At 38.6% G+C, this 72,089-nt stretch overlaps 1 protein-coding gene across 2 annotated transcripts; it reads right to left on the bottom strand.

Moving 5' to 3' along the window:
• Positions 1 to 27,338: 27,338 nt before the first annotated feature.
• LYPLAL1 (lysophospholipase like 1) lies at positions 27,339 to 57,022 on the bottom strand. 2 transcript variants are annotated; one of them, XR_015797238.1, is made up of 6 exons: positions 56,836 to 57,022; positions 54,113 to 54,212; positions 41,790 to 41,959; positions 33,844 to 33,959; positions 28,105 to 32,650; positions 27,339 to 27,466 (listed from the first exon to the last, which is right to left on the bottom strand). XR_015797238.1 is itself a non-coding variant. In XM_007423960.3 (5 exons), the coding sequence occupies exons 1-5, from the start codon at positions 56,924 to 56,926 to the stop codon at positions 32,426 to 32,428; spliced, it is 702 nt and encodes a 233-aa protein (XP_007424022.1). In that variant the 5' UTR covers positions 56,927 to 57,022; the 3' UTR covers positions 27,339 to 32,425. The 2 variants fall into 2 exon arrangements, 1 of the variants encoding a protein (XP_007424022.1); XM_007423960.3 differs by having other exon boundaries at positions 27,339 to 32,650.
• Positions 57,023 to 72,089: the final 15,067 nt, after the last annotated feature.

Here is a 72,089-nt window from a genome sequence, read left to right on the forward strand (position 1 = left end):
AGGCTTTTCAATCCTCTCCTTTATATTTTAAGATGTCAAAGGAACTGGGGGGAGCTCCAACAAAGTTAAATAATCACTAAATAACAAGGGTTGTGTAGCTATTGGGATCCAGAGTGGAAAGGGTCCTTCAGAGGGAGTATGGGCCTGCTTGCTACACTTGTCAGAACCTCCTTTGAGAAGCTGGGCCTTTTCCTGGATTTGCATGCTACCTCTGTGGCCCCAGGAAAATATATGTCTGATTAAGGAGGTGTTAGAGGCAGTGACAAGGCTCTTGTCAAGTCAAAGGCTCAGTCAAGTCAAAGACAGACTGTGCATTTGAATACAGGAGGTGTGATGACACACCTCCTTTATTCAAAAGCAGTTTCCTGGACCGAGAAGTTGCCTTGCCAGTCCAGGAGGAAGTGAGACTTCTTTAAAGAGGTGCCAACAGAGGCTGTGAGTGCACCTATGCTGTGACCTATGAAGTGCTGCCCATCCTTATAAGTATCTATATAATAAATAAAACTTCTATGATTTGATGGTTTTGAAAGATGGCTGGACTTACAAGTTTAAGCCATCTCTCAAAACTTTTGGACTTTGCTCCCTACCTTTTTTGCACAAGCCCACTTTGCCAGGCAAAACAGAAGCATTGTCAAAATTCACTCTAGGCTTTGCTCTATGCTCTTCCGGTGTAAATCCACTGTAGCTTGTCTAGGCGAAGTGTGAGAGAGTTTTGACAGTGAATTAACTTTGCTGCATACATCTTAGCAGCTTAAAAAAAGGGGGATCATTAAAAAAAAAACTTAGACTCCGCTCCCCCCAGTAAATCATTTGTAACCTCCTGAGAGGTCATAACCAATGGTTTGAGAAACCCTAACCTTAAGTTGAACACTCCTGTCCATGGGTCTAATTCCCTGATTTTCTGGCAAGATTTTAAATAAAAAATTGAGCTGGAAATTGGGCAAAAATTATAAATGAAATGAACTTCCTCCTTCCCTAGCCTTTGTTTTAACCTTACTGAGAATGTAAAATGTAAGTTTACTGAGTGAAGAGATGATGATGGTGATGATGATGATGATGATGATGATGATGATTTCATCCAGTGAATATCACAGTCATTAGACTAGATATTTTCTGATGATTTGGGTTGTAACCAAGAGCTTAGAAATCATCGAGGTATCATCCAGAAGTTCAAAGCAGCATTTGTTTTTTTTTTTGTGAAGGCTATGCTGTCAAGTCAGGTAAATTTAAAACTACAAATATTTAAAACTTTGCTATGACTTCAACAGCTACAATTACTATTAGTATTATAGTTGATTCCTTTGCTTCCAAGTCTTTCAACTTTAGTTTGTAAATCTTGATATGTTGTTACTTTTTCCATTTGCTTTTTGTCAGTGTGACTACTGCTACATGTATGAACCATGTTTTTTTTTTCCTTTTCAATAATAGTAATATCTGATGTGTTTGATTCAGGTGTCCATTGGTCTGTATTTTAAAATCTCACAAGGTCTTGACCTCTGCTTTTTCTAAGACTTTTTAAAGTATGTGGTTCCAGTAGTTTTTATTAACAGTAAAGCCAAATGTTGTACATACAATATACAATTTCTGCAACTCTATCATGGCATTGCTTATACTCAGTTTGGGCAATTTTGCTGTAGTCACTAAATCAGGTGATCTACAATTTCATCTTTAATTTTCCATAGTCAGTATTTGTTATTACTTGAAACATGTTCAGTTTCAGCTTTGTTTGCATAGTCTGTTCTTATGATGCCCTAATCATTCCTTCAGTTTCTTGTTTAGTAATTCCAGTTTTCAACCACTGCTGAGTCAAATTTTGATTTGATTTTCCTTAAATATCATGTATATGTTGCTTATGATTATTATATGTCATGTACAGCAATGATCACCTAATGCATAAGTGACAAATAAACTAACTCTTTTTTTTTCTTTTCTGGATATAGTTACCTAAATGCTATGTCACATTTCTACTCATTCCAAATACTCTCTAAAATCACAGCTGTTAACTTCAGATCCATGGAGGTTTAGGAGCCAAATTTGGCTTTATACTTGATCTGCTTTGGGTTACTTCACACCATTACTCTACAATTTTAATGCTGTGATTCCAATCTTTGAACACTGTGATACATTTGATTTTTTAATGATCACTCCCTTGGAGTGTGAATGTTCTATTGTGAGACAATATAGTGCGTTCCTTGCCAAAGGACATATTTCATCCATGTCCCAGGAAACAGTTCCTGAGCCATTTAATGGTTATTCACATCTGTGAAAGGGAATGAATCCAGGCTAAAGTATACATCTGGGAAGATGTTATTTGTGCACTGCTAAAGGACATGTGTCTTTCAGTGCAGTGAGACTTTGGGTAAAGAAAAGGCCATTGGAGTGACATCATTTGAAGAGTCAGAACAGTATAAACTAAGAGGATGTAATGAGTAATTTGGATTGTATTAGCCACACCTTCTTTGTTTAGAAAATAAAATAAGCTGTGCAAATACTCTGCTAATCACCAATCTACTGACAGAATTATGATGTCCTTATTTTCAAACAAAAATAGGCAAGAATTGTAGTTGTGGATTGTTTATGTCAAGCCCAATATAATGAACATATACCAAGGCCTAGACTATACAAGTTACTTTTGGTTGAAGTTTGAAAAAAATATGTACAATTTATGAATTCTGAATTTCAGGCAGTATAAATTAGGATTATTTAAAAGAAGACATCAGTTTCAAGAAGGGAAGTGATCCCAGATGAGCTGCGTAGAACACTGATGGTAGAAAATGAAAAGTGAATGTGACCAAACATGAGAATGACCCAAGTTGAGTCTATCCTATGTTGGTAGGGGGAGTTAGGTAACATAACTTTTCTACTCTGGTAATGTTTCTACAGTGTCTTTTGGGGAATAATGGATGAGAAGTTCTGCCTTGAGGCTATTTCAACTTATTTGCAATATATTTTGGTAAAAAAAAATCATATGCACACAGAATTGGACATATTAGTGACACAGTCCATTGAGATGAATGGGACAACAGCTTGCAATGTGATCTGGGATTCTTTTGAACTTGTAGTTTATGGAAATGGACAGGACCCTCTATAGTATTTGCTCAGCCACCTGCAGGTTGAATCCCTGCCCCATCCTAGCTAGTTTGAGCTGCCAAAGAGGGAGCAGGTACCTGGACTCACGAGGTGTTGGAAATGCTTTTTTAAAGGAAGGAGATAGTGCCAACTCTCTTGAAAGAAGCAATGGTGTGCCCTCTTCTGAAGATGTCCTCCATCCAAAAATTTGGGGCAATCTCCACCCTTCCTTTGGGGGGGATGTTTGTTTAGAATGTGGTGGTGGGGTCATCTACAGAGGATCCTGGAAGAAACAGATTATATTTATTCTTGGTAGCTGGTTATGGAATAGAAATGGCATTGGTTGCTCTTATGGATGACCTGTGGCAGGATTGATTAGACCTTTCAGTGGTGTCCAGTACCATCATCATGGTATCCTTCCAGGTTGCCTGTAAGGATTAGGAATAGAAGGCACTGTATTCCAGTAGTTCCACTCCTTCCTGAGTGGGCAGACTCCATTGGTAGTGAGAGATCATGTTCTTAATCATTCCTGTGTGTAGTGTGTAGGCTTAGGTTTCACCTTTATTTTATTCAACATCTACTTGCAACCACTGGCAAAGTTCATTTGTTGGGTTGGATTGATGTAGAATGGTGTTTGGAGTGTGAGAGAGGCCACATACATATTCCACACTTGTCAGGCAAATTTTTAGCATCCTTGCCTGTTCACAGAGAGTCTGTTAGTTAAAACAAAACTGAAAAGGTCTGTGCCTTAACAAACTGAAATATAAATTGGGTTATAGAGTTAAAGCAATATGTATGCTGAAATTTCAGTAACCTTATTCCATTCCTTTTCAATAAATCTTCTTAAAGGGAATTCTGGGAAAATCTTGTTTTGATTCTAATCAGCTGCTGAGAGCTTGACAACATGCAGATGATATCCAGCTGTTCATCTCCACCCCAGATCAAGCAGGAGATGCTATGGATGTCTTAATCAAGTGTCTGGAGGCTGTAAGAAGCTGGGTGGGACAAATTTCAGCAAGATGGAGTGGTTATTTGTCAGAAATTATCTGGATCTAGTGTTGTTTCATCTTTAGGTCTTGATCTCTTGGACTTGTGACTCTTGCTAGAGCAGGAGGAGGAGGCTTTGGCCAAGAAAGACTTCACCCATCTTTGGGAACATTGGCCAAACATCCAATGGCTGTTCCTTTGCATTGGAACAGAACACTCTAGTGACAGTTATTCATGCCCCCATCACTCTGTAGATGGATTATTATAATGCGCTCCATTTGGGGCTGCCTTTGAAAGCATCTGGAAATTACAATTGGTGTAAAGCACAGCAGTCCACCTGCTAATGGGTTGGACCTGGTTCAGCAGAATCACATTTGTTCTGTGGGAGCTGCACTGGCTACTAAGAGTTTCAATTCAAAGTGTTAACCATCATCTGAAAAGCCCTTAGTGGCTCAAGTCCTCATTCTCTGAAGACTATCCTCTCTGTATTGAGTCTTCCCATCCAGTGTGCTCTACCTGGAAGGATATGTTTCTGATTTCGTCTCCCTGGGTGGTTCTAGAGTTGGTTAGTGGCCACCATGGCCCTATGGAATGCTTTTTCTAAGGTTAGGGTGGCCCCCTCTTTCTCTCCTGTCAGCAACAACTTAAGACCACACTCCCATGGAGGATAAGGTGGTATTGATCATGGTTATATACTGCCTCTGGTGCTTATGATAATTAGGTTATATGTGATTTATTAAGAATATTTTATTATTTTGTAGCTTATGATATTATGTTTTATACCTTCTTTTTGGAGGGAGGGAGCTACCCAGAATCTTTTGACTTGGATGACATACAGATATTGTAAATTAAGACATCACAAATCTCACCCAATGATTAGCATTTATTATCTAGATTTTCAGAGTTTTTACTTTCTAGAACTTACTAGTTCCTAATGCTTAAATAGAAATCCAAGCAATAATATTATAAAAGTACATTCATTTGATTATATTCTGCAGAGAGCAAGGGGTTATAAAGCCATCCAAGAAAATAAAACAACACAAAACAAAAACCCATCGCATTGCCATTTGTGGTTAATTAATTTTTAATAAAATGGTAGGCACTTATTATTTGGACATATTTCTTGGTTTGGGCTTAAGGGATGATTACTCTTACTGCATCATCTCCAGTTATTAGTGTCTTGTTTTGTTGGATCTATCCCTTTAGGGAGTGAGAGACAGAATAAGTGAGGGGGAAATGACCATAAATAAGCAAATTCATTTTTGTATAATCCACAGTGCATGGCACACTGAATAAACCATGTCTCTATTTCTCATCTTGCTATGTTAACAGTCAGGGATATGTAAAAATTTCATGTTCTGTGTCCCATGAAACTTTCTGCTTTTTCCCCAGAATGTCCCAATCTAGCCCTTTATCATTTCTGGAAGTTAATCCTTCAGAACAGGAAGTGGTTCACCATGTTCTGGACCTTGCCTAATAACTACCTCCTCTGTATGTGCGTGTATGCACAGTCCTCTTGTTCCTCTTACCCTTTCAGTATCTAATAAGTGATTAATGACATAAAATATTTTTATTAATGCAACCATTTCTTTATCACTCTCCTTCCCAATGATGTATTTCACAGTAATAAAAATGCAATGATACAATATAAAATTGCAAACAATAAAACCATTACAAAAATCTTGCAAAATAAAATAAAATAAAATAATTATGACAAACATGTTGTAAATGAATACACAGTAAAAAACATCCCACATACAAACACAGTAGAATAGCAGTATTTATATATAGCTATTTGTCTATTTTGATGTACCTTCAAAATATGTACCTTCAGATTTTTTTTTTCTAAGTTAAATCAAGACCTAGATTTTACTAAATTGTTCCATAATGATTTGGAGCAAGATTTTGTTTCATCTGTCCAATAACCAATATATACACTGGTTATGTTCTCCGGGAATAATGACAGTGGCCCTACACATCTGGAGGGCACCAGATTGAAGGATGATGATATACTGCATAGTTTTGGTTTGTGTATATGTCTTTCTGTGTGAACATAATCACAGAAGAATTTTTCACTGGTGATATAACTTGTAACAATGAATTGGCATGGAATAAGGCAACTTGTTTAGGGAAAAGCTTGTCCCAAATTTTCTTATTCAATATTTTTTGAGTTCATATGATGTTACTGTTTATTTTCTTGAGTTTATGTTATACTTAGCAGATTCCTGAAGAGGCCACAGTGTAAGAAATAGTTCCCTGTTTCTTTGCTGGAGGCCCACTTTAAAACAAGATATTGTTCTAAGTTTCTGCACTTTCTGACAAATTATTGCTATGCATGTTTACTCAGCAGTAATCCTCACAGTGTTCCTTGATGTTTGTCCCCAGAAAAGGAACTATGTTAAACCCATTTTCTGAAGCTCTAAAGGCAAGTCTGAATCAGATCATATCATCAGCATAACGCTTAGCAATAATGATATTCAATATGCATTGATGATTCCTTGGGAAAATCCCAAAGTAGCGTCACGCTCAGTGTGATAAAGGAATCCATAAACTGAACTGTAAAGATCAGATGTGGAAGTGGCAGAATGGAATTTGAATCATCTTGCTTATTGTTTTATACAAGGTTTTAGAATTTCATCATAGTTGCTGTTTCTCATGACAGCATTAGGGCTTGTTTATTCCATAGTGGCTGTTCTAAAAGCTTATGCATGTTTGTAGTTCTCAAGGTGGGATTTGTCATTTTTAGTTCAGATTAGCAAATTTCATGTTAAGCTGAAAAAACAAGCAAACAGAAGTTCTATTAACAGTGTTCTATAAGCCATCAAAGCTGGTTTTAAGAATGGAACCAATCCATTGCAGAATTGCTAGGTATCCTTCCTTCCTTCCTTCCTTCCTACATTCCTTTGCCTGCTCCCTCCAATCAAGACGCAAGGTGGCTTGCAACAAGATAAAACAATAAAACAAAACTCAAACATCTTAAAATCTCAGTAATGATATCTCAGCCATTGACAACAGTAAAACCAACACTAAAAGCAGAGAGCCCATGGACAACTGTCCCCAATTACATGGCATGTTATGCCCTGAAACCTATACAAAAAGGGACTGTCTTAATGGTGTTTCTGAATGCCAATAGGGAGGGATCCACTCTAACTTGGGGGTGGCAAACTGTTTCAGAATGAGGCTACAACTGAGAAGATCTGCCTCTGAGCCCCCACCCTCTAATATCTCAGGGGAGGTATTCACAATATGTCCTCTCAGCCAGGGCAAATTCTTCTTGGAGCAGATGTCAAATGTAACCAGGACCTTAGTGAGCAAGGTAATTACCAGCACCTTGAACGGAACCCAGAAGCACACTGGCAACCAATGCAGCTCACACGATATAGGTATCTTACAGTAACAACTTGTACCACCAGCAGGCAGAGAGCAGCATTTTGAACCAGCAGTAGTTTTTGGATTGTTTTCAAGGACAGCTCCATGTCAAATCATTAATAGTAGTCTCACTGTGACATGATAAGAACATAAGTCTATAAGGTTTTCCAGGAGGAGTTGTGAGTCTAGGAGCATCCCCATATTGGCCACCTATGTACTTCAGGGTGGTATAATCCTATGTACAGCTTCTGACAGAAATCATGTAGAAGACTTCCAGACAAAAAGCAACTCTATCTTTCTGGAATTCAGTTGGATCCAAGAAGCGATAGTAACAAAGAGAAGAAACAATATTTTGAAACCCTCCAACATTTAAAACTAGAAAAATAAGTTGTAGAACCTATCTTCTCATCAAGGAAAATGAGGAGTCCCCATTCCATGCAATCCACTCCCTAAGCTCATGGCCTCCTCATAGAAGGAAAATATGGCTGTTTTTGTCTTGTCCTGTACACTTTTCCTTTTCCTTTTTAACATCCAGACCAGGCCAGCCCCCAAACTGTACTTTAGTAAATGTATCCTTCATTATCCCAGTGACCATCCTGCTTCTGATCTGAACCTAATTCTAAATCTCCTTAACTACAATTCCCATCCCTCCAAAAATGGCATAAGAATTTTTTTTAAAACCCTAGTCGTCCCAGAAGACTATTCCCAAATGGTCTGCATCATCAATGTTGACTGCATTCCTACTCATATTGCAAGATATTGCCTATTTTTATTTTATTTGTTTGTTTCAGAGGGAACATTGATGTATCCTGGGATATAAGTTTGTGAATCATTGTCTCTGTTAGGTATCAAGTCATTATTTCCCTGAGTCAAGAGAAAACACATTCTTTCTTCTAGAATGGCCCCACTTTCCCTTCACCATCCTTAATACTGATATGACTGCAAATGCATTTCTAGGGAGCAAGGATTTTCTTTTACAGGAGCCAAGTCTTAACAGTGCTGTAGGGGGAATGAAGGAATCTATATGACAAATCTTGTACTACAAGTTTTTGTGGTTAACCAGGAAACGTGCTATGAGTCAATCCTTTGGAAAGAGTTTAGTAATTAAAGACAAATGCTATGACATAATCATTTACACACAGCAGAAAGATTTTTAGATTAAATCTGCCCTGACCCCATTGCTCAGCAAGTGTTATCTGGTTTTCTGGAGAGTCACCCACTTATTTACGTTCTAATTTGGCCCACATGTTTTATTATAAACAAGAGCTTGCCTTTGCTCAACGGACCCTGCTCCAGAGTGCAGACCAATTCTTGTTAATGACCAATTCTTGTTACATCAGCTGACCTACATCTGGTCCAGTGGAGAAATCTATAAAATAACAGTTCCAGCATTAGGCTTTTTCCAACAACTAACACTTGTATTCTTGTGTTGAAGGTGAGATTAGTCAGCATGCATTATTCCAGATAAACAAAGATGAAATTAAGCTCTTGTGTTTAATAAGACCAACTGCTTCATCACCTGCCTCTATTTTCTCTGGCCTTTGAATATGAGTCTTATGCTTTTAATGCCTGAGAATGTGCTCTTGGAATATCCCCCTAGCTCCCTACATCACAGGCCTAGAAGAAAATAAAGTTGTCTCATTTCAGAATAACCCAGCCATGCACTTGCATGCCAGTCCCAAGCCTGGATAAATGGGGAGGGTTGAGGTAAGACCTGGTGATCTACCTTGTAAAAACCTCACAAAGAAAATGTTATGAAAAGGCTCTCAAATGAATCAGATATGGTGCCCAATGGTAGGAACCCCAGGTAAGAAGGTACCAAACAAGCTACTGGGGAAGAGCAAGGACTTGCAGTGTGTAGTCAAGGCATTATTGACGTGACTGGGGCAAATCCAGCAGGAATCCCAGCTGCTGATGGAGCCATTGGTGAAAGCAAGGGTCTGCGCTGCATGAAGACACATCAGATAGCAACGTGGAATGTCTGAGGAATGAGCCAGGATAAATTGGATATCACCAAATGTGAGATGACCAGATTGAAAATTGACCTCTTTGGCATCAGTGAGCTACACTGGATAGACAACAACTATTTCCAGTCTGAGGAATTTACTATCTATTACTCTGGACAGGAAAATGGAGTGGCATTTATCACAAGCGAGAAACTCACCCAAGCAGTGGAAAGCTTCTTGACAGTTAATGATCACTTTATGACTATCTGAATCTGTTCCAAGCCCCTCAAAATCACAGTTGTCCAAGTCTGCGCTCCAATGACTGATGCAACAGAGCTTGAAATAGATGGTTTCTATGCCACCATCTGAAGCAAGTGCCCAAAAAAGACATTGTTTACATACTGGGTGATTTTAATGCAAAAATTGGCAGTGATCAGTCATGTGATCAAACTCACTGGAAAAGGCAAGTATGCTTGGAATGGTTGGTGGTAAAAGGAAACGAGTTCGCCAAAAAACATGGTGGCTAGACATGATCAAAGCCGACACTAGCCAGAGCATAAAACAACTAAAAGAAGCTATACAAGATCAGAAAATGTGGAGATGGCTAATCCATAGAATCACCGAGATTGGACACAATTGAATGGATAGCATCAAAGCATCATCAATCTCAGAATAGTCAAAGTGCTAAACATGACTTGGACATTCATGGGTTGTATTGACATACCTGGCACAGACCAAAGGGAATCATTCCCAACAATCAAATGTGTTAATATAAATTGTAGGGGGTTTCCCTGAGATGATTACAAGAGCAGAATGTTGGGATTTTCAATGGGTTCAATTCAGAAACCTTGAAATTAGAAGGGATTTTTAAAATTCATTACTGTAACTTTTGAACTCAGTGCAGAATAACCATTATATTCATGGCCGGCCTTTGACAAATAGGGCTCTTTTGTTATTAAAATGACATGATTGTTTAACCTCCCACTTGTCATGCAAGATTCTGGGAAGCATTGTTTCTCCAGTTTTCAGCAGAAAATGAACTTTTCAAGGAGATTCTATGTTGGCCTGGAATAGGAAAACATTCAGTATTCCTGTTGTCTATACTTGTTGGATCTCAAGGAGTCCTGTACCTTTACAGGGAAATCTATAGCTTCTCCATTACTTATCTCATTCTAAATATGGAATGAGGTAGTATTGAAAGAAGAAAATGGGACTCCTTTAATGCTTTGTATTTTCTTCCACCAACCTGGCTGCCATATCATCCTGTCTGTTCTGCAAGGTAAATTTTGAATATGAATAATAGAGAGGAACAACAAATATGCACTATGTATGTTGACAGCAGGGACCATGCTACTGAAAAATGTGATATTGTAGACTGAGCCTGTCTCAACCAGGCTCAGTTTATCACTCACACACACACACACACACACACACACACACACTGTGTGTGTGTGTGTTTTCTGCTATATGTATCCCTCCTGGTCAGAAACTGAATCTGAGATTTTCTGTGTGAAAAAAGCAAGACCTCTAACAATGAGTTATGTTCCTCCTCACAGCTGAGTACGTGATTTCCTTTGCACAGGATAATCCATCAGCCATGCCAATATATTCTCCTCTTTCTTGCCCCAAGCAGTACGCACACAGTAGACCAAGGATGATTAGTCAAAGTGTGGAATGATGCTTACTTTTTTTCTTTTTCTGGTTCCCTCAAGTCAGTCTTAATTCCTGGCCTGGTTCATGAAGTTTTCTTGGCAACATTTTTCAGAAGTGTTTGCCATTGCCTTCTTCTTGGGGCTGAGAGCAATTGGCCCAAAGTCCCCCAGCTGGCTTCATGCTTAAGGCAGGACTAGAACTCTTCTAGTTTCTAGCCTGGTGCCTTTAACTATTGTACCAAACACAGTCTCTACTTAACTGTACAAATGTGAATATAGGTCCTGAAGGAGCTAGACATTACAAGTATTGCCTTTCATGTTCAAAAATAGGTTCAGCCATAGTATAACATTTTTCATTCCATCCAACAGTCAAGCAATAAAAGAATTTTGTCATAGATCTTACTAGAAGTGCATTTGATTCCTGCTCTTCCCACCTCCCCCAAGGATCTGTGGTGGAATGAACAGTAGCAGTCATCCTTCTTCCCTTCCCCAAATAATCTGACTCATTTAAAACAAAAACGAAGCAGCTAGAGCTCTTGCTATTCTTGTTTCACAGCAAAAGCATATTTTCTGTTCAGTTTAGTGTGAGATTTTCCACAAAGCTCATTTCTTCTTTGTAGCATCTCCTACAATGTCCATCATCCACACAGACATGCTGAAATTATCATCCCCTGAAATGCTACAAAAGAGAAGCTGCGCTTGAGGAAAATCTTGTGCTGTTTTAAGTATGCAGTGCAATTTTGCAGCCAAATGAGAAAACTTGGAACCCCTGTCCTCCTCCAGTGTTTCCAAAGAGTAGGTAAATCATATCCCCTCTGCTCCCCAATGGAGCAAGAAATTTGAGTCTGAAAGTCTGATTAACAATCAAGACATCAATCTGCCACAGCAGAAATCTAGCTTGCAAAACGAGAGGTAAAATGGATCCAATTTACAGTGACCCAAATCATTCCAACCTGACTTGCAGTTGTTTCAAAGTTCCCAATGCTTAGCCTTTCCAATATTCTTAACTACTTTAAGGAGTTTCTTTGAACTCACATATCATTAAGTAGCACTACTGCTCACCCAGACTTGATCACAGCTACTGTACATGGAAGCGGCAGAGATGCAACAGGTAGGGTCTCATCCTTGATAAAGCTTTTTGCGCTGCTCCCCAATATTAAGGCTGCACATATACATGTCCCCCGAGTACTTCCAGCTGCACAAGGGTGACTTTTCAAAGACTTTGGTTGGCTCCAGTGGAGAACTGTTCTGTTATCTTCTCCTCTGTTTGTAAGTCAGAACAGCTAGGATTTGTGGGGCAGGGATCAGATGGAGGAGACCAGCTTTATGGGTGCAAACTTTGGTTACTTCATGCTTAGATGACTGCAGTAGGGCTTATCTGTACTGCCAGGATGCCCTATCACCAGTATTGTCTTTGGATGGCAGGAACAGATGATGTTGACCTCTATTCACCCCTCCAGGCAAATTTCCTGCTCCTGCTCCACTTTCCTTCTTTGGAAAGGAAGTACTAATTTCCTCTTTGTGTCTCTTCAGGCACTGCTGTGTTTGGCTTGCAAAATATTATTTTCTTCTAGGTCAGTTCCTGCACACTGATTAGCCACTTCCCAAAGGAATAATGCTCCTCCACTGAGTCAATACTTATCATAGTCTCTAATGTCTTTTAGAGCCACATTTATTACCAGTCCTGCAGTAATGTACTGGTTGTAACCCTGGCTTAGCAAATCAAATATTGCTGCTTTGAAACCTGGTAGAAATGGCCTTATTTGGTTTTTAGATTATTTTTTTTCTTTCCCTGACTACTTTTCCACTGTTGGGTGCTTTTTTAAAATGAGTCCAGCAGTGCACCATCGGATTACTTCTCCAGTCACATGAGCAAAACGTGTATGTGTGTATCTGTATATATACACACAAAGACATACATGCATATGTTTAGTAAAACCTGTCCACAGAAAGGAAAGTAATTGGCCATTGCTTTCCTGGAAAAGAAAGGTTAGTGCTGTTCTGGACTTTCTCTGTTATTCCCAGGTTTCATTATATTACAGCAGTATTTTTCAACCTTGGCAATTTTAAGATGTGTGGACTTCCCAGGATTCCCCCAGTGGGTTCCAATTGCGGTAGTAAAACAAGAACTACCTGTAATAATAATGCAGAATATCACTTGTTCTCTACAATGCTTCCAAAAGAATGATAAATGAATAAGGATTATAGGTACCTGAAACAGCCAGGATGTGTCTAATTGGCCAAATTCTCACTCTTGACATGGCCAGGATCTAAATGGCCAAAGGACGCAGCCAGAATTCCCTTCTGACTCAGAGGAACACATTTTGTGTTTATTGCTGAAGATGATGGAAATGTGCCTGCCAGGGGCAACCTCCTTTAGTCTCTACAGAAAAGATGAATGTGAGCCAAAATAGCTGAAATGAAGGCAGCACCAACTAAATTCTCAGTTGTCCTGTTTAAAAGCATATCTGCTTGGGCCTGAATCAGAGATACATTCACCATTAGTTGTTTGGGCACTTATACACAGTGCAATACAGCCCTCTCCTATCTCTGGCCATATTCACCTTTTCCGTAAACCTGTCAAGGCCCAAGATTTACAAGGTAATCAGCTTCAAACAATCTGTAGAGGATACCCATTGCCCCACGTGTTGCCTCTTTGGTGTATGGAATTACTCAACTCTTGTAGAGATTACACTCGCAAGCTGTCTGAAGGCAGGTTATCTGTTGAAGTACTTATTCTTCTTTATGAGGGTGAATCCGGAGTGCATTATGTAATGTATAATAAAATTAGGGGGTGGGGATGGGGGAAGAGGAAGGGAGCTGAACGACAGGAAAAGATAACGCAGTAAAATAAGCTCCAAATGACTTCACTATTCAGTAATGGTTCCTACCAAATAACAGCCCCGAAATTTTATCTTTCAAAACCAAGATTGTGTTAATGCTCTAAAATTAAATCTCTTGTGAAGTTATCTGGAATTTCTCAACAAGTTTAAAAGGGGGATTATTTTTTCATCCGAGGTCATGCCTCAAGAATTTGTAGGAATTCCGCCTGGAAAGTAATAATCAGTGGAAACTGGCAGTCAAAGCTAATTTATATTACTCTTCCAGATAAAAATTCCTTCCATCTTAGACCTGCATTTCAGAAGAAAAAGGGAAAGAAAGAAAAAGATTATTATCATTCAGGAGAGAATACATCCATGAAAAAATAGAAGAGAATGATTTAAGATAAGGCTCTGCTGCATTTGTAGCATTTAAAATAAAATAATAACATAAATACAGTCCTTCTGAAATGTTTGAGTAATGAATAGATTGGTATGGGAAAGGGAACAATAAGAAGTGGGAGGAGAGAATGAGTCCTACATCAACCACAAGGCTACTTACACTGTACAGTATAAGGCTTACAGACTAACTCTGGGCCTGAAGTAATGAAATTATTTGAGTGTGTTGTGATGGCAAAAAAGAAAAGAAAAAAAAAGTCTGTTTTGCTAACTAAAAGTTGATCTTCTTTTTTGCATAGGTACCTGTTCACATAGGTACATTATGATGTTAAATTTATTACTTACCACTAAATATGTAATGAAATTTGCATCCTCATTATTAGTCTAAGAGCAAAGTTTAAAAAATCAGATATAAATTAATGAGTAAAAATGGAGGGATTTATCCATTCAGCCATTCAGTGAGTTTTCTCGTGTGTTTCTTCTATCATGGAACACCAAGTAGACACCCCAAAATTCCAAAAGGTTTCCAGGCATCCACCAAATATGGACAACAGCTTTCTTCACATGTTACTTTTGGGAAGGTCAGTGTTCTTGCCCTACCTGTTATAATTCACAGTTCCCTACATCCCATCCAAGCCAACATGAGGATCCCAGAGATAGGAAAGGCCTTTAGACAAAGATCTTCATGCAGGTAGCTTCCATAGATTCTGAAAACCTGCATTATTTTTGTTAGCATCACTCTTTCCAATTCAGAATTAAGGTGATGAAGCCCACCATAGTGTCAGTCAATTAAGGAGAATAGATGGATAAATTCCTGAAGAGAATTCTTTTTGGCACAGATGATACATTGCAACATTCAGTAACATATTCCAATGATATTTTATAGCATCTAAACCTACTACATAGCTGACTTTAGACAGTCCTGGTGGAAGCCACATCTAATTTCCTAAGCTGTTGGAGTCATGAGTTGCCACCTGTATACTTGCAGCTGAAACTGATTTTAAATAATAACATTGATGAAGTTGCAATCACTGTGGACTCCAACAGAGTATTGATCTAAAACTTTGTTACTTGTTATCCCTAAATTGTTCAACCTGGAACTTGTGATCAAAATGAGACTTGTACTAAAAGCAGTACTGTTATGGGTATTTTTTTCCTAGAAGCTAAAATGGCATAATTATAGTTATATTCTGCTGCAGCCAGATTAAGTAAATAAAAAGATAGGTAAATCACTCATCAAATATTAGTGAATCACACCTGCTACAAAGCTTCTACAGAATTATTTTGCATTTGTATATCTCAATTGATTCTACATATGCACAAACACTTCTGTGCATTTGTATGTACAGATATGTATACATAATAAATATGCAATTACACAGAAAACACACACACACAGTTATAATGTATCATTTACTGCTAAAAGATTAACTATATATATATGTGTGTGTAGAACACATATGTTCTATACACACACACACACACACACAGTTATACATACAGGGAGGGAGGGAGGGAGAGAGAGAGAGAGAGAGACGCAGATTTGCTAAACATGTAAAAGTTAGCCAGATTGAAAGATATAGCCTGAAGTGTATGAAATTCTCTTCCCAGAAATGTTGCTAGTCTTGATATCAAAACGCCTCTGTAGGACTACGTTAATTAACACTACATTTTTCTTTTAGCAGCTATATTTTAAATTCTTTTTTTTCTCAATTACTCCAGAGTTACAAATATACACGTATGTTCTATTTTTAATCACTTAGTGATATAAAATACCCTAGCATATATATCCTTCCTTCTATCTCATCCAAGAGAGAACGGCTTTTTTAAGATTATGTCTGTTATGACAAATGAACTTTATCCCATCTAAAGTGAATCCAGATCTTCCAAACTGGGAGCCTGAACTCAATATTGCCTTTTCTTTTTCTTAGTTCTTGTAAATAAAGACCATAAAAATTGAGAGGTGGTTAAAGCATGCTAAGAGAATATACTGTATATCAGAGCAAGCATCAACAAATACAGCAGGAAACCAGTCATGAATACAGGATCTTAAGCAACAAACTCCAGGTTCAGAATCTGAATAATTCCTATGCATCCCTGTATGGATAGCCAGCAAGTTTATGATACTCCAAGACTGGGAAGAGCTGTAACTCAGACAGAAGAGCTTTTGCAAAATCCTTGACCTGTACAATAGACCTAAAAACTAAGGTGCCTTGCTAATCAGAGTCATGTTTAGTGGGATTCACACTATTTGGTATGCCAAAAACTAAACAAATCATGTTACTAGCATGCTGTATGACCCAATTAGTATAAACCAGTGTCTCTCAACCAGTGTGCTGGCAGGGGAATTCTGGGAGTTGAAGTCCAGACGTCTTAAATTTGCCAAGGGTGAGAAACACTGGTATAAACTATATTTTATTTATATTTATTTATTTATATTTCAGATTTAGACACCACCCATCTCATGAGGAGATGGAGTATATTAGTGGAGTATTGGTCTGTTTCAAGATAAGATAGCTTCCTTGTTCCTAGAAAACATGAAATCACTGGTTGTGTTACTCAACAACTGAGGTCATACCTCATTAAGATTATAAATGTACTGATCGCTGGATATTTACTTAACACTAAAAATAAGTTTAAAAAAACCAAGTTCATGCAACTAAGCAATAATAGGGTTTACTTAGTTTTGGCTTAGTATGTTGTGTGAATCCACTCATTGTGGTTTGTAAACCATTGTTTAAGATTTAGTACAATGTATAGATTGGCAAATTATGGTTTAGTTAACCACTGTTAAGCAAAACATGGTTTAGTAGTAATTTATTAGTTTGGTTGTTATGCCACCCAATTCCTGAAGGCTCTGTGTGGTTTACATCAACCAACAACATAGATTTAAAAATCAACAAAACCACAAACAGTAATCATTGCAATGTAACATCAACCACATGTGCTATCAATTTGGGGTTGACAAATCATCATTTTCCCCCAGACAGTTTCCCAGGACTCTGGGATTGAAAGTCAGCTGTGTTTGGAGGACCACAACCCCAAGCAGAGCTAAAGCTGGACTATCTCCAGATTCCATAGCTTTTGAATCCCTAGCCACCACAACTTCTTAGGATTCAGCCAAAGTCTAATACCCTAATTCTCCACCCGTACCCTTACAGCCTCCACAAACTAGTTCAGGACCTGCATCTACCATCAGCCAGGGATGGAGATAAGTATAACAGGTATCATCTGGATGTATGAATCCATCTACTTTCACATGGAACCCTTACTGCATCTGCAATTATTTGGGATTATAATATTTAAACAACTGATTTTAGATTTCAATTAAAATGTATACATATTTGCTTAATTTGAATCATTAATATAAGAGATTTTGTGTTTTTGAAATGGTGTTTTGTAACTAGAGGCCTGCAGGCTATCTGGTCACTCTTAAGTGGCTTGCTGCCTAGCTGACAATTCAATAGTCATTATCCTCTTTCAGTGAGAGACTGGGGGTAGAATTTACAGGGGGCTAGACATTCCTTTGTCTCCAGGTAGTCTGGAAAAAAACATCAAAAGCCTAGAGAGGGACATTTTCTTAACTGGGCCTGGAATGCAAATCCAGTACCCCAAAGTCCCAAGAGAACCGGTAAGGTAAAATTGTCAGGGAAATCAGGGGCAGAAATACAATGGATCTTTTCTTTCTTTTCAGAACTGCTTTACACATATTCTAAGCCCTACTTGAGGGACTGCCTGTCTAACCCTAGTATTTCCCTGACCACATTGATAAGGCATGCTCCAGGTTCTTTCGATTAAACAATGACACCTATTGAGACCGCAGAAGTGTGCCTTCTCTGTAGCAGGGCCTGCCCTCTGGAATGAGGTTTCACCCTGAGATCCAAATGGCCCCCACTCTGTTGTACTTCAGAAGAGTGATGAAGACCTGGCTCTTCACCTAGGCCTTTGGTGAGGGAGAATGAGACCCCTCGCTTCATTCCATCTGGTCTGTCGCACTTGCCACCTTTGATCTTTGATTGATTTTATTGTAATTTCGTTGATTGTTGTGAGCCATCCAAAGTCATTGGGAGTGGGGCAACATACAAGTTCAATTAATTAATTAATTAATTAATTAATTAATAATAATACAAAAAGTCTGGATAGTGGACATTGCAATACCTGGAGACAGCAGAATAGAAAAGAAAGAACTGGAGAAAATCACAAAATATAAAGACTTCCAAATAGAAGTAGAATGACTATGGCAAAAGAAAGTAAAGATAGTACAATAAAGATTTGTTGCTCTATTAAAATAAAAACATTTTACACTTTATTACTCTAATACTGGGTCTGTACTAACACTATGCATCAACTGTATTTGGTCCTGGTAAAAAAAGGAAAATTGGAGCCATGTATTAAGATTAATCCAGATTTCAAGTCGGGGACATCTGCCTATTTAAGAAAAGTTGGTGGCAGCATAACTGCCTGTCTGGGCAGAATTCTTTCACCTGGGGGAAAAGCTACACCCAGACATCTGGAACTCAGGTAGAGGGGTTGGAGCTTTCAGGACAGGATCTGGCAGACTCATAAAGATGTTGGTGACAGATACTCTGCTTCCTTCCTGTTCTAGGATGCTCTTGAAGAGACAGGGCTATTTACTTGGCATAAGGACACGGTGGCGCAGGGCTTAATGACGCTGGAGTTTGCTGGTCAGAAATGATCGGCACTCCAGCGGTTCAGGCCCAGCCCCGCGTGACAGGGTGAGTTCCCATTGTTCGTCCCCAGCTTCTGCCAACCTAGCAGTTCGAAAGTGTTCCATCTGCGAGTAGATAAATAGGCACTCCCATTTTAGTGAGAGGAGCCGGTGGCGCTGCGTGGGGAACAGAAACCGGTGCTGGACCCGACGCTGGACGTGACCAACTCGATCAGCGGGAAAAAAGCCAATGGAAGAGGAAAAAACCTAGATGTGCTGTGACTCCCTAGTGACTGCTGCTGGCTATATAGTATAGCGGTTAATGTTAGATGTTAGATAGGGATAATATTAATTGTATATGTATGCTGTTATAAGTTGTACTTTGTGAGCCACCCAGAGTTCCCTGTTGAGGGGAGATGGGCAGAGAATAAATTCAATGTATAATAATAATAATAATAATAATAATAATAATAATAATAATAATAATATAATAAGATCCAAACTACAGGGGAAAAAAGTGCATTTCCCCCTTGATGTAAAAGAAAAAGAAACACTTCTGAGGCTGGAAATATGATGGAGAGTGGAATTATCTAGGTTAAAATCCTCCCAGTTGCTTCTTGCTGCAAATCCTTCCCTACACAGATGAGTAAATGCAGCTTGGAGGATATCGTATGGATGAAGTTCTTTAAACAAACCCTTTCTTGCTCTTATCTCCTGGATAACTGCTTTTTTTAAAGATCAGAATACTATTGTCAGAGAAGCTTGAGAAGGCCACCTTAGATGAGGAAATAGAAAGGTTGCTCACAAAATTTGTGGATGACACAAAGCTTGGGGGTGGGGGAGAGGTATTGCTAATACCTCAGAAGACAGGATTAAAGTTCAAAAGGATCTTGATAGACTTGAACATTGGGCCCTATCCAACAAAATATTGTTCAGTGATGAGAAATGTAAGGTTCTATACTTAGGCAGGAAAAACCAGATGAGGTACAAGATAGACAGAACCTGGCTCTGTAATAGTACGTGTGAAGAAGATCTGGGTATCCTGGCAGACCACAGATTAAGGACAAGCCAGCAATGTGCTATAGCTGTCCAAAAGGCCAATGCGGTTTTGGGCTGCATTAATAGAGGTAGAGTGTCAAGATCATGAGAACTGATAGTACCGCTCTGTGTTGTACTAGTTAGACCACACCTGGAATATTGTGTCCAGTTCTGGTCACCACAATACAAAAAGGTTACTGAGGAAGCAGGCAATGGCAAACCACTTCTGAAATCTTTTCAAGAAAACTGCAGGGGCTACTCCAGGCAGTTGCCAGGAGTAAAAAACTGACTCAAAGACCCCCCACCCAAACTGTATGAAGTATAAATGATATTATTTTACGGAGGTAGTTACAAATCAATTCATTGGCTTTATGCCCTACCATACATCTTCCCAAATGAGGAGAATAAAATGCAGAACGATTAATTAACATACAATTTAAAATATGAAGTAGTGCAATAATTGCAAACATAAATGAGTTGTATAATAGCCATTAAATTAAACCAATTTAGTGTCTAAATTAAACAAAATTTGGAGCCCCAAAGGCTTTTACCACCATAAAAGGGCTCAAAAGTACATTTGTATATATATGCTTGATGGGTTTTTCATGGGAGATCTACTCAAATTTGAATAAATGATAGAGGAATTTTTTACATCCTCTCCTTCTTTAGGAGAAAAGGTTATTTCCATAGGCCCATGAAGTACGGCAGATTAATAAAAGAGGACTATATGCACATACACACACATGTGCATACAAGCTAATAACATACTAAGCATGATCTTTGCAAAAAAAAAATATTGTGTGGGTGCATGAACATTTGCAAGGATGGACAATGGTAATAAAAGGTGCCATTTTAAAATGTTAGTTAATTCAGCCTGTTCTTATTGCATCCTCTGGCAAATGGGAACATTTTACAAGCTCAAAAACAAAAATTAAGGCATAGTTTTTTTTTTTTTACGAACCAGACAGACAGTTGGGAAATTATTAAACGTTATTCATATCTTAACAAAAACTGGCAACACAGAAGGAGAGAGACCTCTATTGGCAAACTTAGAGATCAGAATCATGCAGGCAATGATTTTCCTTGTGACTCTATGGAAACAAAAGACAGATTTTGAAGGAGGATAGAAAGAGTATTGATACTTTTTAACTTCAGTATTGAAGAAGATTCTAGAGAATATAATGAATAGCCAAATGGATCATGGAACAAATTAATCCAAAGTTTTCACTTGAGACACAAGTGGTGTGATAATGAGACATTATCATATATTGGACACGTTATGGGAAGACTTAGAGAAAACAATACTTCTATCTATCTATCCTATCTATCTATCCTATCTATCTATCCTATCTATCTATCTATCTATCTATCTATCTATCTATCTATCTATCTATCTATCTATCTATCTATCTATCTATCTATCTATCATATTTATATAGCTGCCCATCTCATATACAAGTGACTCCGGGAAGGGTAGAAGGAAAGAAGATGATCAGCAAGAAGGATTAATTACAGTGGCAATGGACACACAGTTCAAAGACCTGAAGGGAAAGGTTGGAGATGGATCATTCTGGGGAAGGTGTACCTAATGTAGTCTCTATGAGTCAACATGACTTGATAGCAACCAATCAATTGACCTCTTTTCAATTCTCCCTCTACCGTGGTCACTCATTGACTGATTTATTTAAAACATTTATATATCCGCACATCTTAAAATAAACTCTGGGTTGCTTACATCCAATAAAACAGTATAAAACAATATAAAACAATATAAAATCAACAGCAATAGAACTAAAAAGAGAAAAACTTGGTGCCACAGCCGCCCTTGTCTAATGCAGTCACATTTTCATCCCACCCTGAGCTCACCCTATCCTAATGCCTGGGGGAAGAGCCAGGTTTTAAGCGCTCCTGGGAAGGATAGGAGGGTAGAGGCTTGTCAGATATCAAGGGGGAGGGTGTGCCATAGGGCAGGGGCTACAATGGAAAAGGCATGCTTCCGAGGACCCACAAGATGTCAATGTTTAAGGGAAGGGACGTGGATTGTACCCATCCTATCTGCCCTGATGGGATGGACAGATGTCCTCAGGGACATCTGCAGATAACTTGATCCCATGCCATGTAAGGCTTTAAAGGTAATAACCAGCATCTTGAAATCCACCTGGAACAAAACTGTGAGTGGACGTGGGGGAGGTATGGCAAACTGAAGATGGCTCTGCGAAAGCAGAGCTGATGACTGCGGCAAAGATCAAGAAACTAGTGAGTAGACCAGTCCCTTGGAATCTCTCTGGGTAAGGAGAGGACGGGAGATCACCCATGTGCTCCAAACAGCTGCTCCTCACAAAGAGACCATAGGACAGTGGCTTTTTGTGGGTTTGAGCGCCGGGAGACAATGGGATTAGCCATCTTGCTTGCAACTGCGGCAGAGACTTTTAAAGGACACTAAGTACGCAAACCTCACTTTCTAATCACTTTTGGAAAGTGCTCATTAACTACTTCTAAGCTATTAGAGACCTTCAGAACGAAAGTTTGAAAACACCAGGTGAATCTGCCTTCAATCCTGAACAAAAAAATTTTAATCATAAAAATTTAAAGAATCTGAAATAAATAGCAAAAAGCTAAATAACATTTTGATTTTAGAAAGTTATAAACGGACTAAGGGTCCAGATAAAATTTGAATATTGAAACTTTTACAATAAGATTTTGGAATTAATTATAAAGAACAGCTTCTCATGGGAAATAGATTCTGTTTTGGTTTTTACAAGACATAATAGAAATAAGCAATTTCATGTTTTCAAAAACTGGTCACTAGAGGGGACTAAAGTTTTCAGGTAGAGGAAAGATTTACAAAACTGTAAAACATTGCAAAATATTGTAACAATAAAAATACTGAAGGAGATTTTTGAAGAATGAAATGAGAAAATAGTAGCCCCAATATCAACCATGTTAGTAATGATGTCTGCTTCTATGGATAGACTATGTCCAAAAGATGTTATTGAAGAAAGAAGACATGTAGAACAAATTTTTTCTGACAAGATAGAAATGGTACTGAAAGTAGATTTACAACTGACAGGCCAAGAGAATGACTTAAAATGACAAGAGACTGGCTGAAGTTTTAAAATTTAAAAGGGAAATACAAATGACAAACCGAGAGAGTGTCCTGGATAATTTTTTTCCTATTGGATTTACGAAAGAGGCTTGTTAAAGTCTTGAAGAACTCTGTGCAATGGGACAAAGAAGAAATGAAGAGAAATTAAATCCTACAGAATATTTGAATGAACTAAAGATTAAAATGGGTAGAAGTAAAAGGAAGGAATATAAAGTTGGTTTATTTGATCAAGGTTAAAACAAGTTACTTCTGCTAACCCTTTATGGACTTTCTGCTGACACCAGGACTGAAAAGATATTTTATGAATTTGTTTATAGATAAGAGATGGGCTATGGGATAAGGAGATAAATGTTTGTAACCTTAGAGGGGTGAAGAGTCACTAAATTTGTTTATACTTGTGAAGGTTGGAAGTCACTTCTTTGTATATTTTTTCTCATTCTTTATTATATTCTTTTCACTTTTTTCTTGCACTTTTTACTCCTTTCTATTCTCTTTTCTTTAAGTTTAGTTTGCATTAGATTTTACTATTATAATCAACATTCTTAATAAAAATTATATTAAAAAAAAACAACCTGGGAGCCAGTGCAGCTCACACCACAGGGATGTAATATGGGCAAACCTAGGGATGCTCAACATTGTGTGGGCCACTGCATTCTGGACCAGTTGTAACTTCTGGGTGGTCTTCATGGGAAGCCCCATGTAGAGCATGTTGCAGTAATCCAAACGAGAAGCGACCAAGACGTCTTCGAAATTCTTCCCATTCCACTCACCAGCTGTTATTATTCATTCATGGCCACCCAACTCTAGTTGTCCATACTACTCAGAGTGTGCAAGCAGTAAGATGTCCACGTATTTAAGATATGATGTTTTATAAATACTGGTTTCTTGCAGGGTCTTTCTTAAGAATACAATGGACAAGATGAATGGCTTGCCTTGGTCTTATCATTCTTTCAGGAAATGTATTTTCTGCAAAAGGACAGATGCCAATGCAAATCCTGGGGGAATTTTCTATAAAATGAGAAATAGAGCAATTTTTTCCCCATCATTTTCAAGCCTTTTTGTCTGTGCATTTCACAGAACTTGGATGCTTTACAATATGAAGCATTAATGTTTTTGTTTTTTGTTTTATTGCATTATTTAAGTATGGTCCATTAACAGGAGACATTTAGATTTAGGTTTCTGTCAAAACTATCATGGCTGCCTCGCCAACTTATCACAACTGCTATGGCACATGTCTACAAAAACAGGCTTCTTGCAGGAGAGCAAAACCAGATTTGAGCATAAGAGTGTGCTCTTAGAGAATCAGACAGGGTGCCAAAGCTCCTGATTTTTGGCTCTGAAGAAGATGACTGTCTGTTTTTCCAAGAGCCATGTAATGTTGCTGATGGAAGGCAGGTTTACCTGGTGACTAAGCACAAGCATGGAGAAATGTAGCAAATTTTTTGTAGAGGAGATAGCCTTGACAAAGGAATGCAAGAGTTGTTAGGAGAATTGGTAAGAGAAAATAAACAGCTCAATCCTGGGAAAGGAGGAGATGTGAGAAAGAGACTCAAAATAACCTTGCCTTGATTCTGTTTGGTATAAGAGGGAGCAGAGGGAAACTGACATACATTCAAGGGTCTGTTATTAGAATTTACAACAATAAAGCAGAATTCCTGTAATCTTTGTAATGTCTGTTTTCTGACCTGGCCTACCACAAAGGACTGATGTCTTTAATTTCATGCACATTTCCTTGGCAGGCACAGTGAAATAAAATAGTACTACGCAAGACCATGGTATATGTCCTCAAGGCTACTTTCTGAATAATTTGATCAATGTTGTAACAAGAGAATCATATATTCTCTAGGCCAGAGCCAGTCAGTATTTTGGTAGAACATGGATCTGAACCTGCTGAAGTTTCAGGTATTTTTCAGGAGACAATGCAAGTTCATTACATAAGAGATATTGTTAAATTACAGATCACTGTGGTCAGCTTTGACATGTCTAAGGACAGCATAGTTGGTGTTGGGCACATTATCCTTATCCATCAAATTGTTTCCTTCGTGGTATAGAGATAGATTTTCCTACTTTCCATATCTATTCTGCTGCCATTATCTACATAAAAGAATTAAAGCTTGTATAACCAAAGACCATTCCTTTGGGACTATCCATGCTAATTACCCATAGTATTGTTTCTAGTGGTTCTGGAAAGTTCTGTGTCCTTTTGATATAGACATATATGGATAATATAAATGCTTGCCTGTTGTTCATGTCTTTCTCTCTCCCCCTGCTTTTGTGCCCTTTTGTCTGATGTTGGCTGATGTTTAATAAATAAACAACAAACTACATTTTTGCTAGCTGAATTGAGTATCATGTGTGCTTCTGATTTGCATATAGGGACTGACTGGAAGTGTGCTGGGTGCAAACTAAACTGGAAATTACACAGAGTAGTTTTCCAAGAGTTAGCACAGAAGTCTTAGCATTGTAAAAGTATTTGTGGCTGGTGCTGAAACCAGGACATTTTGCATTAGTTATGTCTGGGAGCATATTTCACTGACTTCCCAAGCATACAGATAAATTGAAAATTTTGACAATATATTCAGCATTAGAAAAGGTGTGTGTGTGTGTGTGTAGATGGTGAAGTTTGCAGTTGAGGAGAGCTGGAAGAAAACACACTTTACACACTGTTTTTCCACTGTAATCTCAACAGCATTTCTTCATATGGTTCTGGACATATTTTGGCATGTTGTGGTACTACAGTACCTGGAGAAAGAAGTGGTATCTCCAGATCAGAGTTGCCATTTGACAAGTGTGGCCCCCTATCTCTGAATAGCCTCATTTCCTTATCCCTCATGTTGTTCCCTTTCATTTCGCCTACAGTGCTGTCCTATTACCACTTACTCACTTGAGGATCAGATGAAAAATTGTTACAGAAATGATAGTTGAGTGGTATGGACGTGGGCAGATACTGACTCCTGACAATGGCCCTAGGAAGAAGACTCTCCTCACTTGTGCTTCACACCATATTTTGCCATTCTTGGGTGATCGCTTATGTTCCCTTGTTAAATATGTCCATCTATTGGGCTGTCACACTGAAACTTGCAATTTCAATTTGCCTATAATAATACTATCCCAATAACAATTTCCTAATTTCCTGGAATTTCTCTTCCCATGTGAACGAGTTTCACATCTATTATTGTATTCTCAGGATGCTCAAGACAGGGGTCCCCAAACTCTTCAGCTCATAAACCCCTTCATGAAGTTTCAGATTGTTCATTGACCCCCACACATTTATTATATGAAAATAATTTAATAATGCTACTATCAATATAATATATAAATATAATAAATACATAATATATAAAATAATAACTAATGCTACTATTAATAACAACAACATCGACCCCTTGGATAGTAGTCAATATTGATCACTTTGGGTAACCCTGCTCTAGAAGGTCTTTTGCTGAAATTTGCATTTTTAATGGAAAGGGGCAGAGTGCTGTTGGTGATTCTTCTAACTCTGAAATCTCCTTACTTGCCCACCCTATGGGAGATGCTCCTCATTATTATTATCTCTCAACTTTAATTGAATGGTGAAGTGTCAGCTTGACTAAAATTACTGGATAAAGAACAATACCAGGAAAGAAAGGACATTACACATATTCCTTGACCATTTTGTAGGAGTCCTGGATCCCTCAGGAGTATTTAATGAAAAATTTCTTCTCCTTTGTAATTTTCTTTTCCACAATATCAAGTAAATAGTTCTACAGCAACTAAGAAAAATGGGCAAATCCAACCTTTTTCAAAAGAATTCATGAGGCCATACTTTCAGTGAGCAATCTAAGGGGTGCCCTACTGCATTTTTTACCATTGAGAAGAACACACTCATAAATCAAACAGACATTTCCATACTGTATACTTCAATTTGCTAGAATGGAGAAAAAAATTATATCAGAATGAGGTTTCGGAACATGAATTACATTGAAACAGATCCATGTGAAACCATTTAAGCTGATGGTGGTTCCACATGACATCACTGCAGAGATACATGACAGATTTTTTTGTGGCTACAACCACTATTTACTTTCACTTGTGAGAGGTATCAGAGAAGTTATGCATCTTGCCTCTTGGATATTAAATAATGTTTACTTTTTTCCAGGCAATTAGATCATGACTTTGTGTGTCAGAAAAATGACTTCATATAGGAGGTTAACATGCATTAAGTTGATTGACATGTTGGTATAAAAACACTAATTCAACATGAAATGGAATAGAAAGAGAGGAGCTTTCAGGAACGATACAAAATATTGTTAATAAAAAGCATTTATTCTATTTGTTTTTATAAGGAACACGAGAACAGCCTTTTACTGTCTAACACCACTGTCCATCAAGCCAACTTCCAAGATTTCAAATGGGGCCAGGAGGCAGCCTACCTGAAAAAGCCAAAGACTGAAGTAAGTTGCACCATTTTCAACATCTCTTACTCCCAAGTAAACACTTTCAAGTTACCTGAAGTATGTTTTGGTCAACTGAGCAGGGTAAGGCTTTTGTAGCACACCCAATGTTATATTCAATTAGCTACAACCCAGGAATCTGTTTTATTTACATAGGTATCCCAAAGCATTCCAGTGCCACAGTGACATGATGGTTATAACCATTTACCAAGTGGTAATTTACCTCATATTACCAGCTCACAGAAACTGATAATGTGGAGAAAAATGAAGGGTGCAAAACAATAAATGGGCTGAGGGTATTGCCAGAAAGGCCTACTGAACAATAAAAACTCTTTTCATTCACACAATTTTATGGGTGTCCCAACATTGTCATCTTTCATTTGTAACCCTCAGATTTAATGTATATATAAATTGAAAACAAAAAACAAAGAGAAAAAAACAATAACAAAATTATGAAGAAAAAAACTAAACAAAAACCCAAAACAAAAAGGAAACAAAACCATACAAGGCATATATTTATATTCCCCTTAATTGCTAACACTAAGAGCTGTCTATTGGAAAGCACAGAGGTGACCATCACATATAGTTTGGTCTGTGTGGTTCAGTAACATGCTTACCAGGTGATGATTGCCATGGTGGTTATCTGAATTTGCCCAAAGCTTCAAGTGCATCAGCTAATTGAATCAAATTGTCACCTACACAGGAAAAATACTTCAGTGGTGTCCTTGAAGAAACACCAAATCCAGCAGCTCCAACAGAGTCTGCAAGGAAAATATTACAACTTATCTTTATTGTAGGTTCATAACTGAAAAAAGCCTTAAAATCTCGTAACATAAAGCAGCACCATTCAGAATTTGCCATTATGAACCACAACTTCCAGGAGCTTTTCATTTTTCTGTAAAAGTAGTTTTCAGATAAAACTTGTATTTGTTCTTTCCCATTTTTTTCATTTTTCATTGGTGAGAACATTTGAATTAAGTGTAATAGAAGATAAACTAAGTTAGTATCTGGTGCCTACTTCTTTACTCTGTGTGGTCTGAGCAATGTTCTACTCAGAATTTGTGTTTGAAAGTGAACATTTTTTTCCACTATATTAGTGAATTTCCAGAATGCTTACCTAAAAGAAAATAAATCAGATCCTGGAAACGAGACATACAAGGAAAGCGGAATGGAGAAAAAAAGCTCAGTGTTGGTCATCAGCCAGGCTGGAATACTTAATCCCCTAAAATACCTCATCAGCAATCTTCCTGGAAGGATAAAAAATCCAGATTTTGTAGCTTAACAATTATCCCACTGAAGACACATTATGACTATCCATCCATGGAACCAAAAGCTAATGCTACTTGGGCCTAGTTTCCAGATAACACACTGGTGGGGAAGGGCTCCAAAGTATAAGATGAAACAGCCTCCTCCAAGCAACTTAGTACATGCTGTTATATATGCTTTCTCACTTGTTAACAAACTTGATAGACCTCTCCTTAGGCAGAACATAAATATGGTAAATACATACACATATGGTTATCCACACCATTTCTATCATGATTGCCACAAAAAGTGAAATAGCTTAGAATGAAAAGCAGTGGTATCCAAGGATAACATGCTGTTTGATTCTCAATCTACCTACACATATTGTTTTTGACCCCCCTGTCCAACATGCTAACCAAGTGGCTTTTGGTTTGCCTTAAATATCTCAAATATCCAAGGGAGAGGTCTATGCTTTCAAAACCTCTCTTTACTAAACACCCATTGTTGGAAAGACAGCAAGATCAAACAAGTCTTTCCCAAACTAGATGTCCTCCAGCTGAGTCATCATGATGGATGAAGTTGAATGGCAATTTTTTTCACTTGGTCCATTAAAAAAAAAGGCAATGGAGTGATAACATAATACCAGTTTTATAAGATTCTATTCCTACTGGAAGGAAGTACAATAGAAACTGAAGAATTCATCAACTAAGATGAAGATAGTCACAAGGCACATAATATAGATTCGTGAACCAAATATTCTGTAGGCAGATGCAAAATGGGAAAAAAGCATTGAGAACATACAAGGTTGCAAAACCTTAAAAGAAATGTGAAAGCTTCTAAGATCATCTTGATTCTCAAAACAGATATGTAGCCAGAAAGCAACATTACACCTGAAGGAAGTGGCTCAAAATGGAATATTTAGTTTTTGGATCTGCAGAATTTTCTATCCTCCTGTGTGTCAAGTCTCTGTATCCAATAGCCTCTTATAACATATTGGCTGTGAGTCTTACTGCTTCATTATTTGAACAACCAACCTGAAAATCAACCAATTTCTAACCCAAAAAGGAAGGAAGGAACCATTTACATATTTACCTACATGATCCTAACAAATTCAGCTCTGCAGTCCTGACAGCAGGATCACAAATTCTTCTCTACCACATGAAGAATATTAGAGGTGTCAGCAGTCTGGCATTAATCAAATGCACTTTCAGAACATTTGTTTTTGTAGGGAGGAGAAGTTTGCCATTTAAAGACCACCACTGCCAGCCCTATAAGCAGCTTACATATTTTGCTTACAGAAGCATCATCTTTTTTTTTTTTTAAATGACCTGAGAAGGAGCCAAAGATGATTTCATGATACATTTACAAAAGGTTTGCCTATTTTCTTTCTTTTTAATGTCAGCATGAATGTGTTTCAACCTTTAGAATCATTCCAATATCATTGTATCATCAGTGCTGAACTAACTCCTGAAAGTAAGTCACACTAAAGTCAGTCACACTAAATTATATAATGCACATTTCTGACAGAAATCTACACATGGCAGTGATTAAGTTTCCCATCTCATCATCATGCTTTGAAATATTTTCAATAAATCCAACAATTAGAGGATTCCAAGCCACATATGACTAAGTTGTAGGTACAACTGACTCCCTGCAATAAAATGTTGTAGCCTGAGTGTCCCCACCAGCTAGCCATGCCATCTTTCTAGGTTTTTAATTCTGTTCTATTTCCCTTCCTCCACCCCCAAGCATCCAAATGAGCTTGTTTAACCTCAGTGAGCTATTTCCTTTTTTAAAGAGATTTTTTGTAGTTCTGAGAACCATGGTATTTCTGAAACCCATTGATACCACCCTCTTGTTCATGGATACAGCTATCCTGGTTAAAGAAGGACTGATATCTGAAAAATGTATTTACTGTTAATGCACAAGGATGGGCAGCCCTGGCTCAACTTACAGAATCCTCCAGCTGTACTTTCACCTATATTCATTCCCTGTCACCTGCCAATTGTATATGACCTCTCTGTTCATCAAATCATACATTTGCCCCTATCCATTTCCTCTGGCAATGCTTTTCCTCACTAATTGGCAGATGCAATGCCTGTCCCTTCAATGCCTTCTAGTGGTCAGTCCTGTTCTGATAGCCTTACTGCTTCTACCACAAACAAGAGTCAGTGACAGTACAATGGTTAAGTTATTGGACAAGGACTGGGGAAGCTCACCAGAGTGACTTTGGGCTAGTTACTCTCTTTCACTCCAACCTCCCTCACATATATGATTTTCAGGTGTGGAGGGGAACCTTTACCCCAGGAAAGTTAAAGCCTAATTTGCCTGATGAATTAAGTATTTTGCCAATGTCAAGTGACAGCTTCAGAAGGTACCATGAAATGGGTCTGAAGCCCAAGCATTTGTTTCATTCAGAACCGCCACATGGTTTTCCCATCTTTAAAGTGAGATTAGACAAATGTACAGAAGGTAAGGCTACTGGCTTATAGTCATGATAGCTATATTACCTGAACCCTCAGAGCTAGTCTCTCTCTTAATACCAGGGGCTGGGAAACCATACAGCTTTGCTGTTCTGCTTTTGAATTTCTCCCTGACCCTATGAGAACAGAATACTAGACCAGATGACTCTTTGGCTTGGCGCTTCTCATATTTTTAGGAACCTTCCCCTCCTGCTCGTCCAATGGGCTTTCAAATTAAGTGTGCTAAAAATCAGAACAGTTTCTCTCTCACACACAATTTAAAGTCATCCCAATATGTAGAGTGAACAGAGGTGCGTAAAACATTTCAGATTCAAAATGTTTTTAGCTTGGAACATTTTCAGCATGGAGACACTAGGGATGGAACAACCTGTTTCCAACTCGAAACATTTCAAATTCAAAATGCTTTGTGCCCCACTAAAATTAGCCACTGAGTTTGAATTTCTGAAAAAGCAGCTCTCCCCCCATATAACTCCATTTCAAAATGACCTTGCAACATTGCAGCGTGAAAGAAAAAAAGAATGCTATACAAAAACATTCCATGTGGACTTGACTCTAGCTTTAACTATTCCAAGATCAGACTGCCTTTAACTCTGCCTTTTATTTTTTTGCTTCTCGGTTTTTAAGCATTCTTGTTGGTATTGTGATAGTTTTAAGACATACCACCCTCCCCATCACCACAGACGCCTTTTGTAAACTGGGCTCATCCAGGAGGAAGAATGGTACAGAAACAAAAAATGCTGGAATCTCAAGTATGCATACTAAAGAGTACTGTACATTGCAAAGACACTCATGCCTGAATAAACATAACTAATAAAAAACTACTGATGACGAGTGATTTTTGATGAATTGTCCCAAGTACATCACAATGATACATGGACCTGCTGGGAAATATTTAACTTGCTGACATTTAACATGCAATGTAGACACAAAATCAATCTCATTGAAATAAAATAATAAGTTCATCTCAAGTGACTGAAATGTATAGGCATGTCCTGGCACATACAACTTTCTCAACATGAGGAGGACTATCTGATATCACTTGAGATATAGAAATAAATAAAGAGATGAAATACACTGTATAAAATTATCAATACCGTATTTTATATATTTTGGAGAAAACATTGTATTCCCAAACATTTCCCTTTCCATATAGTACTAAGCAAAAATACTATTTTGCTACATTATGGCATTTTCCATTATTGTTCTTTGATCAAGGCTCTTCAGGCAATTTTTTCAAAATCCAAGATTGCAGTTTTTCTAGCTCACTTTTGCTCAGTTCGTGATAAAGGTTTGGCAGACTTAGAAATGTACTTGTTACTCCAAGAGCTTTTAACATCTTGTTGGTTTCTTCTCCCCAAGAATGCAGAACCAGTTCATCAGCAGTTCCATGACACTGAAACAACTCTGGGAGTTCTCTTCCGTTCTTCTCTAGTGCCTAGTGGCAGAAGAGACATCCGCTACGTTAACAATCTTAAATCAAGTACATTGTTAACAAAAAGAAAATGTCCAGACTGATGTCTGAATTCATTATCTTCCCCATTTAGAAAGGAGACAGTTGGGCAATGAGACAGTATACTAAGTTTCATGCAATGAAAATTGTATGAACAGAAATGTGCTACCTGGCCCTGCCACTTCCATCCCTAATATTTTCCACGTGGGACAAAGGTCTGCATTGGAGGGCCTCCTATATATATACAAGTTCTCTATGCAATGTTCACCTTGCATGATCAAAGTTCTGAATCAGGCAAGGACTCTACAAAATTGCAGCAGGCTTCTTACAACAAACCTGTTTTCCAACACACAGGGACAAGGGGACAGGACAAGTATGTGACAGAGAGATACACCCAGCTAGCAAGTCTCTATTCTCTCATGCATTGTATGAAGCTATGCGTGTTTGAGTCAGTAGTGCTAATGAGTTTTCAAAGAACTAGGCAAAGTAATTTACTAGGCTCTGTTCCTTGAGAAGCCTCAAATGGAAATGTCCAGAAATAAAGACAAGGCTTCAACTGCATGCACTTTGCCTCTGAGCTTATCTTCTCACCAAATCTCTGCTGAAGAAAAACATACTGTGGAAAAAGCTAGAATATGTAACTTCATTAATGGAAAGAACCCTTCTGGCACAGGATTATGACCATCATTTAATTGTGGCTGATTTAATACTATGAAAGCCTCTGTTCCTATTTTTAATCTATTTGGTCAAGGATTATGGGACAGAGAAGGAAGCAAAGAAGTCATGTAACCAAGGCAGACTTTTACAAGCTTATAAGATTCTAATTTTTTTTTTCTTTAAGTCATTTGGATTCCACAGAAAAATATAGCACTGGACAATCCATATTTGGACAATCCATAAGGTTCACAGAATGAAAAGTGTGGTGGGCTTCTTGTGCTAAGTTCAGGTCTTACAGATAAATCTCCATATATTCCCCCAATTGTTTATTTGATTAGTATCATGCCATTCTGATAAAAGAAGACATCCAACGAACAAAAACAAATCACAGTAGATGAAATGAACATAGTTACTTCATAATGAATTTTACAGTCTGTTGATTTGCCAGTTCTGGGAATAATTTTATGAACACAAGTTACAGGTACAGAACTAGGGATTTTTTTAAGTTAATGAGCATCTACCTGGTAAACAGCTGAATTCTTATTGAGGAAACTTGAAAGAGCAAATACTCCGGCCACCTCTTGGTGGTATCTATAAGCCAAATGCAATGCCATGCTTCCACCCATTGAGAAACCACCTGTGGATATATTTTAAAGAGAAGCAAAAGGGATTAAATTCAAATATTTAGAACATTTCAGAACTGGTTTTTTTTTTGTTTCCAAACAAATGTATTGCATATATTGTATATTTTTAACCAAGAAGTTTTTTTTCCTCCCTTAAAATAATTACTAGTGATAAAGAGAATCTTAGATTCTCTAACCATGAGGTCACAGAAAAATAAGCAATGGTTAGGAGATGCAAATAATGCAAGTGAATGGCTGAAAAGCAAATAGGAGGCAATCGAAGCTGCTGCTGCTTGCATCGAGGGAAATGAGGTCCTACCCTCTTCTTGTTGCCATCCCCGTCTGCAACAAGAGCCTCCTCTATTCATGGAGGATCTTAACATTAAGGGGAGTCAGGAAAGTAAGAATCTTCCATTGATATAGTCCATGGATAAAGGGATTTCTCCACTGTAGACATTTATCTTCTAACAGGTTAATAATTCACACATACCCATGGATACATAAAAATTTATTTTTCAAAATAGCACATTGAAAAAAAGGGGAGTCAGTTTGAATTTTAAGATACTTGTTAGTTTTTGGTAAGAATACACTTCTATCTGGTTCTTAGATTTCTTTTTTCCCTTCTGTTCCCTTGATGCCATTTCTGCTGTGACTCCTTTTATGATTTATGGAGTTCTAACTCTGCAATCCTACATAGGTTCTTTACCCAGAAGATGATCTACTGAGGAATTTTTTGTGTATACAAAATTAAATATATTTTTGAAGTTTTTGAGAAGGAGGTAAGAGGGCACATTGAAAAGTCTTTGCTTACTTGTAAATGATTTAATCCACTCCTCCCTTCCTCTCCCTCTCCTCTCTTAGCATATGCTACTTCTTAGTTGGCAAAACAACCTGCATAAATTCACTAGCAGTGCCTGGGAAGACAGTCACCTTCTGTGGGGTGAACATATGGAGCTTTCATGTGGCTCCTGAATTCAGGGGAAAACATTCAGCTTTGGAGAGGAAAACTATGAATCATAATTCTACGGTTTCTAATGAACATCCTGAAGACCTGAGAAACAATGGGAAGCACTAGCCCTGCATATTCTTTTCTTAATTGTAATACAGAAAACACATTGCAGTTGAGGGAAATTTTAGCGAACTTTCAATATCTAAAATGAAATCTAAAAATAAAATGAATGTTACAATAGTAAAGCTGGGTGAAGCATTTTACCAGAGTAACAAAATACACAACAGGCAAGAGTTTGACCAATGACATCACTGTAAGAGCACATCAACTGAGAAATTCAATGTTTCTACGTCTCTTCTGGATTCTAGTGATAACCAAGGGCAAGAACATGAAATGAGAAATCTTAAATTCACCTGCACAGTTAGGCTTCTAAAATCCTACTGAAATTATCCAGGAATTAAGAACTGTAAATGTCTGTACAAATGCAGTGTGTATATGAGTTTGATACAACGACAAAAAGGAAAAACAAAATATTGAAATGCAACTAAAACAAAACAATATATAAAACATGTAACACAAACTAACAAAAAAGACTAAATCTAACAGTACAAATATTTATATTATATTATATAAAAAATAGTGGAACTCAGTTTTAAAACGGAGAACACATGATGATCATTTGGCAACAGTCCAAGCACTATAGATCAAAAATTCATAAATACACAAATCCCAAATTTCTAGAATATAATTAACAACACACTGACATATTTAAATCTTAGTCCCCTTCTAAGAAGTTAATTCACCATAGTAAGAATATTTAACCAATAGGAAGCTACCAAGAGGCATGACCAAAACATATGTACTAACATACCTCCAAATTTATTGTATTTCCATTATAAGGTTGCTGACCCACCTGTTGTAATATCTGTTGAGAAGTCCAATGGATCCTGAAAGAATTCTTTTCATGAATTAACTTTGCTTTAAGATAATAAGAAATGTATCTCACATTTCTTAAGACCTGAGATAACTGATTTTATGGTATAGTAAACTCCAAATCTCTATTCCAAATTTCTTGCATCCTTGCCATATTTACTTTAGTATCTTTTAAAAGTATGGATAAAACTGAATTGTTGATTTAGCTTTTATAAAACTAATATATTCAAAACTACATGGTTTTCTAAGACAGCTAGTGTAGCTGGTCCAAACAAAGAGGACCATAAATGCTTTAATTGAATGTATCGCCATTCACGTGTTTTTGCCAATTTTATTCATATTGTAACCTTTTAAAGGTTTTTAAAATCTCATTAATAGTAAGCTGATTAAGGATAACTATTCCATTTTCAGTCCGTACATTAAAAAATGTTTAAGGATTATTCCAAATCTTTCAGTTTCTCATAAGAGTGTGGATCAAATGTTAGTTTCTTACTCAGTATTGTCCAAATGTGTCTGTCTGCAAAGTCGGCATGGTCATGTGATGTCGCACTTTATAACCACGTTGCTTAATGACAGAGTTGCTGGTCCCAATTACCATCGTTAAGTGAGGACTATCTGTACTGAATCCATGAGTGCCTGTGCCAATTGACATAACTGAAGCAATACCAACTGGGAAATAATTTGCACATGTGCCAAGGATTCCACTAATGACTTTGGGTGGGACTAGAACCTATCACAAAACACATGAATTGGAAGGAATCTACAGACTATCTAGTTCCTAGTGCAGGAATCCATTAAATCATCTTTGACAGGTGAAGCTTCTGGGTGAGGAATGGCAAGCTAAGACGTCTCTGAAGGAGTAGAGCCAACAACCACAGCTAAGACCAAAAGACCAGCAAGAAGACCGGTCCCACAGAACCTCTCCAGATAAAGAGAGGATGCAGGATTGCCTGCTTATGCTCCGGGCAGCTGCTCCTCATGAGGAGACTGCAGGACAGCAGTTTCCTGTGGGTCTGAGCACTGGGAGATGAAGGGAACCATCATGCTCTCAACTGTGGCAAAGCCTTTTAAAGGACACTGAGCTAGCTCACTCTCTTTCTAATCACTTTCTGAAATTACCCATTCAACAACTTTAAGGACATTAGAGATCTTCAATATGACAAGTTTGAAAAGCCACCTGGTGAGTTTACCTTCGTTCTTGAATGAAAGAAAAATTAACTATAAGCTTAAGAACTTTAAAAACATTAGAAATAAATGGCAAAAGCTTAATAAGAATCAGATTTAAGAAAGTTATAAATGAATTAAGGAACCAAATTTGGAATAATGGAATATTAGGACTTTTGCTACAAGATTTTGGAAATAATTATATAAATGAACAGTACATTTGTGGGAACCAACTTGTTTAGTTTATCTTAAGTCAAAACAACAACTTGAGACTTTATGATTTTAGAAACTGAACTAGAAGGGACTAAGAATTCCAGGCAGAAAGGGAAAAAAAGTGAGTCTGTTTTTTGTCTTCGGTCAGCATTGGAACTTGCAAAATGACAGAGAATGCTCTGATATTTAAAATACTTCAGAGACTTTTGAAGAATGGGGTCAAAAAATAGTAGCTTCAATCTCAGCAATGATGCATGCTTCTATGAATAGATTATGCCCTCAAGATATTAAAGAAAAAATTACTGATGCAAAAGAGAACATTTTGGAAGAGTTAAAAAAAGATGAAATAAATTTTGCCTGATGAAGAAATATCAGAACTTGGAGAAGTACTGGAAAATAAAAAAAATACAGACTATAAGACAGAGAAAACAACTGAGGTGGAAGTACAAATGACAAGCCAAGAAATTGACCTGGATAAGGACTTTTTACTGCAACAAAGTCAGAATCTTGAAGTAACCTTCAAGATGGAAAAAAGAAAAATGGAAGGAAGATCAAATCTTACGACAGCATCTGAATGAACTACAGATTAAGATTGTTAAAAGCTAAAGGAAGGAGCAAAAAGTTGATTTGTTTGATCAAGGTTAAAATAGGACATGTTTGTATAAATCTGGAATCCCTTTATGGATTTTTGCTGACACTAGGACTGAAATGTTAATAATTTATGGATTTGCATATGGATAAGGGATGGGCTATGGGAAGAAGAGATACTTGCATGAAATGTTACAGGGGTGATGAACTATTAAGTTTGTTTATACTTATTGTGATGAAGATTGGAAACTTTATTCTTTATATTTTTTTTCTTTTCTCTTTTTTCTGTATACCCTTTATTCTTTTTTTCCTTTACTTTCCCTTCTTTTTGAGTTTAGTTTGTATTTTCTTTTACTGTTATTAAAACTTTCAATAAAAATTATTAAACCCCTCCCCCCATCACTGACAGGTGATCATCCTATCCCAGCTCCTATTTGAAAATCATCAATGGGGGGAATCCATCATTATTCCAGGCAAACTATTTTGTAGCTTAACAGATCTTACTATGAGGAAATTCCTCCTAAAATTGAATCTGAATTGTCTATTTATTTATTTAAATTTACATGGCTGCCCAAAATACCATAAACAACATAAAATAAATACATAATTGGCAGCTGAGATAAAACCAACAAACATCAAATCAGCATCAACATAACCATTTCATGGGATCTGCCATACATTCCAACTCCCATGCTTGGCGACACAGCCACATCTTCAAGACCTTATGAAAGGCCAACAGGCTTCACTCAGTGGCTTCATGTAGATGTTAAACATGTGTGGAGAGAATACAGAGCAAAGCAGGGGCCGTGGGCTAGACTTCTCCACACCATCAACGCTGAATGGAACCAGTCCCTAAGGAAGGGAACCAGCACAATACAGTACTGTCTGTTCCCAACCCCTGAAGCTAGTCCAGAAGCATACCATGATCAATGGTATCAAGGCCCACTGAGAGGTCAAAGACAGCAAGGATGGACACATCACCCCCATCCTGCTCCTGCCAGAGATCATCTACAAGCGTGATCAATGCTGTCTCTGTCCCATGCCCAGGCCTGAATCCCAACTGAAAGGTGTCCAGATAATCCAATTCCTCCAGCATTCCCTGGAGCTGCCATTGGGCACACTGAAACAATTTGATAATTTCAACTGGAATGTGTCCTGCTGATTTTGGGGTATTTGATAGTCAAGGCAAATGGTTGCATTTCACAGCAATCTTCTCCCTTCCTGTTTGAGGTTGATTTTTAATGTTGCGTGTATTAAGTCAATGATCACTGCCAATATTAAACAGTTGAGAATTCAGCAGTCCATAAAAGTGAATCAATACTGGACAGAATGTAATGTATTTTACTGGTATTGTCATTTGGACATTTCCAAATCCATTTTTGGGCAGTACTTTTCTTGAAATATAAATTTATGATGAAAAGATATTCTCTTTCTGTGAAATCAATTAGTCTTGATCCACGTTTGTCTCTGTTGCCAAATCCAAAATTTCCGATGATTGTGTCATATAGTTGCTTTTTTCTTATCCTTGCATTCATATCACCCATATTAATTCTGAAGTGGTAACTCTTCTGGCTCAACTGATACATAATCAGTTCATAGAGTTCTCTGACTTCTTTGTCACTGTGACTGCTTGTTAGTGCACATACCTCTATCAATTGAAGGGTATAATGCTGAGACAGTTTAAGACTGAAGTAGGCAACCTGGTCTGAGAGGCTGTTCTGAGTGATGTTTGATATATGCAGATGAATACTAATGTTGTTAATTGGTTGCCTTATTTTACAGGCGCCTAATTTAATTAACTATTAATTCAGTTAATATAAACTTACTTTTTGTCCTGATCCCTTTGCAAGGTATATATATACATATATACAGTATATGTAAGGGTGCAGCAAAGGCCAATATAGATAAGTTGGGTGAGGAAGCTTCTAGATCGGTTTCAACTAGAATTGGTATCTCTAGGTTGAGAAGGAGGCAAAGCCAGGCATTGCATGGGATCTGTGTGTGTGTGTGTGTGTATGTATGTATGCATGCATGTACATGTGTGTGTGTATATATCCATCCATGCCCCCAACTGCCCTCATTCTTCCTTTGAAGTGGGGTCAGCTTAGATTCAGAGTCATATTTTGTGTGCCTATAGTAATGTCACTGAATTAGTTACTAAAATAAAACTAGAAGCACAATCAGAATGGTATATACAGTCCACATTCCGTTAAGATCTCAGAGAAGAAAGATATAGGTGTTACTAGATATCCCTTCCTGCTGAGCGCCAGGACCTGGACAGCTGTTAAAGCTACTGCAATGAATATAGTAATCTAAAATGCAAAGGTCTGTGAATTCAATTCCCATTAAATGGTTTGAACCCCATACAGGCAGCCCTCGCTTAAAATCCACTTGTTCAGCGACTGTTCGAAGTTACGACAGTGCTGAATGAGGTGGACTTATGATGGGTCCTCATAGTTGCAGCTGTTGCAGCATCTCTGTGGTCACATGATTGTAATTTGGGTGCTTGGCAACTGGCTCGCAATTACGACATTGTAGTATCCGCTTTGCTTTGACAAACAAAATCAATGGGGAAGCTGGCAGGAAGTTGCAAATGGCAATCATGTGGTCACAAGATGCTGTGACTGTGCGGGATTCACCTAACAATGGCAATTGGGACTGCTGGAACTGCCGTTGTAAGTTGGTGCGGTGACAAGATGTCGTGCCTTATGATGCAGTCGCTTAGCAATGTAGTTCCTGGTTCCAATTACTGTTGGTAGATGAGGACTACCTGTAATATCTGGTTACCTGTATCTAAAGAGTCCCAAAAAGGGTGAAACTTTTTATGTGGTGCCTCCTGGTGACCAATGTAATTGAAATAAAGCTAAAGAACTATGCAGATTGGTTTTTCAAAAGTACTAATTCATTTACTATTTAGAAAAGCAACTGAGGTGCAATAAACTCACCTGTCATTGAAAGAACTCCAAAGAAACTGGAAATTAGCAGATGTGAAAATCAGGTGCTTTTTTTTTGTTTCCAATTTCACCAGTGGTGCATATGTTTTCCTTGCACCCAGTTTAAATTTTGGAAAAAGTAAAGCAGTCTTATCAATGCAACCTTTAAACAGGCATAAAAATAACTGAAAAGCTAAACAAGAACATTTTCCTAAACAACACTGTCAAAAGTATGGAAGAAGACAGTTTTGCTACCTTTCTGAAGCCCAGCAACAATTAACAATAGAACCTCTCCAGCACATTGCCTAGGACAGACCAAAATGTAGCTGCTCCTTTCCAAGAACCATCTGTCTTAGTTACTATTCCACCTGGCTAATGATTAAGCAGGAATTTTCTAACTCAGTATCCTCCGATTGTGTCGGACTGCAGGATACATCATCCATAGCATGATGTGCTATCTAGTAATGTTGAGATTTGTAATCTAACAAGTCTGGAGAACACCAGAGTTGGAAAAGTAGCATTAATAGGACTAAGAAAATCTGCATGTTTTGGCTCTCTCCCTTCCATTTTTCATCTTGTATCATGTCTACTAGACTATAAGCCTTCAGGCAGATAAGATGCTGTTTTCTTAAGGGCTCAGAAAACACTTAAGGTATCTTAATAAATCAGCTGCATTCTTAGGCAATCTCTATTTCCAATGGAGCTTTGTGCAGTGTAACATAGTTTCCAAAAGAACAACAACAACTTCCTGGAATATATTGTCCTAATCATTACTGTGTTAGTGCAACTGGCTTCTATGCCATTGTTTCTCTCCAAATTAAGTCAATAATATTTCCTCTGCAATAGAAATCCAAGGCCACCAACCCTAGTTAGAATCAAGATTGTTTCTAATAATAATGATTGAGGTTAATACCTAAAACCCATTAGTGAAAATTCTAGCTAAAGGCTTACAAGCTCTTTGGTTGTTGAAATTTTCATAGCCATTCACCACATGTTTAGGCTTGCCTTGGCTTGCAGGATGAGTTCTCTTACAAATGTTATGCATTTCTCCTTATAAATCTTACCCAAGAGTATCCTGTTTTTCCTGATGCCATTTTTAACTTCATCATCAATCAAACCTTTAAGTGCTTGACACATCACATCAATGGTTTCAGTATGTTCTGGGCAATCGTTAGAGATCTTGTATCTGTCAAACCATACAGTGGACAAAGACCCCCTCATTGGTGTATATGGTCTGGAAGAAAGATGGATGAGAAATGCATGAGGACAAAATCTTCATACAAAAGCTTTTGTGTTCTACGATCATTCCATTTGTACCAGGGTAACTGTGGTGTGTAAAACTGCCATTCAACCATGGAGGTAAGACAAAACTACATGAAACAGCAGATATTTGTTTAAACAAGGCCTGACCCTTTTTTAAAAAGAGTATATTTGTCTATAGAACATTAAGAGCAAACAGGCTATTCATATGCAGAGACCTAATCTTTCTTATGTTTGCCATTTACCCTCCTAAACTTGGTTGTGTTGTTCAGTCGTTAAGTCGTGTCTGACTCTTCGTGACCCCATAAACCATATCGCGGCAGGCCTTCCTGTCCTGTTATGTGTATCTTAGCCTTAATTGTTCTCTTAGCACAATTAGATACACAATTGTGTGTTTCTTAGCCTTAATTGTTCTCTTAACACAGCCCACATGCATGATTTAAAAATACAGAATAGAAAAGGCTATATTTAGAACAACTACTCAGACCTTAGGTAAAGCAACAGACCTTTAACTTTAAACTTGGAGAGTAGCTCCCCCAACACTCAATCAGCCTTGCATTACTATTTATATCATACGGCTAACAGCAACTTATCCTACAAGGTTCCGAGAGAAAACAAATATATAAAGCTAATGTGGGAAGACTGCAGCTGCTGTTGAACTACAGATGTTGTTGAGATACAACTCCCAGTGCTCCTCATTACTAGCCATAACTGGGGCAACTGAGAGTTCAGCAAAAAATCTGACAAGGCATAGGCTTCTGATACTTACTATAAAGCATATTGTTTTAAAGTAGTAATTACAGAAATCCATAATTAAAGAAACAACCCCATTCATAATTATAGAAACACTTTATTACAGAATAGGGCTGTCATATTAATTCTCTTAAATTATTGAGGTTCTTCAGTTATCAATGTAACAGTTTCAACATCATCAACCAACATTAAATGTATTAATAGACATTTCCTAAGCCTTAAAAACGACAACCCTGTACCCAGAGATTCATCATACAGCTTATACCTATTCTAGACTATATCCATTAATAGAGTACAACCCCATCATTTTGAGCAAAACAATGTTTTTATGGAATGCAGATTTTTAAAAATAAAAGGCTGTTTAGGAAGAGGGTACTAATCCCTTAAAAAAATCTGTCAGAAAGAAGAATGTGTAGTTTAGTAGGAAAATAAACATATGTCAGATAAGGGATGATACATTCTGAATCTGAAGAATAATGTTAATGGGGAATAAGAGGGTCTGAGCAATGCAAAATACACTTTTTAAAAAAAAAAGTTAAGAGTTTTTCTTGTAAAACTACTAGCAGTAAATCTAGGTAGACACATCTATAGGAATGATGCCATTCCTTCTACATTAGAGCGAGAAGCTTGGTTTTCTTTTCCTGATACTCAGTTTGGTGTAGATCAGTCCACTGGTACTAGCTCCTGATGGCTCTCCCAGTTCACTGGCAACAGAAGCATTCAGGGTCAGATGCCAAGTGCCATTCTGAAGAATAGCTGTATATTTGCATGTTTTAAAAAATCATTTTCTGTCAGCTCAGATTCTTTGCTGTAATAAATGCTGCCCAGCTGAAGTTTCTTTTAATTCCATGAACATAATCCAACAAAGCTAAGCAAAGTTTTAAGTGTCCTCAGTTTCAACATGGGAGATTTAACCACTTGGCTAGCTCTTATCCTTTTAGATTCTACCCACTGAAGATGGATGTATATGCTTAATTATTTTCCTGAATCTGAGCCTCTGGCTGTGCAATAACATTTCTCAGGCACTATATTCAATGCTGTAAGACAGCCTTCCTCCTCAAACCTCAAAATGTACTCAAATTTCTAAAGAAAGAAAATCTTTGCCTAATCCAAAAATGATTTTAACACTTGTTCATAATCCATAAATTCATAATTGTGAGCATAACTACATCTCCATAACTACAGCAAAGAGTCTGGATATAGCTAGACAAGAGGAATAAAGAATGAAGGAAAACGTAAACAGAACCCATGCCTGCAGTTTTGAAAGTATGGGGAATAAGACAGAAGACAGAGCCATTGATTAAAACCTTTAAAATGAAGCAGGCATTAAAAGAGACTGCACTGGGGAGTATTTTAATGAAGTTATTTCACTTGTGTGCAAAACATAAATGGCTCAGTGAAGAAGCTCAAGACCAGGTTGCCCAACTGAAGAACCATTATGAGAACAGCTCCTACTTTTCAGACACTGGAGGCAGAAGGTTTGAATAAGCCCAACCTTCAGATAAGGAAATCTTTTTATAGCATCATACTCTTTTATTCTTAAGGACTATTTGCTTTGGACAAACCTTATGGATCAGCTTTTGAAGTTATTACCAGCATTCTTGTAGTTGAACAAAAATACAACTGTTATCACATTATGGTAGTTTAATGGGAAACAGATATTCCTTTTACTGTTCCACTTTTATCAGTCCGTGCGTTCAGTAATGCTAAACAAGCATTATACTATCACCACTGACTTTTTTTTTTTTTTGGATGCATCATTTCTCAAAATGAGATTCTGATGCTGTTTACCTGCACCTCCTTCAACATCAGTGTTATTAATGTAATGGTATTCAGAAGTATCTGATAAAAAGGTTTTAGCTATCTAATGTCTAGATAGTATATACCTAGTATATCGTTTGATTGATTCCCCTACCCAGCCCCCCTCCTCAAAAAAAGAAAAACACCACAGAGACACAAGCATAACCAGGTCAGAAGCAAGCAATGAAAAATTGTTTGGTTTGTTCATACAACTCTGCATGTGACTAAAAACACTCTCTTTGTTGCCATGATGCAGTAAGTTCAACCAGGCAACAGTTGATCAAGCAGAACAGATACTGCAGATAAATTGTTGGATAAAATGTGTAATAAAAGAAATTAAGTAAGCTATAATCTTCTAGAGGAGAAAACTGTTACCCTGAAACTTGATGTACAATGATTCTGTCATATGTGTTTGTGGAAAAATAAAAAACAGAGAATCTTCCTTACTAAAGGAACAATTGCTACATCAAGAACTACACAGAGTGCTAAATCTTAATAAATAGCCACAGTAAAGCTGTAACAAGCTGCCAAAATAATTTCAAATTCTTAGAACATGACTTTTCACTGATAATCCTCCTTTCACATTAACCATTTTGCAGAAACCGCTCTGAAGAAAGCATGGGGAATCAAATTAACTCTCCCACATGATATTTATACATATACAAAATGGCTGCTGCTTTGATTACACTATCATGGCTACTATTTTGCCTGCCTTGACTCCCCCTCCCCCCGGTCACTGCTGTGTAGAAATTTAGAAGGAACTGAATATAATTATGAAAGTTTTTTCTGCAGAATTAGCTGAAACTGTTTTTCATTTTAAGAAACTGTAGAAATGTTACTTCAAAATGCTTCTTTTATGTTCAACCTATTTTTACTGCTTGTTGAAGAAAGCTAGCTGGAGCAAACAAGATGGTTAGTACAATTAAAAGGTGGTGAAGGATGCATCAATGCCAAAAATACTGTCCAAACATCCACCACAGTTAATTGAACTGGAGCTCATTCAGTGCCTAATAATTTCACCAACATACAGGTACGTGTTTGGTATTAAGATCAACATTCTGGTTTTTTGATTAAAATTATTCTGAAAAATGTTTAAATAATTACTTTGCATGGTTATGTACAGTACCTTACAAAAATGAAATCTATACTGAAGAACTGAGTCCTGAAGAATGTATGTTCAAGTTATGTTATACTGTATAGCAAGAATGCATTTTTCTTGGAAATGATGAGTTTAGAAATTTTTTGACTAGTGAATAAATTATGATTTAAATAATTATGCTGGGTCTTCTTGATGAATGATTCAAATCACTATTTAAATTGTTTACTTGTTGAATAATAATTATTTTTTCTTTATTGTTGGTGATTTTTATGTATGTTTGGCAATGGATTAATAAAAACTATTTAATTTTTTAAAAAATGATTTATTTAAATTAATTCCACCTTCATCCTTGTATCAGCTCCCTACTGTGCAGAGGGTAAAAGACTTACAAGTGTTAGATGTCTCTAAATCAGAGCTTCACAAGCTGAGCCCCTAGAGATCCATGCAAACTTTAAATGCAGACTCTACAGACTTCCAAAAGTTAGCTCATTTCTAAAAGTGTTCTTATACTCCTTTCATAAAAAAGCCCAAAGCAGTTTACAATGTTATTATTCCAGGGAAAAAAACCCCCACATAGTACAAAGCGAGATTAAACTGGAGAATGGTATAAATAAGATGAAAAAAGAATACAGGAAGATCTCCAAGTCAAGCTTGGCACATGATCATATCCAGGTTATTTTCTTCACAATAATATGGAAGTGATTACTATTGCCGTCTTACAGGTTGTTCTTTATTTCCCAGGCTAAGTCTCCAACTCTGGAATATCCAGTAATTTCCCATTCATATACTAACCGGGTCTGACCCTATTTAACTTTTTCCGTAAGAATCAAAGTAATTTAAGTGAGAAAAAACAATCACTACAATAGAACCATTAGGAAATTTTGTGGCTGGAGAAACCCAACATAAAATGGGGAAATTATAGCTCCTTCAGCTCCAGTAACTACAGGGAACATTAGAAAGCAGATACCTAGCAAGCTATAATTCTAAAAAAGAAGATCTGGAATATAATACTAATATTTTATTTTATTTTATTCTATCAATCAATCAATCAAATTTGTCACTGCCCATCTCATTAAAAAACAACTCTGGGTGGTTTACAGAGAAGTTAAAATCAATTAAAAATACAATGTAAAATGGTCCTGAATAAATAGTAAATATAGTCCAAGAATAGATGTTTATTGGCAAGTAGCTTGGGGAGCGTCATCAGGGCGCCAGTCACCTCCAGAATTGGGTAAGATTCTGCCTGCCCCATGCAAGCTGGCAAAGCCAGGTCTTTAGTCCTTTCCGGAAAGCTGGGAGGGCAGGGGCCCACCGTGCCTCTGAGGGGAGAATATTCCAAAGGGCAGGGGCAACAGCAGAGAAGGCTCTCCTCCTGGGCCCCGCCAGCCGACATTCTCTCGCTGATGGGGTCCGTAACATGCCCTCTCTGCCTGACCAGGTGGGATGGGTTGATGTGATGGGGTGAGATGGTCCCTCAGGTAACCTGGACCCATGCCATGTAGGGCTTTAAAGGTAATAACCAACACCTCAAATTGGACCCAGAAGCAAACTGGAACCCAATGCAGCTCCCGCAGTAAAGGTGTTATATGTGCCATTCTTGCACAGATGCATTTTGAACCAGCTGTAGCTTGTGGATACTCTTCAAGGGTAGCTCCATATAGAGCACACTGCATAGTCTAACCGAGACACGACCAGGGCATGAGTGACTGACTGGAGAGCCTCCTGATCCAGGAAAGGACATAACTGGTGCACCACACGAAGTTGGGCAAAGGCCCTCCTGGCCATGACTGCCACCTGCTCCTCGAGCAGGAATCGTGAGTCCAGGAGGACCCCAATTATGCACTGGATCTGTCGGGGGCAGTGCAACCCCATCCAAAACCAAAGATGGTAAATCCTCGGATACAAGGGGCCTCCAATCCATAGCCACTCTGTCTTATCAGGGTTCAGCTGAAGTCTGTGGCACCCCATCCAGACCCCCACAGCCTCCAGGCACTGCGAAAGGGTGGTCACGGCATCACTCACCTCACCCGGGATGGAGATGTACAACTGGGTATCATCTGCATATTGATGATACTTCATCCCATGGAGGTGGATGATCTCACCCACTGGTTTCATGTAGACGTTAAAAAGGAGTGGAGAGAGTACTGAACCCTGCGGCACCCCAACTATAACTTTATTTAGAATGGAAAAATGAATTCTGTACAAACACGGCATCATTTAGGGACTACTTCAATTTGAGTATCTAATGAAGTTCTAGCTTTTGATTGAATTTTCATTAGATTGCTTTGTACGTGTAATTAAAAATACTGTGTGTTTAGAACATCAGAAAAATGTGACCATAGTTAAAGTTGATGAAAAAGGGTAGGAATCCTCCAGAGGTATTTGTGAGAGTTATCCACAGTAAGTCTCCCAATACAATTCTATTGATTCATCTCCATTGCTATCAACAGGGTTTCTGTGGGTCGAGTATCTGCCAATCTACTTAAAATAGTGCCAAACTGACTGATGATTCTGTACCACAGCCAAAGGGGAGAGAACTGCTACAAGGAACTCAGGAAAAAAAAAGTCTGCATTGAAAGCTTACAAAACAAAAAGTCTGCCCTAGTCTAGAAAGCCATTTTCCAGGGCTCCATAAATATTTTCTTAAATGGAAAGAGATCAACATTCTTCACAAAACATACAATAAAAACTGTGTAAGTTATCTGCCGGCAATTGAAAAGAGTGCATGTAGAGTCCATGTATTGCTAAGTTCAGTATGGATTTACAATGGGAAGGATTGTGAAAAGGAAATGCTGCATAACACAAAGATTCCTTGACCTAGATTTAGTGAAGCATAACAAGGTACAGTATAGTTATTTCAAAAAGTTGGGACAACATAATTTTAACTTGAACACGTTGGCTGCTACAATGCCAATTTAAACTATCACTTTCTATTTAAGAGAAATGTAAGAAATATTCTCTCCTGATTTAGGCATTCAACAGAAAACAAATGTTTAAGTTGCTCCATTAGCAGCTGTAACAGTATTTAAAGTTGCAGCCATGCCTGCTCAAAAGGGATGAAAAGCATTTTGCAAGACGTGGCAGCAGATGCTATTTTTAAAACTCCAACCAAGGTTGCAACACATTTAATCACAATAATCAAGGACTGAGGGAATTAAAATATGAAATTATATATCATAAGGGAAAGCTGAATCAGTTTTTTCTGCATTGTAAATAATTAAATGACCTATGCAAATAGAAAGCAGGTTTTCTACCCAATCCTTAACCAATAGATTACCTAATCTTTGCAAGATTATTATTTGGCCACAGATATAAATCTTCTAGAAATTGGCCCTTGGAAAATACATCCCTTAAACTTATATTTTGCATTCACCAATGAGCACAAAGGAAGGGGCTAACATACTGTTCTTTTTCATGAAATGAATCAGTTGCTTCACTTGGTCACTCGCTAATGCACAAAACACTGTAACTTCGACAGACTGGAGAACAGTGGAGGGAAATGAAAGATAAACCTTACCCTCAAATCCTCCCTCCCTCCCAGTGCTTTAATAGGCATGACCACTGGCAGTCTGATTGTAACAGGAACTCTAACTGAGAACAGAACTGTCAATTACTAAAACGAATAACCCCTCTGTTCTCCACCATGAGATTTTACATACAAGATTCAAGGATTTTTTTCCCTATTTTTTTTAGCACAGTTGTCCGATGCTATTCACTGCAGCATGCAGGCGCTCATGAGAAACTTCACTGCACTCCTATTATAATAACTGAAAGCTGACTTCTAGCCTAATCAGTACTACTTAATCTGACTGGCAGAGGCTCTCTATGGTTTTAAATGGAAGAAAACAGCAGCACAATCCATTTTGAACTGGAGACTAAACCTGACACTTTTTCATATAAAACATGCGCTCCAAGTGAGCTATGGCTTATTGTTCCATATACTGTTCCCCTTGTTCAAAGACCATATACTATTGGTACAGGAAACACTGTTACAGAGGACTAAAGTTATTAAGCAGCCAAGCTCTGAACCCAAAGTTATTAGAATGAAATCCTCCATTATCTCTCCGCATATGGCTATAGTAAAGGCGGCTATGGAGATCTTTGAAGGGGTGTTTACTTCAACAAAGATTTTGAGTGAGACACTGTTTTGAGGTGCCTCTATGAATTCCTGCAGTGTCCCACTTCTAGCTGGTACAGCAGCCACGGGCTTTGCTTGTCACCCTCATCTCAGTATCTTATTGAGATTGATCAACCATGATCTATACAGGCCTAACAGGAAACCTTCATAGTTCAGTAAATGAAAAGAGGTGGCAAACATCACAGTTAAATGAGACCCTTGAGATCACACTGGCCACTTTTCAGTAGTTATGATATCAAGAAACATTTTCTTCTGGAAATAAGATTTATTTTTAAATTCAGAAAGGCAGAAAAAACCCTATCTGTTCCCTTGATCAGCTCCCAAGCCATTGCTGCCACTGCAGCACCATTAATGCCAGTGTGGCATAATCCAGGTTTGATGGGCTGATTTTGGTATACCCTGGCTCCCTTACCTTGGATTATGTCTTTATCCATACAGGAACAGCAAGCAGGCAAAATACGTTGCAAGTAGGCTCACCAATCAAAGGAAACAGAAAGCAGCCATTTTTGGAAATCAGAGATGGATATTAACTTATAGTTTTGAGAAAAAGCATCCCTTATCTCAGTGTTTTTCAAACCTGCCAACTTTAAGATGTGTGGACTTCAACTCCCAGAATTCCCCAGGCAGCAGGATTGAAGAAGGATTCACAACAAATGTTCTTCTAATCAAAGCTGAGCTTTTCAGCCAGATCCACCAGGCTGGCCAAGCACTGCTGCTGAAAGCACACTAGGTTTTTAAATACACGGCCCTTAGTAAAACCCTAAGACCACTTCTAAGAGACCCAGTCAGCTTCCTATTACAAAAAGCCAAAAATATTTGCTCTCACAAATGATGTTACAGTTGGCATGCTAAGTGTTGATTTGATGGTATAAGGCAAATTTTAGAATGAGATGGTTTACCCTCTTGGCATCAGGGAGACTGAATCAAACTAACTTTAGTAATTCCAATTAATTGTTCAGTAGATCAAGTCTGAAGCTTCTGAGGGCAAACAAAGGCAGCATTGACTATGATGGAAGCACCACTTCTGTTCATACTGTCCTTCCTCTGATTAGAACTGCCATTCCCAAGATCCTTTCTAAAGCCTTTGAATGGAGAATATTTAATAGAAGGGAAAGAACGTAAGGGCCTTTGGCAGCTCTCCTCCAATAACTAGAATGTAAGAACAGCAAATCCACTGCAGATAAACCCAGGAAATACCAAGAGTTGTGCTCTTCCTCCAGTGCCTTTGAATGCTTCTTTAAGAAATAACATTTGTTGTTTTCTTGGTAGGAATAGAGTAAAGCCTCTCAAGCTTTTCATTCCTATGCAGGGACACCAGTAAAGTATGACTGCATGGCATTGCTTCACTTCACAGAGCTGTCTGGACTCCAACTGCTAGAGCCAACTGGGATTGTGCCAAAGGAAAGCATGGTGCCCCACCATGATGCTGCCAATTGACACGTTGAGGTGGACTGCTTAGCTTTGATGGGAATGCCTTCTTTGCACATGTACATAGAATACTATCAAACTCCAATGAAACAGCTGTCCTGTCTGGCAAGTCTCTAGTGACCACCTAGACACTTCACGTTGTAAAGTTGTGCCAAAGAACACTGACAAAATCTGTTCTCTGTTTACAAAACACTTGCAATCATACTTGCTCATCTGCTGTTACAATTTGTTATTGAATTATACCCAAGAAGGTGACAGCATAGCAATATTCTGTGATTTACTGCTCAGTTGCCAATGTCATGTGCAAAGCACATCTTTTAATTTGCACACATCATACAAAAGAAGGTTTGAGAAGAATAGCCTGCAAAATCTATTGCAGTTTCAAATCAAATTACACAAACACTTTGCTGCAAAAATCAAGAAACAAATGCAGAAGAGTTAACCTGGCAGCTGAAGATTAATTTGATAGTGCCATCAAATCAGCATCAACTCTTAGCAATCAGACAGATAAGATTTTCTCCAGGACATACTGTCCCCAATCTAGTTCTTCGGGTCTCCTAATGGCGCACCCACTGCCACTGTAATTGAGCCCATCTATCTTGCTGCTTCTCATCATCTTCTTCTTCTCCTCTTTTTTCCCACCTTTCCCAGGATTATAGCCTTGTCTAGAGAATTAGTCTTTGCATAATGTGCATGAAGTATGATAATCTGAGCCTGGTCAGTGGTGCCTTGAGCAAGACTCTGGGTTCATTCATTTGATTATTCATTTGTTTGTTTTCTTGGTTATCCACAGTATTCTCAGGAGTCTTCTCTAACACCAAAGTGCAAATGTGTCAATGCTCTTTCTATCCTGGTTCTCCAAAATCCAACTTTTGCTCCCGTGCAGTGTCACAGGGAAAACAATTGCCTGCACAATTCTGATCTCTGTAGGTACAGATACATCACACATCTCAATATATTTTCCAAGACCTTCACTATTACTCTACCACATGCTAGACTGCAGTATATTTCTTGACTGGTTGTTCCTTTACTGTTTACTTGGTTGATCCTAAAAGGCAGAAATTTTCTACCACTTCAGTATCTTCATTGTCAATTCTAAGGCTGGTTGCCGTACCTGCTGTCATTACTTTGGTCTTCTTTATATATAATCTTAGCCCCATTTTTTCACTGTTCTTGACTTTTATTACTAGAGCTTACAGATCATTTGCATTTCCAGCTATCAAAGTTTCATCATCATAGCACAGGTTATTGATATTTCTTCCTCCAATTTTAAAACCATGTTCATTTTCTTCCAATGTAGCTTCCCATAATGTATGTTCCACATGTAGGTTGAATAAATAAGGGGACAGTATCTAGCCTTAGGAAGCCTTTGCCTTCCTGGAGCCATTCTGTTTTGCCATGTTCCGTTTGAACTGTGGCTTCCTAATCTGTGTATAGGTTTCACATAAGGACAATATGTTCTGGAATTCCAATTTTTCTAAATACATTCCACAGAGTGACATGACTGTCAGAATTGAAGGCCTATCTATAATTAATGAACCACATACAGGCTTGTTTTTCATATTCTTTGGCTTTCTCAATTATTCAGCATGAATCAGTAATAATGTCTCTTGTTCCCTGGCATCTTTTAAAGCTGTCTGAACATCTGGCATCTCCCTTTCCATATAGGGCTGTAATCTGTGCTGGATGATCTGGAGCATTATTTTGCTAGCGTGTGAAATTAAAGATACTGTATAATTCGGACACTCTGTAAAATCTCCTTTTCTTTAGTACTGGTAGTAGACTGACCACTTTCAATATGTTGGCCACTGTGCTGTTCTCCAGATTTGATGGCATAGACTGGTTAGAACTGATTCTTCTTCTGTTGCTTGCCATATTTCTGTAGATTCCTGTAGCCTTCCAACTTGGCACGGGTGTGGCACTGTTTTCTGCAACAGAAAGCCTTTGGATACATATGATGGCTTCCTCATGAACTGGAACTCTATTTGCTGCTTCTCAAATAGAATCTAGAATTATACAGTTGGAAGGGCTCTCAAAAGTCATTTAATCCAACCTTGTGATCAATGCAAGATCCACTAAAGCATTTCTGAAATGCTGAATTCTACATTGTCTGAACAGGACCTATGTTAACCAGAGATATGAAAGAACTTCATGTACCTGCATGAAACTATGTTCCTCTTAACTTTGCAAAAATACCCTAGAAACTAGGGTTAACTATACCAACTTGGGAAATTCTTGGAAAATAAGGGTTTTATAACAAGCTGGGACAACAATCCTTATTTAAAGCATGGTTTCATAGTCTGGCATTTTTGAGTTTCCAGGATCAGATACAACTACAAGCTGTAATTTCTTGGCTTACTTTGCCACTCAGCTGAGAGGACAAGAAAAGTATCTGTGTTTAGCTGCATGAAGGTAGTTCATCCCTAAGGGGAAGAAAATGATGGCACTTTGCAAGTTTAGAAAAGGGAATTATGATTGCAGGATAGGAAAACATTAAGAATCAAAAAGGAGTGAAAAAAAGAGTAGGCTGACAATCCTACTTAAGAAAATGAATAAGCCATCTGTATAATCTGCCACACAACTTAAAAGTGGCTGTGACCATTGGTAAGTAACTAAGGAAAAACAGTTCTCTGAATTCAGCTTAGAACATCTCTGACTTGGATCTTCATCAGATATGCACCCAGTTCAACTGTCTTGAATTGGGTTCTGCTGAAACTGTATCCCTATTGGATGTGTTCTTGTCTCTACAGGTACCTTTACCTACTAAGGAAAGGAAGAACAAGTCAAAGGGATACTGATTTCCGAAACACATATGGAACTTCAAATACTTATAAAAATTAGCTACTGTCATTTCAATATTTTTAAATTTGGAAAACTGGAGACAAGAAAGAACATGTATAACATAGTACCTGGCAGGAGCTGTTGGATAAATGACTTTTATATGTCGGAAAGACAAATCTTGCTTCAAAACTTGCTTGATCCAGTCTCTTACACCTTGACCAGTATCACCTGAATAATACAGAAAGATAGCAACTGAATTAGACATCTATACAATGCACAACATGAGCTGTCTTATGAACCTCAGCATTCATCTTGTCCACACAACTCTCTCTTCCCGAACTTCACTTTAGAAAAGGTTTGCTGTTTGCTTATAGAAACTGAGCCTAATGTGCAACTGGTTTTCAAAAGTCAACAATAAATACACCCACCTCTGCTAAGAAAGCCAGTCTGACCCCTTCATCAGACTAACTTCCAGAAAACTCAACTAGAGCATTCAACACTTACAGCCCCCAGAGTTCAGTAGGATTTACTTCAGGCAAGGGAAGATAGGATTTCAACCAAAGATTCACCACTGTAAATAAGGCCACAAAAACTAGTTAATAGCCTTAATTAATTTTCCTAACTCCTTTGGATCTGAATAGAGAACACCACCTCTTGTGCTACTACCTGCTGGGTTTTGATGCTAGGCATCGAGGAATGGCAGCCACACTGAATAGATGCCTTTTTTTTTTTTTTTTTTACTGTCTGATACACATAAAGAAGAGGCAAGGCTTCAATTGTACAGTCACAGCTGCCATCTTGAAATTTATTTATCAAATCTGTCACTGCCCATCTCGTTAAAAAACAACTCTGGGTGGTTTACAGAAAATATAAATATTAATTAAAAATACAATAAAAGTCATTCTAAATAATTTTTTTATAATTTATCTCCCCTGCAGATGCCCCTGCCCTACTCAGTGCAAGAATCCAAATTATAGAGTCCCTGTCAGCTCTCTTGCCTCTGCTTGAATGCATCCAATGAAGGAGAATACACTACCTCCCTGATAGCTGGTTGGTTCCCCAACCAAGCTGCTCTTACTGTTTGGAATGTCTCCCTTAATGTTTAACTGGAATTTGCTTACCTGCAACTTAAGACCATAATTCCATGATTTGCACTCTGGAGTGACAGACAACTGATCTTGGCATTCTACTATGTGAGAGATTTTTGAAGACTGCTTTTAGTATATTTCAATTCCCAGTTATCTTTTCTTAAGACTAAACATATCAAGCTCTGGAGTCCTTGGAGTTCTCTGAGCTTGGTTGGTTTCTTGCAAACGTTTTGTTACCCGGCTAGGTAACATCTTCAGTGCTAGAATGGAATGGGGTTTGCTCTCTGTAGCACTGAAGATGTTACCTACCCGGGTAACAAAACATTTGCAAGAAAACAACCAAGCTCAGAGAACTCCAAGGACTCCACAGTACAACCCTGAGTTACACATATTCTCTTCTATTGATATCAAGTTCTCTCAGTCTCTCCTCATAGGAATTGGATTTCTAGTCCCATGGTCATCTTTATTGCTCTTTTCTGACACCATTCCAGTTTCTCTGAACCTTTCTTAATGTGTGATACATAGAACTAGACCAGTTAGGGTTTAATGAATATATGATGAACTACAACTTCTCATAATTTGGACCTTCTGCTTTGGTTGACACAGTTCTAAAACAGTGAAGCCTTAAAACTGTGCCTAATTTAAAAATTATGCCAGTCTACAAACTGTTGACCTCAACTATGATAGGTCTGGCTGTTAAAGGAAAAAGAAACTATTGATACTGCTTTTTACTGTAAAAGGGAAAACCTGGATGAATATTCCAATACTTGAGTAGCAAACACAAACCTTAAACAGTTCTCCAAATCGTTAGGAATGAAAGGAGGAACAATTCCATATTGTTATCAGTGAAGACTTGATCACTTCCCAATAGGGGCTTATAGCATATGCCAATCAGGGAGCTTTCTTCAACATAGCAGAGTGTCAGCTGTGGGGAATGTCAACTGCCAAGAGTCTCCTTGATTGTGATGAGCATAATTTAAATCAATCAATTTTTCCAAGCAACAAGCATTGCTATTTGTACAGCTTAACACTAGTGCTACTTATTTTCAGCTACTCTGCTATGTGGAGAAATGTTTAATGTGAATTAAGGTTGTTTACCCTGGGGCTACCACTATTTGCAAGATTGTAACAATTTGTAAAAGGAAAGCCACAAATATGGGAGCATCTGTACAGCTGCCTATGCAAATAGGAGGCTCATATGACTTTTGTTGTTGCATACGTTAATCAATATGATGCAGAAGCACATTGGAAAAACAAAAGGTGCGCATCTGTGTGAACAGGACCAGACACAAAAACACTATTTGGAAATCACAAAACCCCTGCAGCATGTTGTACATGTCTGAACCGGGCTTCCACTGCCCTAGGTGTAAGGGAAAGGCAATAACCTGATATTAGATTTGCACTGGATTTAACAATGAGCAACTGCAGTTGCATTCATTTACAACTATGCCACACAGAACAACTAATGCACAAGGAGTTAGAAGGCAGTTTTTTAAGAAAGGAAGAAAAACAGGACAGCCTCTTCTTTCCCGGGTACCTCTCTGGGCGGGTTCACACATCTTGCTCAGCCACGGGTTTACTGAACAAACCACGAGGGCTGGCTTCATTCCACAGGCAGTAAGCCCAAACGACCCGAACCACGTCAGGGGCTTAGCGCGTGAGTAACCTCTTTCGGCGGAGAGGCCGAAAGGCCCCACAAGCTAACCCAGAGATGCACGCGGCTACCGCCCCCAGCAGACCATCTCGGGATCGGGAGCCTCCACCTGAGCCATGGAGGAAGATCACAGAAGCCGTGTGCCTCCCCGCGGCGCTCACCGCTACCGCGCTCTTCTGCCCCACCGCCTGAGCAGCCATATCTGCAGCTTCCTCCGGCCGCAGGGGGAAAGGAGGGCCGCCATGGACAGCGCAGCCGCGTTTGGGAGGCGCGCAGAGCTGCTCGCCGCAAAGCGGATGGCGACTCCGCCTCCCACGGGTTCCGCGCGGCTGGCTCGGGAGGGCGGAGCGGAGAGGCGCCGGCGCCTGTTGGTCGTCGGGATGGGAGGAGGCCGGAGATGGTGCCGTAGTGCTCCGGGAAGGGTTGGGTTAAGCCAGTTTTAACCCTCTGGAACAGGTGGCTGTAAGCGCGCTAAATTATGTGAGTTTGCATCTTTCAAGGAAATGCCAAGAGAAAAGAGCGTTAAGAAAATGTACCCCCCAATGCTGTATTTTGGAGAGAATGGCATAGCACTCTTGCTTGCTTCGGTGTCTTTCTACCTGTGCTTTTCCGCACTCAGATTTTCCAAGAACCCACCGTCTGATAACCGACGGTGTTCTAAACGTGCATGATCCCTAATCCACAATAAAGGTCGCGTTACTTTGAGAGAGTCAGTTCTGTTACATTTACTGGGATCCAGTTCTGGGTGGGTAGAATCGTGCAATGATCGACCCTTGCAAGGGCTGGAAAAAAGAAAAAACGGGAAGATAGGAATTGGTAACAGAAAGGACCGTTAAATTATAACTGTTTTAGGATAATATTAATAGGATTTGAGTTTATACAGAATTGCCATTCCATAGAAATAGGAATTTGTTAATCAGTTAAAGCTGGGGATGCCCCCTCATCTCAAAGTGTGTCCATTTCTTCCTTTTGTGCCCAGAATGCAGACTTGTACATTTTTCTCTCAGCACTTGCATCTAACTCCTGTGCGAGCTGTCACTTTTCTTCTGTGTCCTTGGGATGATCCTGATTCCTGATCCCTAGCCCTACTTAAGGCAGGCTTAAGCCATCCTTTGCTGCAACAGGGCTAAAGGCATGTTCTCCCTCTTCTTCTGACACAGCTGTTGCCATGGATGCAATCCGACAGCTTCACTTCACTGACTGTGCTTATCCCACCAACCCAAGAGCCTGGTGTGGGATCAGCACAGCTGGGTTTGTCAAGAAGTCTGTCTTTTTGCCTTCTGAGGTAGCCCTCTGTGTCAGAAGTAGCGGAAGATGCTGTCCCTTGGCCAGCACTGAAACGACCCAGCACTCATTCTGGTCCAAGGTATATGCGAGGGACCATCAGAATCTCCTGTCAGGCAGCAAAGTGTCTTGGCTGTTTTCGTAACTGCCTGTCAGGCCTAGCCCAAGGAACTCCAAGAGACCATGTAAGAAAATGTTTTTCTCCCTGAGCTTGCCCTTCATAATTCCATTCCATCACATCAAAATGTTTTTCTCCCTGAGCCTGGCCTTCATAATTCCATTCCATCACACTGCCTGATGCTATCCATAATTCTTCCTTCTTTCTCAGCTTCATTCAAACCTTCCTTGGCAGCTCCCCACATCTCCTTAGGAAGGCCTGGTGCTCATTTTGAGCATCACTGCAATTTGTAGGAGGCATTTTAATCTCCTGCATATGTGGATGAATTCAGTAAACACAGTGAAGTAAACAATTATCCATCCCCTCCCTCCCCAATTCCATTTTTATACTGCTGGGGTCTCATGTTTATGGCTTCCATATTTTGCCTAATAAAGACGTAGGGTGGAGGTGTATTTTTCTCTCCAGTTTATGTGCTGCCACAATAGTAGCTTCCCTTCCCATCCCACCCCTGCCCCCTGCCCCATTTTTTCATCACTGATTAGTTCGGCTCCCCAGCTGTTTGGCATCACTGCTGGGTGCGAAGGCATAATTCTGATGAGTTTACTTTGGTCCAGATCTATGGCATGTCGCATAGGTAAACATGTATCTTGTTCACATTTCCATTACAATATACTTATTTTTGCATGACAGCATCTGTCCGCACGGCACTAATAACACTGAAAATGTAGCATTTTTGCCAGGTTAAAATGATGTTTGGGGTAGCTTGCTTATAATTGGAACAAACTGACTGTCAACAAGAGGAAAATCAAACACGTTGGCTGAAGCATCAAATTCCTTGTTAACATCAGGCGTGACATCTCTTCCATAGAAAAAGACTTTGCATGATTTTATTTAAAAGTGAAATATCCCTGGGTTATAGTTAAAAGCTTCTAGAACCATCTGACAGAGAACACATCATGCCATATGTTATGGTTAGCCTCATTTGCAGTCACCACACTCCTGTGAAATAGGTCATGTTGTCAGATGATAGCTTACCCAAAGCCAAAAACTGATTCCTAGAGTCCTAGGCAAAATTGCATTACCACCACCTCTTCCCGATATGTGCATATATAAGCATGCACGTGAACATCCACACATGCTTGGAGGTGGCTTGCTCAGACTTGGTCTAGAATACCCAATAGCAGCATCAATAATACCCTTAGTTTATTGGAGGTGATTTTTTTTTCTGGACTTAAGTGTCCCCTACAACCCAACTACACCTTTACACTTGACCCAAGCTGGACTGTGAACCACACCCTCAGTTCAGCAGCTGATTTCCCAGAGACTGCGCATTCAACAGGTTTAGGTTCAGAAATTCTGAAACAAAAGCTTTGATGTTTTATGTTACTATCAAATGTGTGGCTGATGGGCTGTGTGATCAATTGATGTGTCAGTGCAACAAGGGTCGATTAGCAGGGACAAATTCTCTTCCCTCTGTCCACATATGCACTGAATGAACAGAGAATGGTTATCTGAAATGGAGTCTAATATTCTTCTGCAATATATCTGGAGGTTGGGGAAGATTGTCTACTTATGCCTCTCTCGCTACAATCCTTTAAAAAGAGGCAGTCTCCTTGGCAGATTTAGAACTCTGAGCTATTATGCAGCGATGGTTACCGAAGGAGAGCTGGATCAGGGCCACTCCGGATTTGGTTTGTGTGATTTCCTATGAGTCACAGTATTTAGGAATGGGAATATAAACAAAACTCACTAGCCCAGAAAAATCATAGAATACATTTTAAATGGCTTCTCTGGAGACTTCTCACATTCCATCCCTTTTGTTCCAAGAATCAATTTAACATCCATTCTCTTATGAGAAAATCTGGCTTTGAAAGGTTTCTCACATTTTTATTAATATAATGGACCCAGGAAAATTCCTCAGGAGCTTTTTTTCCTTTTCTAAATAAATGCAGATAGATGATTTCTATTAACTTTGGTTAGCAAAACCCTGGAGTCACTTTCATAGATAAAAGATAAGTCTCTCCTTAACACCACACCTAGATTTGATTGTGGGAAAATAAAGTTAGTTGACTTTTGCTGGAGGTTATCTGATAACGTGTTTATTAATAAGTAATTTCAGTAGTTTAGAAAGTTTTCCCCAATAGAACAATAAGGCAAGTAATGCTATTTTCATTAAGAAGTCACTGGATGAAAATGCCTTCCAAGAACTGCAAACCCATGAATGGGTTTCATTATGTCCTGCGCCCATCCTAAACACAGCATGTATCACTCTGATTCTATCAAACCTCTTAGTCCTAGCCTACACTAATTCTGTTATCCACGGAGGTGAGTGCTGCAGGACATCAACTGCTTTTGTTTCCCATAATTCAGCCACATCAACCTGGTTTCTTTCAGAAATAATGGACAGAAACCCCAACTAGCATGACAGAATCCTCCATTAGTCATGCTGGTTTGCAATTATCGGAGTTGCAGTCCATCACTTCTGAAGGGCACCGTATTGGGGAAGGCTACAATAATGTTAGTTGCCTATGCATGTCTTGTTGAATTGATAGCTTGGCAATCAAGCCTGTATTGTTACCACTTTCATGGTCAGTATGTGTTGGTGTCTTAATTAGTCAGGAAGCTTAGTGTCTACATGACATTTTGCATGACTCAACTTTGAGAGCAACTGCATCACCCTGTGCCCTTCAGGACAGATTGACCTGTCACCGTGTGACACCCTGCTGAAGCTGTCTCCTTTTCATTTCCTGGATGGACGCCTATGTGCAAAAACACTTCATTATTTTTCTTTTGCTAGCAGCAGAAGAAACACCACATCTGAACAAAGATAATGCAAAGACCATGCAACTAAATAACTAAAATAAGGAACAGGATTTCCATGATAGAGGTTATTATAGGTCTCGTTGTAAAGAAGAAAAGTCGTCACTGTCTTGAAGCTGGAGAGAGGATTATCTATTTCCCTTTCTCTTTCTGTTCTCAATGTTTTGAGCCAAAGTTCTTTTTGTCCCTCCACAAACATTTGTTCACTGTTTTATCAAACCTTTTTTCCCAACAAATTCCTCCATATATCTTTTTAGATACATATTTCTCTAATGTCCTACTCTTTCAATAAAATAATTATTATAATAATTATTAAAACTGCACTTCTTTTTTTAAATTTAATTAATTTTTTAAATTTAAACTTTAGAGAACTAGAAAAACAAATGAGAATTGCATTCCAGTTGATTCAAGAATAGGCAACATGGTACTATGGGCCCCAATATGCTATGGACATCACCTTTGATTCCTATCAGGTTCCCTCTCCCAGTTGAATTTTTTTAAAATTACTTTTAAATTTAATTATTTAAAAATGTGCAAAAATTTAGCATGTTGTAAATCATAATATCAGCTTTCAGGATCATACTTATTTGTGGGGACGCTTTGGGGTCCCCAAATGTTCTTCTAGGATGGCAGAAAGCATTCTGGGCCAGGAGCTAGTTCACCATCTGGTAGATTTTGAGTCTGCACACAACATGTTCTTGAACTGCACCCTTTAAGAAAAACCTGGCCACACTAAGGTCCTCTGGCAGCTTGCAACCAATTCAGTCTGGATTGCAAGCCATTGGACAATTCCCTTGCTTATGTGCCCTCCTATCTTTTTGCCCCAGGAAAGCAATTGCCAATCTCTTTCCTTGCTCTGGGAGGGCCTTACCGGACATTTCTAATATATATATATGTACAGTATATATAGTGGGCATAGTGGATATAACATTTACTTTGCATGCATAGCATCCCCAGTTTGAAACTGATCAGAAACATAATCTTTTTTTTTTTAAAGTTTGTTGTTTTCTCTGTGTTACCTACTTTTCTCCTGCGTTTTATTTGTGGTGGCTGGAGGTAACTAGAAGATGACATTGAATCCTGATCTTTAGAAACTGTTGGTGGTCTGTACTCAAGACAAGGCAATCTGGTAGTGTTGATATGCCTGAACTGCTGTATTTGGAAAATGTAATTTTGTTGATTCATATTAACATATGAATTAAAGAAGCTTTTCTCCATACATTGTTGAAGATTCCTCATTTATGTTTTATTTAAGAAAATCTTAAATTATCCCTTCCAACCCTACAATTCTATGATAATAGAAAGAGTGGTGGGAGAGCCAGCCAAGCCATCAGATGTCTTTGAGTAACAGAAATCCTATGGCCTTGGAGTTAATGTAGAGATTTGTGCCTAATTCAACCTTCCCCGGCTTACTACTTCAATCTATGTTTGTTATATTTTCTGTTCAGTTGGGCCCATGTCCAAACAAAGCACCAGGCTACAGCCTTCACCATGTTTATTTTTGAAGCATGCTAGAGGAGTTTCTGGGGGGTCCAGGGGTATTCTTGCAATAAGGATTATGCTAGAGGCTGCCATTCAGCTTTGCAACAGGCTAGCTTCCCATGTCATTACATTAAAAGTCATTTGTTTAATTTTTACAACTTTTAAGAGTTAAATGACAAGTCAGATGAAAAAGCAGAAGCTGAGCTAAGTGATATAGTCTACTCCTGTATCCACCTATACCATGTATAAGTTATGAGATAAGATTGGTAAAAATCTTTTTCTCTCTTTCAGTGCAGTTATGGGCAGATTGGGGATTTTAGCACATGTAATGTATATGCAATCCCTTGCCAGGTATAACTTTCATTCCAGATTAATTCATGTAAAATACAGGCTTTGTCATCTTGCATAAATATCATGTGAGAAAGATTAAGAGGTAATGAACATTCTTCATTATCCTTTTCCTCTGTTTCTTATTTTCTCATATTTATAGAAGAATGCTTTTCTATTTTGCCTTCTGTTCAAGACATAGGCCTCTTTATAAAGTGCTCATTGTTGTGTTGAAATATTTTTACAACGGAGCGTTCACTAATCCTGTTTCTACCTTTAATTTGATTCTTTTATTTAATATTTGGTTATGTTTGCACAGAACTCTGAGCCTTTTATGTGTGCAAGCACGTATGGTAATATAATACACATACACCTTCTATTTTTTCCTTCTATTTTAGTGCTCATTACATTCTTCACATTTCATTCTTGACCCAGTTACAATGGCCTATGCCTTACCTTCTCTTGATTAGGCTGAATGGTGGGACAATTTCAACTACATCTTTTCTAAGAATTTCTTAAATATGTCCAACTTTTTCTTAATAACTTACCCAGTTACATAAAGTAGAGTCAGAAGTATCTTCTATTTTAATGTGGAGGCAGCTGCTTTATTTTGTTAACTGCTTCCAACTACTTCTGTACTGCTGCCAAAACAATTACATTAATACGTCCATGAAGTGACCAGTAGTCAAGTTTGACTTGAAGGAGATTTTACCTCCACTGAATAATGTTCACTCTGGAAATCTGGCAGGTAGTATTTCCCCTTTTCCTCTGCTCAGAACGGAAACGTATACCTTAATTTATAGCTTTTCCCATCATTAGGGTGAAAGTGAGGATGAAGATAATTTGCTTCCATGATGAGGATGACGACAATGATATTAACTTTATGCTATTTTGGGTCATTCTATTTTAAGGTTCCTTCTGTGGATAAGACTTTTATTCAGTAATAGTACAGTGCAGAAACATTATCCTGCATATTTTACTACCAGTTCTTATTAAATTGAATAATAGAAAAACTGCTTTTGAAAGTTATTTTGCAAGGAAAAAAATCACTGAAAGTTTTAGGGATGGAGTATAGCATTCTTGCACTAATAAGGCCTGTGCATATGAATGCCTCCTCTTTCATTGTGCGATAGTCTTATAACTGGTTTGTAGCCTTTTCGGTGTTCCATGCTTCACTTAAATCCAAGGAGAAGCATAATGGAGGGAACTTCTTTGACTTTGTTTTTCCAGGTTGGGAAATGTGGGCAGTCAGGAAAATGTCAGAATAATGGAAAGATGTCTAACAGAAGACATCAGCAGTAGCATTGTCCACCATCTTCAACATTAAAGTAAATTAATAATCAAGAGAAAGTTGAAACACATTTTCAGGCAGCCTTAGAAGAAAGGCTTAAAAAAACCTTTTTGCAGTGCAAGAAAACTGATTTTGGTATTGTTCAATTATTTATTATATTTATTAAAATATTTGTATACTACTTCTATTAGAAGTATTAACAATGAAGATATGGTGGATAGCTTCTGCCAATCAACAATAAAGGTATCAGAAGTCAAGAAATATGTTGGAGGTTAACATTTGATAGTGCTGCCATGAAGGCCTTGGAAAAGATATTCAGATTCCAAGATGGGACTATACCTAGAAAGATCAGAACTGTGCAAGCAGTTGTATTCCCTGTGAAACTCTATGGAAGTGAAAGTTGGACTTTGAAAAGCCAGTTTGGTCTCGTGGTTAAGGCACCAGGCTAGAAACCAGGAGACTGTGAATTCTAGTCCCACCTTTGGCATGAAACCGGCTGGGTGACTTTGGGCCAGTCATTCTCTCTCAGTACAACTCACTTCACAGGATTGTTGTTGTGGGGAAAATAGGAGGAGGAAGGAGTATTAGGTATGTTCGCTACTTCGAGTTATTTATAAAAATAAGAAAGGTGGGATAAAAAAAATCTAAAAAGAAAGAGGCAGAATAGAAAGAGTATTGATTTGGCTGTTTTGAGACTTCTGTAATGCTGGGAAAGGTGGAAGAAAAGAGAAGTCATCCAACAGTAAGATGGATTGACTTGATTACTGAGGTGATGGGTGCACTGTTGGAAGATTTTAAGGCCCAGGTTGGGTAGAGATTTGAGCATGAAACTGAGCAAACTCAGGGAGGCAATGAAGGACAGGAAGGCCTGGCGCAATATTGTTCATGGGGTCACGAAGAGTTGGACACGACTTAACGACTAAACAACAACAATGGGTAGAGATTATTTATTTATTTATTTATTTATTTATTTACTTACTTATTTATTTATTCAATTTCTATGGATGCCTATCTCAGACAAATGACTCTGGATGGCAAACAATCATAAAATCAATTAAAAACTTGATACAATCACAATACAAAGAATAAATATATATATCAGCCAGAAAATCATAACCATAGATGTTAATATAACCAGGAAATGGGGCCCTTGATACACTTGGGATCCCAGGCCTGGGCATACAACCAGGTCTTCAAGGCCTTACAAAAGGCCATTAGGGTCGGGGTGATCCTAATCTCTATAGGGAGAATGTTCCAGAGAGCAGGGGCTACAGCAGAGAAGGCACGTCTCCTAGTCCCTGCCAGCTGACATTCCTTGGCTGATGGGACCCAGAGCATGCCCATCCTGCTGGACTGAATTGGATGGGTATAAACAACTGTGAGAAGATAGTCCCTCAGGTAACCCATTCCCAAACCATGAAGGGCTTTAAAGATGACAACCAACACCTTGAATTGCACCCAGAAACACATCGGCAACCAATGCAGCTCCTGAAGCAGTGGTGTTACATGTGTCATATATCCAACACCATTTACTGTCTGTGCAGCTGCTTTCTACATCAGCTGAAGCTTCCGAATGCTCTTCAAGAGCAGCCCCATGTAGAGCGGGTTGCAGTAATCCAGACAGGAGGTCATGAAGGCATGAGTGACTGTCAGCAGAGCCTCCCAGTCCAGGAATGGGTGCAACTGGCACACAACCTGAAGGTGCACAAAGGCCCTGCTAGCCATGGCTGCCACTTGCTCTTCTAGCAGGAGCCATGAGTCCAAGAGGACTCCCAGATTGTGCATCGGGTCCATCTGTGGTAGTGCCACCCTATCCAGGACCAAAGGTGAAAAAGCTTGATACTGGAAGGCCCAAGTACCCAAAGCCACTCTGTCTTACTTGTGTTGAGCCGAAGCCCATTGCACCCCATCCAGGTCCCTATAGCCTCCGGGCACTGGGACAGTGTGATGGATAGCCTGAGTGGGGAAGATTCTGGAATGGAGCTTCAAGGTTGTCAGGAGGGGGGAGAGACATTCCAGGGGAAGCACCTCCTCAGCCTGCAACAAGACTGTGGGAAAACGAAGAAGATGAGGCTGGCTCCTCCCTAGAGCCTCATGGAGTATATTCTATAGTAGCTGTAGATAAGTTTAGTCTGGTGAGATTCTGTCTAATAGGTAATAGTCAATAAAGGAACTGTACTGAACTGGAGGGCCTCGTTGTGGTTCTTGGGCTGAACCTTACAGACAGTACATTCACAGCATCACTCAGACAGCCTGGGGTGGAGATATAAAGCTGGGTATCATCAGCATACTGATGATACCTCACCTCAAACTGTTGGATCACCTCACCCAGTGGCCTCATGTAGATGTTAAATAAGGGGAGAGAGGACCAAGGCCTGTGGTACCCCACAAAGCAGGGGTTGGACCTTTCCTCCCCATCAACACTGAACACTGGCTGGAACTGATCCTGGAGGAAGGAGGAGAACCAGCACAACACAGTGCTGCCCACCCCAAACTCCCAAAGCCAGTCCAAAGGATACCATGATTGATGGTACTGAAGGCCTCGTTGAACTCCACAATTATCCTCTCTCATCTCACAATTCCAAAAAAGCAGTACTGATGCTTGACTTTTGGGGAGTTTCAGAATGCTATAACAGTGTTTCTCAATCTTAGCAACTTTAAGATGTGTGGACTTCAACTCCCATAATTCCCTAGCCAACATAGTAATTGAAGTCCATACATCTTAAAGTTGCTAAGGTTGCAAAAACACAGTGTTATAGTAATTACAGAGCTGCCTTTCCATGGTTAGCTATTCTTGCTGTAACAAAGTCATGGATACATTTCACTGTGTGCCTTCTACATACAGTGCCATGAAATTAGTTGGCTCACTATCCCAACTTTTCTCCTGCCATGAAGCAAGTAGGTAAATTTATTTCATCCTCCACTCCTTGCTTTCTGCTTCCAATTCTTGGATAATTGTGAGCCCCAACTAAGCAGCTGATGATCGAGTGATTCTGTAAGGCAGTGCTTCTGAAATGTTTTCACTCTTCTCACCATGATTTTAATCTTCTTCCTCCCATTCTCTTACAAAATTTTAGATAGGTTTTGAGGAATAAACTTTCAGTGCTATAAAATGCTAGAGAAATTTGCTCAGAGAATTATAGAAATAGTACAATTCAGAGTATGATAAGGAAACATCTGGGAAACCTGTAACAGTGGGAGGAACATCTTCAACAGGAGGAGAAGAGGGAGGACACACTGAAATTGGCAGTCAGTCTTGATAAAAGCAACACATTTCAGCTCCAAGTGGCATGACCTTGATTTTACCCCCACACCCATGTGCAAAACCAATGTTGTGATGAAAGATATGGGAAAAGAGAAAAGGGGAGTATAAAAAGAAACAGCTACAGATTTACAGTGAAAGAAACTATAACATCATAGAATGCGGTCTTGGGCTATACGCATATACAGAAAACACTCTCCATCCCCCCTGCACAACCAAGAAGTAAAGGTTGAATGAAGGTAACCCAGTGCTATTAAAATACAAGGGCTACATTTGAAAGATTTACATAATTTGATCTGGTATGTGCACTGAACCTGACACACTCTTTTCCATCACTGCATTTGACTTGGTGAATGAATCACAGGGTTTGACTGTGGAAAAAAGTATTGTTCTTATTATGACCATGCATAAACAGTACCCTCTTTCATACAGATAGCTGCAGGTTTATTTATTTCATAGTACATATGAACTTGATTTGAAAGAGTTCTTTCTGCCAATTAGTGGGCACATGATACACAACAGTCATCTGGCCCTTTGGTGTACATTTGGTTCCAGTTGAGTTGTCTTCACTTGTAAGTGCACTGACTATAAGTATTCATTTACTATTTTAAAATGTCAGTCATTCAACAACCCAGTGAAAAGCAAATATCTTATACAGATTTTTTCCCATAATTTAAGGGCTGCTGGAGAGTAAAACATACAGGGCTTCTGAAATGTTATTAACATCCAAAACAAAAGCCATACGTACAGTGAACAACAACATAATTAGTGAGCTTAGGTGGAAAGCAGCTGTATTTACTGACATCTGCCATTTTACATTTTATGTAATCCATTTTCCCCCTATATTTATAATTTCACTTCAACCTCTATTGAGCTTGAATATTTAACTTTGGTACACTCTTATTTATCTAAATAGCTTGCAGTAGGCTTGTGTATAACGCTGAAGGGGCCCTACAGTTTAATGGAGATTCAATCCAATCATCTTATCAAGGCCAGTTCATGAACAGAAGTGGGGACCCGCTTGATGGCTCAAATATTTGCTGTTTTTAAAACAGGACTGGGGACAGCAAGCTACAAATGCCACTTTCTGTGGGCCAGCTTCTCTCTTTATGGACTTCCTATCTCGGTGTAATTGTATTTCATTGCACCAACCTGCTTCTGTTGCCTCTGCTAATGTCTAGTGCTGTATGCCACTGCCAAAAGGTTTGCTCAGATGTTTTGCTGGTGGATTCTTTCCAGCCTTGCACTGGACCACAGCTAGCAACAAGTGGGCTGCTCCCAGGACAGCCCAGCCTTGCAGCCAGCTATGCCAACCTTCCTGACATCCCACAAAGCCCAGTGATCACTGGCAGCAAAGCACCCCACTCTCCAAGAGCAAGTCTGAGGGCATTCTTCGGTTACCTTCCCAGCCTAACACCCCAACAATCACCTAGAAAAGCAAAAACTTACTTTTTATAACAGTTTTTAAAGGTGTTTATGTTTAGGTTGGAATAGAGCATTTTCTGCAATGGTTCAGCCCAACGTAGGCTCTTTGTTGGACAATTTGAAGGCCAATTAGTAGTCATTTCCACTTCGTGTTATCTCTGCCGTAAAGGAGATGATAGAAATATTTAAAATAAATAATTACAATGGAGCCTATGGAAGTATCCAACTGATACTTGACAGGCTTCACATCTTCTAAAGAGTCTACTATCCCTGCTATTTTCATTCCATTCTGTCAAAAACTGAAGCAGCTATTGACACTTCAATACCTCTCCATTATATGCTACGGATGAAGCCTGTTTTTTAAATCAAATCTCAAATTAAATAACAATGTGTTGATTTAAACCAGTTAATTGGTTCTTTTTCTATTTTCATAAGTGTCTTCCTTGACCAGACTGGTCAAGACATTCTTTTGAACATGCCATTCTTCATTATAATTACCTCTGAAAATAACTTTTATTGAAAAAAATGCTTTGTTCATTACCATATTTTCTGTGGCATCTTTTGACATCTTACAGTAAAATGCTGAAAAAGTTCAGATTGGTCTGATGTATGACTAGAAATGTTTTGAGACAAAAAGAGTTCATTGTTATATTAGAAATGAGTAAACATCTTGGGTTAATGAGGAAATAATTAGAACTCTACAGACCCACCCTGCTTCTAGCGTTCTTCATAATGTTTTGAGGACATTGCCTCCATAATTGTATATTCAAACACAAGCCCAAACTAGTAGGGAGAATTATTGAGACAATAGAAATATATTAGGAATTCATCAATACATTTTTCTCTCGTGACTAAATTTATTCTTTCCAACCCAAAAGAAAGTTGGAAAGAAATTATGTAAAGGGGCTTAGAACTCTGTCTATGAGCTTGATACTTCTCCATATTAGAATAAATCTGGACCAATTTAGTGTAGGGGGGAAGAAGACAGAAGAAGGGAAGGGAAGGGAAGGGAAGGGAAGGGAAGGGAAGGGAAGGGAAGGGAAGGGAAGGGAAGGGAAGGGGCTGGAGTTGCTGGAGGACATAATTCATTTTTATTCATAATTCATAATTATTTCAGGAAGAATTAATTCCTGAAAAATTTCTCCAATGCATCCCTGTGAGAGAAGCAGTTGGACAGTGGTTTGGAAAGCTGCCAGGTCTTCCATTCTATGCCCCCTCTGTCCTCCTTCCTGGCGGCATGGCCCAGAATGAACAGATGCAGCCCATTTTGCACCTCTTTCCAGAACAGAGGTACAAGATGAAGGGAGAGCAGAAACACACAGAGAGATGTATCACATTAGTACATTACATAGAAAATACCGACATCTCTCATGGCTCCTGCTGAAAAGAATTCTAGAAGCCATATTCTACATGCTTTCTCTACCTTGGCCTTTTTTGGTTGGTTTAACCCCATGTCTCAATTATATACTAGGGGTTAGTTCCAATAGAGACTTCCACTTGTGCAAGGGGGTCCTTTTTTTCTTTTCTTCCTATGTATGCCCCTTATTGTAGAGAAGTACAGAGATAACTTTGAAGAATGAATGCAAGAGCTGTTGTGAAAACATTTGCTTAGCCCTAAAACAAAAGAGAAGGTGAGAGAAGGAAAAAAAAACCCTCAAGAATGCCCCATCTTGATTCTCTTTAGTACTGGGGGAGAAAGAAAATTTGCCAAGCTTTCAGGTTTCTGTTATTATACCCTATAACAGCATTTCTCAACCTTAACAACTTTGAGATGTGAGGACTTTAACTCCCAGAACTCCCCAGCCAGGAACCTCACTTGGGAATTCTGGGAGTTGAAGTCCTCACATCTTAAAGGTGCCAAGGTTGAGAAACACTACCCTATAACAATAAAGTAGAATTCCTGTAGTTCTTATGATAATCTGTTTCCCAACCTGGGGAACCTCAAAGAACTGACACTTATATTCCTTCAGATCCAGTACTGACTGAGGGTACCCCAACTCTCTGGAGCATATCTGGATAAGGTATTGAGTGACTGTAGAGAAATAGGAAAACTCTGTGCTACCTATGGTACCCGTTCTTCTGGGTATCAGTGGATTTGCAAAAACCTAATAATACATAAATATAGATATGAGGGTTATCTGTGTTATATGCACGTGTATGTGGGTGCTTGTGTATGTTACAATTTCCCCAGGTACCAAAATAGCCCTTGCTATCCACTATCTCAGAGGAGATGAGAGGGCAAGAATAATTCTAAAGCTAATAAACATCCAAAACCATTTATTTCAATAGCTAATAATCACAGCATGATGATTTACAAAAATTGCCTGCTCTCTGTTTAGCTAAGGTTTTTGCCTGTGATCACTGTAATCAATTCTACCATTTTAAAGCGATGCCTGCTTGCACAGCTTGAAACGTTTAATATGTCTCAAGCTGGGCTCTGGCCCAGCTAATAGTATGTCATGTGTGTATGACAGTTAATCTTGTGAGCTTCTGCCCCTCATCTATCCCATCACTTTAAAATTGGTTGATAAGGTTATCTTTTTGTCCACATTTTTTGACACATTACTTCTTCCATGTCAAATTTCCAGTGCAAAGTCCATAATCCTCAAGTAGTTAACCCCATTTTTTCAGGGTTTGTAGTAATGTGTAGCTTTTCTGTAGGCTTTGAGTATCACTCTGCAGTACTATTTATTTATTACAGCTGCCATGCTCCTAAGCATAGTTAGAAGGACATAAATCCTTTTGAACTCAATAATAATCAAGGAATCATGTGAAAGTCCATCTCTGAAAGGTTTAAACCACTCTGTCTGCAAAAGATCTGCGTAGGTGGTAACATTTCTGATTTTTAGAGAACATATTAATGAAAAATATCTTTATTAGTGAACATATTACTGAAAAAATAGAGTGAAGCCTGGCATAAATGCAAAGACAATTCAAACAATTCTTGCTGCTCATGCTCCCTGACCTTTTTACCTTTAACCATTTTTTCCAGCCATCCAATCAGCATTAAGCAGCTGAGGCTTGAAGCCATCATTCTAATTTCCCCCAAGTGTAAAGGAAAGGGTGCATCAGTCAGGGGGTGGAGGGGGTACAACTCAATTTTCTGGAGGACTCAACCAGTTGCACTGTGATGTCACCAAAATAAGATAAACTGAATGCTTTGGGCCCTTTTTGGGGGACTCCTTTGGGGTGAGAATGGGAAGCCTCCCAAAGACAATGGCTCCCATTTCTATACCTAAAACTATCCCAAACCCTGGAATATGAGCTAAAAATCTCAGCATTGAGATTTGGCTATTGTACAGCTTTCTTAGGGCAGCACTTGGTCTGCTGAGGTGGCTACACCCCTTAATATAG

This window comes from Python bivittatus, unplaced genomic scaffold, assembly GCF_059951505.1.
Source record: "Python bivittatus isolate LINGU-HERP-01145 unplaced genomic scaffold, Pbiv_v1 ctg000020_np1212, whole genome shotgun sequence".
In the NCBI taxonomy this organism is placed as follows: Eukaryota; Metazoa; Chordata; class Lepidosauria; order Squamata; family Pythonidae; genus Python; species Python bivittatus.

Excerpts from the sequence above, each read along its gene's own strand:
- LYPLAL1 (XM_007423960.3), bottom strand. The coding sequence starts at position 56,926 with ATGGCTGCTCAGGCGGTGGGGCAGAAGAGCGCGGTAGCGGTGAGCGCC. Across the intron at positions 33,960-41,789 it reads GAAAAACAGGATACTCTTGG|GTGGTTTCTCAATGGGTGGA; the intron begins GTAAGATTTATA and ends ATATATCCACAG. Across the intron at positions 32,651-33,843 it reads AGAATTCAGCTGTTTACCAG|GCACTAGAGAAGAACGGAAG; the intron begins GTAGATGCTCAT and ends TTCTGCCACTAG.